The sequence below is a fragment of the Rhododendron vialii genome, chromosome 11a (genome assembly GCF_030253575.1).
Source record: "Rhododendron vialii isolate Sample 1 chromosome 11a, ASM3025357v1".
Taxonomy (NCBI): domain Eukaryota; kingdom Viridiplantae; phylum Streptophyta; class Magnoliopsida; order Ericales; family Ericaceae; genus Rhododendron; species Rhododendron vialii.
Window position 1 is genome coordinate 20,596,609 of NC_080567.1, and position 71,887 is coordinate 20,668,495.

Genomic DNA, 71,887 nt, shown 5'->3' on the forward strand with positions numbered 1-71,887 from the left:
CAATTGTTATACTCGAACAAAATACATGTGTAAAATACCACAAATTCAGTAAAATAACCAAATTTGTTATGACAACACCTAAAATTGTCATTTTTTTACCACAACGTGTCATATCAAAAGAAAACATATTTAAATACTACAAATTATATAACAAACCATAATTGTTATGACAATACCATAATTTGGCATTTTCATGCGCACAACTGTCATAGCAAAGGAAATTGATTAAAATATTCCGTAACAAGACCAAAATACCACAAATTCAGTAATATAACCAAATTTGTTATAACAACACCATAAATTGACATTTTCATATCCACAATGTGTCATATAAAAAAATTCAATCAGAATGTTCAATTAACGATAGTTATAATTAGCAAAATACAAAACCACAAATTCAGTAATATAACAAATTTTGTTATGACAACACCATAAATTGACGTTTTCAGACCCACAACGTGTCGTATGAAAAAAATTCAATCGGAATGTTCAGTTAACGATAGTTATAATCAACAAAATACCAAACCATAAATTCAGTAATATAACCAAATCTGTTATGACAACACCATAAATTAACGTTTTCATACTCACAATGCGTCGTATAAAAAATTCAATCAGAATGTTCAGTTAACGATAATTATAATCGGCAAAATGCCATACTAAACGTCATTAGCGAGTATAATTTTAGAATGATCGATCGTAATTGTTAGAATATCAAGTCATACGATATTCAGCATTTTCACCAAAATTAGATATCGACAACTGCGTAATCGAAAAAATTTAATGTATCTAGATACAAGAATGAAGTTAATCGCTTATCATTAGACCCTTAATCAGACAAAAAAAATCCTTTTACTATTGAATTCGGGTGCCGATGAAAGGGCTTTCTAAACCCTATTGAGCAAAAAAATTATATGGATTATTTAATCAACAAATATAACGAAATCAATGGTTTTGATCGTCATTATTGGGTCGCAGTTGCAAGTGAACCGTACATTCAGTTACAACAGAGAAATTGGTTTTATATCAAGTATATTGAATGCACAATTCTAAATGTTCTTTTGATACGATACATTGTGGTAAGAAAATGCCAATTTTTTGTGTTATCATAACAATTATGGTTATGTTATATAATTTGCAGTATTTTACAAATGAGGGAGAGGGAGAGAGAGAGTCAAGGAAGAGAGAATAACCTATTACCTGCTAAGCCATTTTTTTATTTTATTAATTGATTTAATAAATGAGTGGTTCGGATTATTCACTTTTAAATCCAATGATTTAAAATCATGGTGCATATGGTACACCCCCTAATAAGGGGTGTGTACCATAGGACTACCCATCAAGTTAACCGTTTATACAGAACAATTATATCAGACCTCATGCAAAGAAACATCGGCGTCGCATTTTGTAGCAAAATTAACCGTTCATAGCAATTTACTATTTCCTGCAGGAAAAGAATACTGGGAACAACATGGCTAATCGGCTGTAATATCTCAGAATTAAGGGCTAGAAACGACCCGAATCAGTCTGGCAAACACTATTATGAGAAAGATTCCCATTTTTCACTGCGATAAGTAGGTTCAAGAGCAATTCGAAGATGCCAATAGACCGGAATTACGGGCATTAGAAATTAGAAAAGAAAATACTGCGTCTAAGTTCGCCTAATCTAGATGATCTTCCTCTCTTCTTCTTGCTGCCTTAGAAATCTCCCATTTCTTTGCAGGATCCAACAGATGCCATGAATGTATATTGCTGTCATGCACGATGGCCGACAAATCGGGATTGGGATTCCTTTTTGCCGATGATTCACCTCAATCTAAACTGCTTCTGGACTACAAGATCACAACTAAGTCAGAGTAAGTTCTAACTTAAGGCTAAAACATTGCTTACACTTAAAACCGGAAAAACAGATAAGACAACGCTGCAGTGGGCATTTACCATGCGACAACGAACAATGGAACACAACTCATCAGAGAAAAATTTGGAAGGCAATAAAAGAAGCAAGCAGTGTAAAGAAAGCATAAATAGTCTAAGACCGATGCAAGTCTCTCAAGTATCTTATCACCGAGCCCAATGAAAGATTATATCGTACTAGCTTTTTTGGGGTGGTCTTTTTATACTGGAGGAGAGCAAGCAGGCACCAACCAAGATTAACTTTGATAGATTGGATGGGTTTGATGATTAACAATGTGTTGGATAACGCTAGAACACATGACAAAGAAACAGAAAAACAAACAGAGAAAACAACACACACATCGCAACCTGTAGTAAAACTTCTTTAATCATAGCCCTGCCAGGCAACTACCAACCTTCAAATCACCTAGTCCATGGTACTTGTGGATACAATAGGGTAGTTGGTAAGGAATACAATATTTCCAATCGGACCATCCAAAATAAAGTTTCATTTCTGAAATGAAGAAACATGATACCCTCGCCTTTAATTCAACAAGCCGAGTACAATGTTCGTACCAACAACCTTTTTTCCACTTGCAACCAAAAGAGGAAGTAAATGCTTTGCCACACCAAACATGGGAGCTGTTATCTTATTAGTCCATCTAATCGAACATTTCTGGACTCGCCGTGATACTACGTATCGGAAATCATCTCGTCATAAGGGATACAATTACCATAACTAAGTTTCACAGACTCGCATAAATCAAACGTAACAGGGAAAGAGAGAGCCAATGTACATATCTTGAAACTGACTGTCTTTCCTCCAAATATTGTGTACTTGTATACCTAGATAGATTGCCCCCAGGGGTGTAGTGCTGTTGGTCAAGGATAGGGCCGCTCTGTTGAGGTTGAAACATACCAAGGCTGGGAACTAAGGTTCGATTCCTTGCAGCTGCATACTTTAGATTTAACCGCTGCACGGTATGTGGGGCTACTGCGTGCAGCAAAACCAAGGGATACTCTCCCGAAGGTTTATCCTCTGGTAGAGTGTGCCTTGGGGATAAGCCTTTTCTTTGGATACCTAGATAGAGCTGTAAAATATTTTTGATTCCACTATGTAGCTATAGAGAATAGGAAGGCTGAGACCAGATTATGTGCCAACATATAACCCAAATTAAAGTCTTTTGTCCATCAATCCACTTTCTGTGGGCTGTAAGGATACGATAAACTCTACAAGATATAAGGCCAGGGCTCACTTGTCTTAACGCTCAGCTTAACATATAAGCTGCCGCATTGGTTATTCACTTATCATCCAAATCAAATTAACATTTTGAGAATTAGAATAACACCAAAGATTCTGCTTCTATTTTTATCTCAAAATAAGTGTGAGTCAATACATGGTAGTAAAACCAACCAAATGCATCAGTTAAGCCCAAAAAACCTAGCATATGCATCGACAAATGACTGAAAAAGAAGGGGGAGATGACATAACATGCCCTCACTTACCCGTTGACCAAGGATTCACGATTGACTTAGAGGCGCTATTAGGGGAGGCTAGACTCTCAACATCCACCACTTTGAACCAACTTCCATTCAACTTTAAACCCCGCTTACCTTGCGGTGGCTCCCGACAATCTTCTTTGTCCTCCTAAGGAAGATGGGACAGCAACCCATGTGTTTTTTTCTTCACCATCCTTTGCAGAACACAAAGGCGCCAACCTCTTAAACTGAACACTCCCTGTGTCATAAGGAATGACAAACATTCTAGACCGCGATTCTATCACGCCACACTTCTTCAACCCCAAAACCTCAACATTGTCTTTTCTATGGGAAAAAATACAAAGGGATCCACTCAAAACCTCCAAGCAGTACGGCAAAATACCAGATTCCCAATAATGACTTGGTTGTGTCTTTTCAACAATCACCTCTGCTGCAAAATCGAATTAAACAATCACAGAAACAACATTCGACTGGCGATTAACCATCATTTACAGATCTCCATCCACATCAGTCCCTGGTTTATCCTTCCGTAACTTGATAAGAGAAATCAATTTTTGTTATCATCGGTCTATTATTGCTTGTGCCTAACAATGACGAGCAAAGCATCAAACAGTCATCGCCGCTGCTAAATTTCTGGTATGCCCCACTCACCTTGTACTCATCGGACATTCTATCAAAACCAAGCCCTAAAAGAAAGTACTGATTGACGGTAAGGGAAATCAGAAATACAACGCGCAAGTTGTTGGGTTCCAGTAGATGGGTTTCAGACAAAGATAGTCTCGTCCAAAATGCTAATAAAAACCAAGTCATTACAGGAATACCATAGCCTCGTGATAGGAGCACTTGAAATCATTAGAGCGATCAATGACAGAGCAATCAGAGAATGTTTTGTATGAATTCTTCCTATGATGGAGGAGAAATTAGCAGCACCCAACCCAAGATTATTTTGATAGATTAGAAGGGTTTGACAACCTACATTGTGCTTGATCACAGAAAAGCAAATGAATTACACTCGGATTCCCTTCGCTATCATAGACAAGAATCATCGTTCTCCATAACATCAATATTGGTAACCGAAACCACAAATTAAGAGACAAAATAACCCATACCCTAGTACCAAACCACATTGCCCATACATGAAACTACCAAATTTCACTCGGATTAGTCCACTAGTTGTTGATACATGAGAATAATTAATAGGGAGTGTCTTTCTGGAACAGAACATTATAAATGATGTTGAATTGCAGTAAGGAAATGTGATTCCCCATCAACAATAATACAAACATGCAATAGCCGATACAGAATTTTTTCCAAAAAAAGGATACTCTCTTTGCAACACTAGACATGGACTTGTGTTATTTCATCAGTCTGTCTGCTTGAAAAATGCTGGACTCACCCTTGATACTACATATTAGAAATTTTTGACTTTGTAGAGAAGAAATCTCACAACCAAGTGTCGTAGATTCACAAAAAATGAATAAAACAGGAAGAAAGAGAGCTAAATGGGCAAGTACACCTGAAGGTAGGAGAAGCATAATGAACCTTACACATAGGATGGTCAAGTACTTGTGTGCAAATTTAACCATGAAACGCAAACTAGAAATCCCTCAACTAGCCAAACTGAATAGTGGTGGAATTCGATTCTCCAGTCGCAAGAGCACAGGACTAGGTCAACCCAGTGGCTTGATTGTCAGTGCTGCTACCTCCCTTTGGCTCCCACTGCCATAGCAAGCTTTGTTTGATTTCCTTAGTAATACAGAGACGCAATCCCAGGTTTGCGACACTTGAATTATTTCTCCTCATTTGAACATTACATCTATCTCTTGTTAAAATGTGACAAACCATTAGAATTAACTTTGGGGGTTTATTTCTTTTTGTCAACAAGTGGGATGCAATGTCTAATGGAAACCCGTTCCAAGAGAGTGCAAGAATCTCCTATGGAGATCATCCAGGAAACCACATATCCATCATCCAGGTAATACTCTTTTGTCAACATTACGTGTAATACTCTCACTTGAATGGGTTTGTTGACTTGGCTCGTTGTGATTCCACTTTTACATAATCAACATTTATTGCCTAAAGCTCTTAATTTCAAGAAATGTCACTAATGTCATTTTGGATGAGACGTATATATTGTGATCATTTTTATACATGAAAATTTCTATACTGTTAATGCAAAAAATACAAAATATTAAGACATCATAATCACTTGTAAGACAAAATATAGGAAGTGTTTAAAAAAGTCATTTTCTAGATAATTCTGTAAGTGCTTTACACTTGTTGTGGCTCATAATTCATGAAACGCCGAAGCCAGTGCCACTTCGTTTTGGAAGGCTTTGCTGCAGAAACATGAAAACTTTTACAGAACTTGAAGAAACCCTAAACTTGATCTCATTAAATTGTAATTTGAGTTCTAATTACAAAAGAGCAACGAGAGTATTACACGTATATAAGCAGTTCAAATACAACGTAAATGTATCTCAAATTCTACTCAAATAAAACTACATTTGCCAGCTCAGCTATCTTTGGCAACTAACCAATTAACAAGAGAAAAAGCCTAACGTCACCTAGCCGTGACCACGGTCTTCATTTTCTTTATCAGTTAACAGCCCTCCACAAACTGATGCTGGTATTTAAAACAGCTTCAGTTTGTCACGTAGAAGAAGAAATCTAGCCACAGTGAGAGGTTTAGTAAGAATGTCTGCAATTTGGAACACAGAAGGAACATATAGAACGTTGAACTGCTTGATAGCTATCTTTTCTCGGACAAAATGAAAATCAACTTCAACATGCTTTGTGCGAGCATGGAAGATTGGATTTGTGGCTAAAGAAAGAGTAGAATTGTTATCACACCAAAGAATAGGAGGAGCAGTCAATTGAACACCTAAATCTTTGAACAATTGATGCAACCAAATCACTTCAGCAGCAGCATTAGCTAGAGCTTTATACTCAGCCTCAGTAGATGATCGTGCCACAGTCATTTGTTTCTTAGCTGACCAAGATATGAGATTAGAACCGATAAAAACACAATACCACCAGTGGAACATCTGTCAAGAGCATTGCCTGCCCAGTCAGCATCAGAAAATGCTAAAAGAGTGAGAGAGCTCTTGGAAAAGGCAAGCCCACGAGCCAAAGTACCCTTGATGTAGCGTAAAATTTGTTTCACAGCGGTGAGATGACACTCTAATGGTGCATGCATATGTTGGCAGACGGTGTTGACAGCAAAAGAGATTTCTGGGCGTGTGAGAGTAAGGTGTTGTAAGGAACCAATAAGAGATCTATAGTGCTCTGGATTGGTAAGAGGAGTGAGGTTTCCTGGAGTAACAGGTTTGAGAGAAGAATGTGAGTGACAAGGCCTACACTCAATCATACCAGCTTTGGTAAGTAAATTCAAGGCATACTTGGCTTGAGAGAGAATGAAACCATCAGCAGTGGGAATAGCTTCAATGCCCAAAAAATAATGTAACAATCCCAAATCCTTAAGAGCAAAGGAAGAACTAAGCTGATCAACTATAGTAGCAACTAACTCAGAACTTGAACCAGTAATTAAAATATCATCCACATAAACCAAATCTGAGCCTTTGTGTAAAACAAACAACGAAGAATCAGCAAGACTGTTTTGGAAGCCAAGAGAAATCAAAGGTTGAGATAGCATATCATACCATGCTCTTGGGGCCTGTTTAAGGCCATATAGGGCTTTGTGCAACTGACATACATGAGAAGGAAACTGGTCATCAACAAAGCCTTGTGGTTGCCTGATATAAACCTTTTCTTAAATAGAACCGTGAAGGAAAGCATTTGAGATATCTAACTGTTTAATAGGCCAAGCAAAGTGCAGTGCTAAAGATAGAACAATCCTGACAGTTGGTTGCTTAATAACTGGGCTAAAGGTTTCAGTATAATCCACTCCCTCAGTTTGTTGAAACCCTTGGGCCACCAATGGTGCTTTATATCTAGCAATGGAGCCATTTGGATTTCGTTTGATCTTGAAAATCCATTTGCAACCAATAACAGGAGCACCAGGAGGAGGAGAAACAAGAGACCATGTTCCTTGGGACATTAAGGCCTTGTATTCTTCAGACATGGCCTGTCTCCATTCAGGAAAATGCATTACTTCCTTAAAAGTACTTGGTTCAGTAGAGGGAGGAGTTTGTACTAATAAAGAAAATGGAATCTTAGGAACAGAAATACCATTTTTTGACCAAGTTTATGGGATGAGCTAGAATTGGAAGACAAGAACTAGGGATAAAAGAGATAAGAAGAGGGGTAGAGGAGGTAGGAGTAAGACTAGGAATTGGGGAAGGAAGGCTAGAGGAAACAGGAATAGCTAGAGTAGAGGAGATAGAACCTTGAGGAATAGGGGAAAAAGAGTGAACAAGAGAAGAGTTAGAAGGTGCAGGAGATTGAGGAGTTACAATAGAAGGAGGAAGAATAAAATGAGGTAGAAGGCTTAGGAGCAGAAATAAGAGTCGGATAAGGAAAATCATGCTCAAGAAACTTGACATGTCTAGAAACATAGACCTTGTGAGTTGTGGGATCGAAGCACCTATAACCCTTGGTACTAGCACAATAGCCTAAGAATACACATGGTGTGGATCTAGGTTCAAGTTTATTGGAGGCATAAGGTCGAAGCCAAGGAAAACAGCAACAACCAAAAGGTTTAAGGAGCATGTAATCAGGTGCAGTATTGTAGAGTTTTTGAAAAGGGACATCAAAGTGCAGTGAAGAATGAGGTAAGCGATTGATAAGATATAGAGCTGTATTTATAGCTTCAAGCCAGAATGTAATGGGAAGGTGAGCTTGTTGAAGGAGGGTAATAGCTGTTTCTATGATATGAGCATGTTTTCTTTCCACAAGATCATTTTGTTGAGGAGTGTAAGGACAAGTTGTTCGATGAAAGATACCAAATTGAGAGAAAAAATAGGTCATAACTTTGTTAAGGAATTCTCCCCCACAATCTGTGTGAAAGGTCTTGATAGAATGATTAAAGTAATCAGAAACAAACGCTTGAAATGCTTTGACATGAGAGGAGACATCACTCTTAGCATTTAAAGGGAACAACCAACAATATCTTGTAAAATCATCTACAAGTAACAAATAGTATCTATATCCAGAAAAAGATGCAATTGGGGATGGTCCCCAAACATCCATATGAATGAGTTCAACTGGGGATGGTCCCTCACGTGCAACCGCGTTTGAGGTCTGTCACGTGTGGTCACTTTTGGGTTCTATCATCGTGCAGCCTTTTTGCTGGTCTGTCATTGTGGAGTGTGGATTGTGAATTTTTAAAATGTGAGGTGGAATGGGCCCCGCTCTGGTACCATGAAAACTTTTACAGAACTTGAAGAAACCCTAAACTCGATCTCATTAGATTGTAATTTGAGTTCTAATTACAAGAGAACAGCGAGAGTATTACACGTATATAAGCAGCTCAAATACAATGTAAGTGTATCTAAGATTCTACTCAAATGAAACTACATTTGCCAGCTCAGCTATCGTTGGCAACTAACCAATTAACAAGAGAAAAAGCCTAACGTCACCTAGCCGTGACCACGGTCTTCATTTTCTTTATCAGTTAACAAAACATACTGAACTTAAAAGTCATTGTACTTGTTGAAGTAGTATATCGCACTGTTGTTTCCTTGTGCGATGGAACAGTTACTAAGGTTCACTTAAATTTCCTATGCCAAGCAGCCTTTCTTTCCTTGTGAGGGCAATATGCTGGTGCTTCAGGAGAGCTGTGTCGATCCCCTGGGATCAATGATTGTCTACGCTCCCATCGACATACAATCTGTACAAATGGCAGTAAGTGGTGCAGACTCCTCCGGCATAACTATTCTTCCATCAGGGTTCATAATCTCCAGTGATGGCCATCCTCACACTGGGGCTAATGGAGCTTCAAGCAGCACTTCCACTGCAAACCCCATGTCCAGTGGTTCACTTCTCACAGTGGCTTTCCAGATTTTAACAGGTGGTGACATGCAGTTGGTGACTGGTCTCAATGCTCTCGTGAGCTCAACTATCCAGAATATTACCTCTGCTTTGAACTGCACCAGCTTGAAGTGACCTGCTAGCAGTTTTATGCGTTTTTGTGCATCTGCGAGATTTTTTTGTCATTTTCTTTTCCGTTTTGTTTTTCTTTAGTCTGTGTTGGGATTGTTGAATGAAAGAGATATTTAGGGAGGGAAAGGAAATGTACGTGTTGAAGAAGACATTAATTTTACGAAACTAAATTATGTCTTCGGTTTCACAATCATTTTCCTTGACCTCAATGCTCTCGTGAGGTCAAAGTTTATTACAATGGGACATGGAATTGCTGCTTGTGGTTTAATAAGTTAATTATGGTTGCTTGGACAAAGGTTTTTATGTATTTCTTTGCCTTATTCACTTTGCTGCTTGGTTTCTTTGTTATTTTTGTCACCATTTGGATCCTACCTTTGTTTTAAGAACTGTGGAATTGTTTTTGGACCTTTAGCAGTCTTTTGCAGAAAAAGAAAGTTGTTTCACTGTGGGTGAAGGGTTTCTTTCTTTTTCTCTCTTTCTTGTTTGGGAGTTTGGATTACCAAAACTGGGTCACTCCATCCGAAGGTCAGATTTAGTCCCCATTTTTACTTGGTATTTACATGAAAATATTAAAGCTGTGCTTATCTGTCTTTTTATATGAACATGAGCTATGTAATTTTTAAACTGCACATTGTTGGGTTCTGTCTAGGTTTATAGTTATTTGCTTGTGTAATTGTGTTTAATCATGGACTGTGGAATTGTTTTTGGACCTTTAGCAGTCTTTTGCAGAAAAAGAAAGTTGTTTCACTGTGGGTGAAGGGTTTCTTTCTTTTTCTCTCTTTCTTGTTTGGGAGTTTGGATTACCAAAACTGGGTCACTCCATCCGAAGGTCAGATTGGCTAGTACTAATATGTATTGAGTTTAGGGTTCAGTTTGGGTCTTATTACATGGTTAAGTTTTTTTTTTTGGAACTAGATGGGTTCGGTTATTGTTATTGTTGTTGTTGTTGTTGTTTTATGTATGATATAAGTGCTCATCAACTAACACCCCGTTTCTGCTAATTTATAAGTTGTAGACTATAACTTTTTATTTTTTCTTCATCCAATTTTTTTTCACAATTATTAGTTTTGCGTTAGTTTTATGTATCATTGGTTCGTATTGACGAGAGAAAATCGAAAAAGTAATTTTTTTTTACTTTTACCTAAATTTTTTGGAAAATATCCAAGAAAAAAGCCTAAAAGCAATTTTTTTTAAAAAAATTTCTTGGATATTATGAAAAATGGGGCGGTTTCAGGGACATCTTAAAAAACATCTAAAAAAATACCCTAAATCTCAATCTCATAGTTTCCGATCAATTTTTGATGATTTGAGTCGCTCAATGTGTGCATAACATGATTTTAAGGGTACCTACGAGAAATCGGCAAAAAAAAATACCTGGAAGTGCTTGTTTTGAGCAGTTTTTAATTGAACCGTTTATCAAATCTGAGCTAAAAACTACTCAGATCAAGCTCTTCACGGTCATTTTTTTTTTTGCTGATTTTTTCCGATTCCTCTCGTATCAGTTTTTAGCTCTTCACGGCACAAATCTAACAAACGCGAAAAAAAATTGAATAAAAACAAAATAAAAAAATTTTAGTCTACAATCTATAGGTTAGTGGAAACATCCCTAAGATGTGAAGTATGTGGGAGTGGGATTAAATATATCCGTCAGTGGGTGGATAAGGATTCTTTGAAAGAGAAGATAGAGATAAACAGTGGATAAAAAAAAGGTTACATCTTATCTTCTTACTAGTGATTACCCGTGCCTAAAGGCACGGCACAATACGCTGATAAAAAAAAAAGGCACGACACAACACTTTTTTATTACAACTTAAAAAAATTTATCCTTCCCTTCTAGTAATCTTAAAAAACCCAAATGAAAAATTTTATAATTTATTTTTTAAAATTCTCTTCAAATAGACAAATGGTATAAATTGAACTAATTTCTTCTAAGAATAGTTTCACAACAAATAATACCACACTCGTTGAAAAAGTAGGAGCACATACCCAAATGAAATTTGTAATTAACTTATGCACAACCATTTATTAATAGCTATCACGATCAACCAATACTTATATCACACCCGTATCTAATATAGTTCAACCTACAACTAATCCAAAAAAAAATGAATAGTTTTAAAACTCCACTTCCCGTAAGTTAATGAATGCTATATTTTTTTTTACATTGAAAATAATTCTTGCAACGGAATGCCACAACTTGAGTTTTTTCCCCCTTCAAATCAAAGGAATGCTACAGGCCTATAACTGAGACAAATTATCAAGCACTACTACTTTCAATCATGCGTCCAAGAAATAGGTGAAACAACTTGTTACCAAAAAAAAAAATTAAGTTTATTCTTTTGTATGGGTAAAGTTTTTATAATAATTTTCTATTGTTACCTCAGTTGATGGAAGAAAGAAATTAAATAGAGTTTTCTAACAGATGAGTGGACAATGCACAACATCCCAATAATAGAGTTAAAGATTGACGATAGGGAAAAGAAAACGTTTTGATAATAAAAGGCTCATTGTTAAATAAAGAAAAAAAATGTTTGTCCCTATAAATGACAACATTGCCAAAGAAGTAAGGAAAGAGGGAGGGAGGGAGAGGATAAATTTATTAAAGAAGTTGATTGGATGGCTATAACCTATTGAAAATTTGATCTGACGGTTGGAGAGGTACTCTTGTTTGTATGTGTACATAAAAACCGCTCTGTTTTATAATATAGATATGTGGCACTAGGCTGTTGTTATGTGCTCATGGTGCTGTGCAGTGGTGTGTGCAACATCGTACTGCGCACATTCGAATCGTTGGATCGTGCAATCTGACAGCTCGGATCTCATCTCGGCAATGAACGGATTGCTGAGATGAGTCCGATCTAACGGTTCGGAGGTGCACAGCACCAATCCGAAGTCCTAAAACCTACTTTCAACTAGTTCAAGCTCTCAAATTCTCTCCCACCATTGGATGCAAAATAAGAATAAGAATCAAATCCTTAGTTGATTCATTTTTTTCTGCCTCTATCACTCTCTTTAACGCTTACTACTCTCTTTCCATCTAGACTCGCACAACTGTGTTAGATTTATTATATTTTCTGATTCTATTTTGAAAGAGCATCGCACAGTCGTCTCTCTGTCTGTTGTTCAACTTGATGGAAAAATGGTTTTTTTTTAAGGTAAGTGCTGGAAAGATGAATTTTTTTTTTTTTATCGATGGAGATTCTTCGGTATAATAATGGATAGATATGGGTAGAGGAGATAAGGTAGAATGGGGCAGGGTATTAGTAATTTATTAGGTTCACATGTGGTAATGGATGTGTAGTAGTGGAGGTCTAGTTTTGTATAGAAGATGGTGGGAAAATTTATTCAATGCCCCACAGGTGTTTGATTCCATCTTTGATTGTATCCTAGCATTTTTTTTTTTATGAACAAGATCATTCCATTTATATAGTATAAAAATCTCATTTATATAGTATATAAAAAAACAAAGTACAAAGGACCGAAACTTCATCGGTCCAAAAAAACAAGGAAAACAACAAAAAACCAAAAAAAATAATAAAATAAAAAATACAACGGCAGTGTCGAAACCCAGGAGGAGGATGGAGAGTCCATGGAATCCAGTGGGCATCTCTAGTGGGTGATATTAACCCATTATAAGGGTCAAAAATTACTGACAAAAACAGTTAGCAAACAATTTTTTGTCTTGGGGAAATTGTAGAACAGTGGACAGAGGGCCAAAAAATGCCCAGGTCATGGACTAGTTTTTAGGAAATTCATCTAAATATGGAAAGGAGAAAAATATTTCCCAATACACACCTAAAAAGACTATTATGCCCCTTATGAAAAAAACCGTAAACCTCAAATCCCACCCACCGTTCTCATTTCAATTCTCCCAATTCCCATTCCCATTCCCATTCGTACCCACGGCGCTGAAGAGGAAGAGAACAACAGAGGTAGGGTTTCTTCTACTTCAGTATCGCTGGTCTTGGGAACAAACCACCAAAGTGGTCATCTACATTATTATATTCACTTGTCGTCATGATCCCCAGGGTCTTGTTTGTATGTGCGTGCAACGAAAGTTGTATACATAATTGTTACAACCACCTGTCCTCCAAAGTCTGGAGTAGGACGTAGTGGGTTTTCGGAGCCGATTACGCTGTCGCGGTGGAAGGAAAAAATTAATTACGAAGTTGGTGCAGAGTTCAGTTCTAGCCCCCTAGCCGCTCTACTATGCTACTATTTTTATCTGGGGGAGGGGAAATGGGAAGGGAAATTAGACCCGGATTTCTCCTTTGATTTTTTCTAAGCGTTTGAGTCTTCTTCATTATTTTATTTTTTGTTTAGGTATTGTTAGTTGGAGTGTAACAACCCTAGTTTTTACAATTGGTTGATTCATTTTTTCTGCCTTTATCTCTCTTTTTAATGCTTACTACTCTCTTTCTATCTAGACTCGTGCAGCTGTGTTAGATTTATTATATTTTCTGATTCTATTTTGAAAAAGCATCGCACAATTGTCTCTCTGCCTGTTGTTATGTCTCTTATTGTATCCCTTTCAAATGTCATGTGCAATAAGATTTTCTGCACATTGTTTAAATGACAATCACATGTTCTAGAGGATGAGAAACTTGAAAGCATAAGTTAGAACTTTTGGTGGAAGCAATCAAGTCTTTTGTATGAATTCATCTCTTTATTCTATTGTCAAGAAAAGAAATGAAGTAGTTTGTAAAACTTGGAATGGAATGAAGCTTTAGGTGAGTTTTAGAATGCTTTCATCTATAACATTCACTTTATTCCTTGTTTGGTAAATCCCATACTCTTCTAGTAACAAAATATTTGGGAGACTAAATACTCCAAAAATTCAAATATAGAGGCTTGTGAACAAGCAGGCTTTTCTGGTGGGCGAATTTTGAAATGACAATGGCTTTACTTGAGTTTCTCCATTCTATGGAGCACTATCACCTCCCCCCTCCCCTGATCATTTTGTCTCACATGGCTGGCGTCATCCTCCCGAAATCTCCCCCTCTGAGAATCAGAATTCTTGCAAAATCTTAGGAATATTTTGAAGATTTTCCAAGGAGAATAAGAGAATCACCCAGTGGTTCTCTCTCTCTCTCTCTCTCTCTCTCTCTCTCTCTCATTAATGAGAATCCTAGCAAAATCTTGAGGAGATTTTGCTTTAATTTTTGAAGATTTTCCAACATGAATTTACCAGAGTAACCTCGCGCAAAAGGATAAAAAAGCGAGAAACTAAGAAGGAAGAAAGAACATAGAGGGAAATAGTGAAAAATCAGAAAACCCATTAAAGTAATTTCGAAAAAAACTTGCACAGTGCATGGAAAGTAGGGCCAGAACCTACGAAATGATGCCAATGCTCATAATCAAAGGCATCTTCATGGTTCAAAGGCAAGGATATTTTAGTCCCCTCAAGCCAAAATACTTTGTCGCTTATATGACCAAACAAGGCCAACGTTCCTTTTAGAATAACATGCGTATTTTTTTAAAGCAGGGAATTGATCAATTATCTTTTAATGGTTCAACAACTCTGTAGTTTCGTCCGATATTATATATAGACATGAAAACTGTCGAAAGTGTATTGCATGTTTGTTTTTTCATTTTGGTTTTTCTTGTACGGGCCGGTTCACTCTTGACAGTTGCATATAGCTAGCTAGGATGAGTGATTTTTGACAGAATTTTCTCTTAGGAGAAGAAGCAAGAGATCGAACAACACTTAATCTTGATGGAACCCCAAGATTTGGAAAGATAGGAAGATTAGTTGCAGAAGATTTTGGGAAGATCTTCTTATTCAATGTGCCAGCAGCTTGGGATTATAGCTAGGCGCTGTAGCCCTGTCCAATATAAGAGGTTTTATTCTTCTAGTTTGTGATATTCTGATTCTCCAATGAATCTAAGTATGACTTTACCAAAAGACCCCCTCGCAAAAGACAAAACCAAACTAAACAATGAAAGAAAAAAATAATATGGAGGGAAAACTTGAAAAGTTAGAAAAATCTACTACTATTAAAGTAAAATGAAAAAAAAAACGATTGACAACCCAAGTAACTTATCCAAAAGTCCTCCCCACAGCCAACCATCAAACCTATCCAACTTGGCCACTAAAGGAAGATACAAGAGGGTGTTTTGGGAAGAACACTTCTTTAGTGGCTTACATTTCCTGAAAGAGCCAATCCTCCTCTAGGCCAGCCAGCAAGCATGGATATATAACAAATGTTTTGTTCAATGACTTTTTTAGCTTAGAATAGAACTGGTTCACATGCTCTAGCTAGGGGTGTTGAATCTTGGCTTATGAATCATGATCAGTACTCATTGTCAAAGACACAGCGCATGCAAGTTGAAAGATATCAATCAAAGATTGGATATTGATGTCTCGGACTTTCGAGTTAGCTAGCATGGGTTTTCCACGTTTTGAAAATCCATCCTTGCTTTTACATACACAAGATTGAGAGCCATTTAATGCTCTGCTCGTACGTTTTATCCATCAAATTAATAGCTGTGCAGATGGGTTCCAAAAAGTTTAGGGACACAATTTTTGGACGCAAATCCATATGTAGATGTGTTCAAAGACGTTTGATGTACGTGAGAGTACTATGTGCATCGAACGATTTTGTATGCAATTATATCCGAAATTGTGTTTTAAAATTGCGTTCCTATCATTCTCGATGGACGTTAGGCAGAACAAGGGAGAGAATACAAGTCTTGCATTCTTGTGGTGAGAGAAAGTAGGCTATTTTTTTTTTTATCCTATTGTGAGTAGTTCTTTGGGTGGCAATTAGGGACTTGGGGGCTTTGCTAAATCTAACCGTCCAAAATCTGGATTTTAAAAGAACTTTAAAATCTATTCTCCAGAAAAATTCTTTTAAAATTCGAACCATTGATTATCAAGACAGATAGTGAAATCGAGCGCTGATGAATGCTGCTCCCCCCCATCCGGCAATTAGAGTGTGTAATTTAGCCCGAGTTCTGTACGTGTGCTTGTTATTATTCTCGCATACTAAATAACAAATCACTTATGCAGATGTAGGTTACTTTAGCCGAACCACATAAATTCTTGTGTATTCCTCTTTCGAGTTTCTATTTCTATCCTCATTTATTAGCTGCCGTTGTAAATTACTAGTATTTCTGAATCTCGGCCTTCAATGGCTTCCGCTAAAACCCCAACAAGGGAAAGAAGACAATCTAAGAAAAATATTACAGTGTCATTCAGTCAATGAACATATCTAGAAATATTTCTGACTTCGAGAGTGCATGTGATCATCCCCCAACGAATTTCTGTTGGATCCAACATGCAACCAAACCTGTTCGGTTTGGGTTTTGACTTTATTTATTGAACACCGTGTCTAAGAATTTTAAAACCCCAAAACGAACAAAGTTGCATGCCCTTAATTCTTACAGATACAACGAGATCATCTCTTTATTAATTGATTGCATTTCATCTATTACACCAAAGACTGCTAAAAAAAGATTTAGCTCATCCTTCATTCCTAATTGTTGATTCATTTTCGATAATAATAGTACCAGTATTTGATTAAAAAAAATAGAGTATTTCGTAAACAGCTTTGTGAATTTTTTTTACGCTGTTCAAGAGAGATTGAAGAACTTTTGAACATCGTAAAACAATTCAATAAGTTATTTACGAAAATGTTTCTTTTTAATCATATAACAAGTACAGCTATCGAAAAAAGGACCAACAATTAGGGACGGCATGTTTATTGTATATTATGCTGCATATATATGGATGGATCTCCATTGTCCATTGCTAAAAAGCTATGTTGGACAGGTTTGATTTTTCCCATTTGAAAAATAAAAGGTGCAGCCCTTTCCGGCTTGAAAGCAACAGTTGGTGCATCCAGGATAAAGCTTCTCATTCCCAGATGATTTGCAGGTCATGTACTCCGCTTTCAAGCAATAATGAGGGCAAATTCTGGGATCCTGGCTGAAACACACTTTTTTTTTAATTTTTTTTATTGAATGTAAAAAATTTCATTAGTCAAACTGCACTTTATTTTCAACAAATTAAGTACAATGATACAAAAGTCTAGGAAATTGCTACAATATACATTTTTTTTTTTATCAGAAAAGAAAATTTTATTAATCAACGAACCGAAATATCAAAGATTAAAAGGAAACAGGATAAAACGCATCACAATCAATGACCTACATTCCAACTATGTTGGCACTTAGGCAAAGGACAATCATATGCCACCCGATACCAAAGGAAGGAGAAGTTGGCGAGAAACCAACTAAAAAAGTCTAAAAAACCAACCATCCACTCTTATTTGGATATGTATGATATGCAGCCCTCGAAACGCCTTTGAATTCATAAGATAGGTATGATAAGCAGTATGCATTTTAAGCTAATGTCACGAATCTCTATGCAAATGCTATGAATCTTGTAATCAATGCTGTGAATTTCATTCAACTTGGTACGCGCAAGTCTCCATAGAAAAGGTTGTGAATTCAAAGCGGTTCAAAAGAGTGCATGCTGCCCGCCCGGACACATCCAAGTATGCATGTCTATTAACAATTCAGACAATCTAAAGATTGGTTAGGAATTAGGATAATAGGCGTTGGATCAGGTCAAGGGCGAATATCATCTTCCCTTTATCCAGAATAGGGAATTTTTGGGCGCCGAATCTCCCCTCTTAACAGGCTCACCAGGTCACCTATACCAAAAGGTGTTCGTTCTTTGTTCTCGTGTAATTTCAATCGCATATGTGAATGATACGGGAATAGGGAAGATACTTTTCGTGCAATTTTGCTACAAAAATTGCACGAGCAGTGGCGGAGCTAAGATTGAACTAAGGGGTGGCACTATTTAATTGGAGTTCCCTGCAGCTCCTCCCTAAAACCGTTTTACACGTTTCGTGGAAGTGAGGTGATCCCAAGAATTACTGGCTAGGAGAATCAAACCTAAGACCTTACGAAAGAGCAAACTCAAAAGACCCATGCCAAGCTACTTGGCCAACCTCTTGGAGTTTCACTAGCTAGTATACGTTACATGTTGTTAGTAACAATACAAAGAGAAAAGTTAAACGTAAAACTGGACTTTGTCTTGGATTTTTGTTTCTGTTAAAATGAATAAAGGTTTGATCCAACTATCTTGTGGTCTTAAAATGAAAATCATTGAACTATTACTTTTATGATCAGAGCCATTTATTTCTTTTATTGCTATTTATTTAATTATTTTCTAGTTAAAAAATCAAATTATTCAGTTACTAACAAGTACCTAATCAACTACCTCTAGTGTAAAATTAATTTTTATGCGGAACTGGGGATGGCACGTGCCGCCCCCACCCTCCATATACCTCGACCCTGTGCACGGGTGCAGAAGTACTGACACTTTTTCGATACATGTGATTTGATCAGGTTTTTGCCCCACCCCAATCTTGAGAATTTGGTCACCAAAAGAATAAAACATCGGCACTATATGTATCACAATGCTCCCATAAGTATCCACAATGCTATAATCAAAAGTAAAAGGTTTTAAAGTCAATAATTAATGTTGGTGCAAAATATGACTCACAATGCTATAATCAAACTTAACAAACTCCTTAAAATAATCAAATTTTGGGCTTTTGATAACAAAAACTAGCAACCTTTTGACAATAATCAAATTTAATAGACCCAATATATTCTCAATCAAATACACCAATCATCATACAAAAATGTTCTATCTCTCTTCCTTTTTCCTCTCTCTTTCTTTTCGAACAATATTTTTGAAAAAAAATACTTTCCTATCCTAAAAAATTAATAATTTTTTAGAAAACAGTTTTTAAAAAATACTCCCTCCGTCCCTTTTTAAGTGTCCTACTTCGTAACTCCAACTTATTAAAAAGATATCATCATTACACCTTTTACATCAATTTTTACCTCCATTTTACCTCTTTACCCTCTATGAAGACATCATCATTACATTTGTATTCACTAACTTTTCAAAATGGAATAAATTTTTATGGGCAAAATGAAAAATTCACAAACTTTTACCCACTAACTTTACAAAATGGACACTTATTGAGGGACAACCCAAAATGGAATACTGAACTATAAAAAGGGACGAAGGGAGTAGTTTTTTTCCAAAAAAAAGATTGAAAAACTATTTTCTATTTCTAGTAAATAGTTTTTATTAATTTCAAAACTATTTTTAGAAAAACTATTTTCTATTGTTCACAGTTTTTAATTTTTTGTAGTTTGAAAAGATGATGTGACAAGTTTTAGTAATCTAATTTTGATTATGCCATTGTAAACATCTTCAAAAAAAAAAAACATCTACAATGTTAACCTTAGCAATCTCTTAAATGAATAATCAAAAGTTGATGTGACAATTTTTAGTTATCAAGTTTTGATTATAGCATTGTGGATACCCTAAGACTATCTATATTAACTGGTACTAAAAGAACATACACACTAGTGTTTAATTAGTTAAAGAGAGCAGAAGGTATATGTAGCGTTGGTATATACATATAGTACATACGTGTATATATGTAAGTATATCACATGTATGGAAATTACGAAAACGCTGATATCCGGACATAGATGTTTTAGTAGCCATCCTATGCTTCTAGTCTTGCTTGTATTGTGTGTGAGGGCTTACATGCATCTAACGGCTACTTACACATCTGTGTTCGGATTAGTATTTGATATATATGTGTTCGTTGCTTTACTCCCTTACACATATATTTAATCACACCTCAGACCGAGAACACACCTGGCCTGTTGATTACGTTGAAAGTGGAAATTGCTTGAATTTCTAGGAGTAGAAAAGGGGGAATTGAAGAGTAGCATAGAATTGCATACCTGAAGCTAGGAGCAAGAAAACAAGGATTACTCCTTTAGCTGCCATATATGCTTTCTTTTCTCACTTTTGTTTCTGACTTTGGGCTTTGAAGGTTCTACTTAGTACTTATAGGAAAACAATTGTGGAAGGGACATAAAAGAATTGCGTGTGACGTGTCGAGGTGCGTGTAAGTTGGTCCGCAAACGTGATTATCCAAAAAAATAAAATAAAATTTGTGTCAGTGGCCTCACGTTTCAAAATCGCAACTTGATGGAAAAATGGTTTTTTTTAAGGTAAGTGATGGAAAGATGAGTTTTTTTTTATCGATGGAGATTCTTCGGTATAGTAATGGATAGATATGGGTAGAGGAGATAAGGTAGAATAGGGCAGGGTATTAGTAATTTATTAGGTTCACGTGTGGTAATGGATGTGTAGTAGTGGAGGTCTAGTTTTGTATAGGAGATGGTGGGAAAATTTATTCAATGCCCCACGGGTGCTTGATTCCATCTTTGATTGTATCTTAGCAATTTTTTTTTTTTATGAACAAGATTATTCTATTTATATAGTATAAAAAATCCCATTTATATAGTATATAAAAAAACAAAGTACAAAGGACCGAAACTTCATCGGTCCGAAAAAACAAGGAAAACAACAAAAAACCAAAATAAAAATAACAAAATAAAAAATACAATGGCAGTGACGAAACCCAGGAGGAGGATGGAGAGTCCATGGAATCCAGTGGACATCTCTAGTGGGTGATATTAACCCATTATTAGGGTCAGAAATTACTGACAAAAAACAGTTAGCAAACATTTTTTGTGTTGGGAAAATTGCAGAACAGTGGACAGATGGGCAAAAAATGCCCAGGTCATGGACTAGTTTTTAGGAAATTCATCTAAATATGGGAAGGAGAAAAATATTTCCCAATACATGGAGAGGGTCACCTAAAAAGACTATTATGCCTCTTTTGAAAAAATTCCTAAACCTCAAATCCCACCCACCGTTCTAATTTCAATTCCCCCAATTCCCATTCCCATTAGTACCCACGCGAAGGTAGGGTTTCTTCTACTTCGGTATTGCCGGTATTGGGAACAAACCACTAAAGTGGTCATCTACATTATTATATTCACTTGTCGTCATGATCCCCAGGGTCTTGTTTGTATGTGCGCGCAATGAAAGTTGTATACGTAATTGTTACAACCACCTGTCCTCCAAAGTCTAGAGTAGGACGTAGTGGGTTTTCGGAGCCAATTATGCTGCCGCGGTAGAAGGAAAAGATTGCGAAGTCAGTTCGGAGTTCAGTTCCAGCCCCCTAGCTGCTCTACTGTGCTACTTTTTTTATCTGGGGGAGGGGAAATGGGAAGGGAAACTAGACCCGGATTTCTCCTTCAATTTTTTCCAAACGTTCAAGTCTTCTTTGTTATTTTATTTTTTGTTTAGGTATTGTTAGTTGGAGTGTAACAACCCTAACTTTTATAATAAAATTAAATGTTTTAATTGAAATTCTTCATTTAGTTATTAATTTAGTATTCTTTTAATAAATGACTCGATTTTTTTATAAGGAAATGATATTGACACTCCAAAAATTGATGCAAACACTCCAAAATCAGTGTAACACCAAAGCCACTTTCATTTGTTTTTTGGAGTGTCTGCATCAACTTTTGGAGTGTCAATATCATTTTCTTTTTTATATTATTATTTAAAAGAAAATACTAAAACCCTATTGAGTAAATATGTAAAGCTATATGGATATATCTGTACATGCAAACCCTAACCTAGATTTTTTTTTTTTACAAATCCTAGCAAGTGGGAGAGGCTGATATCCAAGTATAGTCATAGTGTAAAAATATAGATAAGGAGAGAGTCATAATTGTTATCTTAAGGAATCCTAGAAAAATCTAGCTAGGATATGCAAAATCTAGTTAGGATTCTAGAAAAATCTAGATATGATATACAATCTAAGATTACGATTCTCTCAAATCTTAAGAGTTTATTGTACAAGATTGAGAGAGAGATTTGATATAGATTTTTCCTAGATATCCCTAGATTTTATAAGATATATTAAGATTGGATTGGATTTTATTAGATATTACAGAGATATTATATAGATTTTGCTTGATATTGGTAGGATTGTATATGATATGATTAGGATTTCTAGATATGATCTAGATTCTTCCTTCACTAGTAGAAATAGGCATGCCCTTTCACATTCATAAGCACACACATATCACCAATCATCCACTTCTCACATGCTTCATTAGTATGAGTTTGGAGAGCAAGAGAGAGAGAGGTTTGGGCTAGAAAAAGAAAAAGAGGAGGAAATTAGTTCAATTCCACCACTCAAATCACCCTTTGATCCCGAATTTCAAAATTTCTAGAAATATTTGTGTTTTTAGAAAAAGAAAACTACCTTCTTTTTATTCTTCGGTCAAGCCGAAACGACGTTACTCTGCTTGCATTTTCACCCGAGGTACTCCGTAGCCGCTCTACCGCCAAGAAGAATAGTAAAAACCTCTTATCTACTCCCCTAAATATAGTAGTTCTATTTGTTTGCTTAATTTTAAAAAGTATTGATCGACAAAAAAAAAATTGAGTTTTATGATTATCGGAAATTGGGTTACGTTAACTATAAAAAAAATTAATAATAATGGTTAACTGGACCTTGGAAATGGTATCATGGTTGGAATGAAGGAATTTTACTAAATCTTTGGTTCACTGCTATTTATTATTGTTACTATTATTTTTTCCTTAGTAAGAAAAACATGACTTAGAATTTAGTAAATGGAAAATCGAAATGCAACTGTTTTTACATGACAAAAATTTAGTGATAAGATGCCAAGTGCATGTGTTACAGAAAACATATTAGGAATGTTGTTTTTATACTACTTGCTGATATAATTTTAGATTTGGCGATGTAGAAAAGCAAAAAAATTAGGATTTATTTTATCCAATGATTTTAGCAAGCTTTGAAAGAATAATGTGAACGCGAGGAAATGATGCATGTCTACAAAACACGAAAAATGAGAAATAAAATACGGAAAAGATTAATGATTGTGTGAGTATGAGAGCCCGGTAGGTCCATTGAAGATGGTTAGCGGAATCATGCCTCAAGTGTGCATGAGAGCCCAGTAGGTCCTGAGAGAAATGTCGGCGGAATCATGGCTCGGGACGGCGTGCGTGTGTGGCCTAGGAGCCCGGTAGGTCCTGAAAGGATGGTCAGCGGAACTAGTGCCGTGTCTGCGTTATGAAATGATTAAAGTCTGAGAGCCTGGTAGGTCCTGAAAGAGAAGGTCAGCGGAATCAGTGCTTTTGGGTTGTAAAATCTGAACTTAGCTTGGGAGCCTGGTAGGTCCTGAAAGATGGTAACCAGCGCTCGAGGAAGTAAAATGGAAAGTGGAATCGATTCTTGAAAAATGATGACACAGTTTTGATACGTTGCGATAACTCTAAAAGATACCGACACCTTTGATTATTTTTGTGATGCTAATTTTTTTTTTTATAGAAATGATAAAATGTTATATGTTATTTTTGTTAGTGTATGAGATATAGGTGTAGGAGTTAGCTATTGGGCTTAATTGCTCACGATGTTACTTTCTGTGACTCTGGCATCTTATGTCAGAGTTTAGAGACGAACATGGGGGATTTTATAATTTGGAAGAGTTCAGTACTGAGCAGAATAATGCAGAAGATGATGGACGTCCAAAGGAGTAGAAGTTACCTTAGTACCCCTCCCTTATCTATTTAAAAATGTGTAACACAAATTTGAGGATAATTTGGTTTGTAATGACTTTATGTTTCTTTTTATTTAATAAATGTTGAAAATTTTATTAAATTAACGTTCCCAAAAATCGGGGCATTACATGAAGTCTCATAGAATTACTGACTCGCTCCTAGTACACAATTGAATGGTACACAATTGAAATTTTTTTTCATAAATTTATGGGCAAATTTTCGTAATCGTTCCTCCAGTTTTACGGTTATCTCAATTTCATCCCTCTAGTTTCAATTGCTACCAAATAAACCCTATAGTTTGGTTTACGTTTCAAATTGGTAAAATTGTTAACACCGTTAATGAAACTAACAGAAAAATATGATTAAAAAAATTAAGTGCTCCAATTTTTAATCTGGTTGAACCGATGCGAAAATCTTATTTTTTTGATCATTTTATCCTAGATGATCGTAATGAATTTTTGGCTCTAAGGTCTTTCAATAAGCACCCGAATACTCCTTATTTAGTTTCAGGGCTCTCTTAGGGTGCTAATTGAAAGGTTTTAGAGTCAAAAATCCATTATGACCATTTAAAATAAAATGATCAGAAAAATAAGATCTTCGCATCGGTTCAAACGGATTGAAAATTGAAACGTGATTTTTGATGATCAGAGCCACTTAATGTGTGCAGAACATGATTTTAAGGGTACCCGCAAGAAATAGGCAAAAAAAAATTACCGGAAAGTGCTTGTTTTGAACAGTTTTTAATTGAACCGTTCATCAAATCTGAACTAAAAACTACTCAGATCAAACCATTTTCAGTCTTCTTCTTTTTTTGCTGATTTTTTCGATTCCTCTCATATAAATAATATATAGAAGTTTGGTAAAAAACTAATAAACGCGAAAAAAATTGAATAAGGACAAAACAAAAAAGTTTTAGTCCATAATTTTTAGGTTAGTGGAAACATCCCTAAGATGTGAAGTATGTGGGAATGGGATTAAATATATTCGTTAGTGGGTGGATAAGGATTCTTTGAAAAAGAAGATAGAGATAAACAGTGGATAAAAAAAAGTTACATCTTATCTTCTTATACGTGGTACTAGGCTGTTATGTGCTCATGGTGCTGTGCAATGGTGTGCGCAGCACCGTACTGCGCACCTCCAAATCATCGGATAGTGCATTTGACAGCTCGGATCTTATCTCGGCAATAAACGGCTCTCAATCGTTGATTGCTGAGATGAAATCCAAGCCGTTAGATGCACGATCCAACGGCTCGGAGGTGCGCAGCACTATAGTATGCACCTCACTACACAACATCAATCCAAAGTCTTCAAACCTACTTTCAACTAGTTCAAGCTCTCACATTCTCTCCCACCATTGAATGCAGAATAAGAATAAGAATCAAATCCTCATAATCAGAATTAAATCCTTGGTTGATTCATTTTTTCTGCCTCTATCTCTCTCTTTAATGCTTACTACTCTCTTTCTATCTAGACTCGCACAACTGTATTAGATTTATTATATTTTTTTATTCTATTTTGAAAGAGCATCGCACAGTTGTCTCTCTGCCTGTTGTTATGTCTCTTGTTGTATCCCTTTCAAATGTCATGTGCAATAAGATTTTCCGCACATTGTTTAAATGACAACCACATGTTCTAGATGATGAGAAACTTGGAAACATAAGTTAGAACTTTTGGTGGAAGCAATCAAGTCTTTTGTATGAATTCATCTCTTTATTCGATCTATTGTCAAGAAAAGAAATGAAGTAGTTTGTAAAACTTGGAATGGAATGAAACTTTAGGTGAGTTTTAGAATGCTTTCATCTATAACATTCACTTTATTCCTTGTTTGGTAAATCTCATACTCTTCTAGTAACAAAATATTTGGGACAGAGTGCTTTGTTTGGATTGCAATTTGAAAAGTTTTTTGAAAAAAAGTAGGGGTAATGAGTAGAGAGAGATAGAGAGAGAAATGTTAAAAGTAGGAGGAATCTAGGGGGAATTTTTTGAAAAATTCTTTTTAAGTTGCAAAGAGAACAAGGTAACTTCAAAAATTCAAATATAGAGGCTTGTGAACATGCAGACTTTTCTGGTGGATGAATTTTGAAATCACAATGGCTTTACTTGAGTTTCTCCATTCTAGGGAACACTATCACCTCCCACCCCCCCGGATCATTTTGTCTCACATGACTGGCGTCATCCTCTTGAAATCTCCCCCTTTGAGAATCAGAATTCTTGCAAAATCTTGGGAATATTTTGTAGATTTTCCAAGGATTCTCTGTCAGAGAATCACCCAGTGGTTCTCTCTCTCTCTCTGTGTAGAGACTCGTATTATTATGTTTTCTAAAATCGTTTAAATATGTGGAAGATCGTATTTTGATGTTGTAATGATGTTTGAAGGTGTTGGTATCAAGTGGGGTTCGATTCGGTATCCGTTGGTGAAATTTTAAATTTCTCTCCAGTCGGTACCGATACTGCCTTTTGCCTAGTACCGGTACCCAATGTCCAGAAGTTGGTCAGTTCGATATTTTTGGGGTTCCAATACCGGTACTGGGAATCGCCCAGTACCGGTACCCGCTACCAATTTTCAAAAAATTCAGCACACGATTCAGGCATTATAAATAGACCCCTTATGACCTCGAACCAAGCCCTAAAATCGCCTCTCTCCTTTCTCTCTTCAATCTCTCACCCAAATCCTTAGATTTACACCTCAAACTCCAACAAATCTTCAAGATCTATGTGTTAATCCTTCAAATATCAACTGGGTTTCGAATTTTTTCATTATTGGATGTTGTAGATCTTGTGGTATTGCTTTGGGAAAGCTTGTTCTTGGCGGACCTTTGCTCGGTGTACTTAGGGTTTTGCTCAAAACCCATTTGGGTAGGAATTTCTTACTCTTGTTATGGGTTTATGTGATGTTTATGCACTTAAATCGTGCTTTGTTTCGTGCTTGAGGTTGAGTTTTGTATTTCGGTCGAATCTGAAAATTCTGCCGATTTTCTGGGTTTCAGCCAACTTCAAACGGCCATAACTTCTTCGTCCAATGTTCGTTTCATGCAAACTTTACAACGATTCAAAGGTCTTGAAGTCAGCTTTCATTTGCCATCAGAATCACCTTAAAACTCTTAGTACACAGAAAGTTATGACCATTTGAATAGAGGCGTGTCAATATGTCGATATCTGTAGCTACTCCTATGGTTGTTTTCGATCCATGCTATGACTCCCTATATGATTAGAATATGTTTAAGTCACTCTCGAATATGATTGCTTGTGTCCTAATGGCTCGTTGTTTGATCTTGTCTCTTGGCACTCGCTGGAAAATAATATTAGTGTCGTTCGGTAGAGAATGTATCATAAGGTTGATAGGAGTACCGTAGACGATAAGGGATTAAGTGGTGAGTGTTATGGGTGAACATGAGCTTGTCTAGTGATCCGATGAGTAGTATTATGACTCGTATCCTCGTACCTCGTCTTGTTGAGCTCCCTAGGTTCCTTTGGCACTCGTATCCTCGTACCTAGCCGGTGATGTGTCGTGGAGTCGTGGATTCGGTACGTGAAGTAGGGCATCGTGACAGACTTAGAGGAATAACGTGGATTTAAAGTATTTATCAATATGCAATGGGTATACTTATGAGTTTGTAATACATTATTGATGATGTATGAATGAATGAATGTGAACTTGGAAAATGATGTCAGCTTATATACGGATTAATAATGCTTTTATGTTTACGTGAGTTGTGAATTCTGAATTGAGGGTCCTGCAACGCAAGGTGTGGTAATGCGGAGACTCTAGAGGGCCTGCAACGCAAGGTGTGGTGGAGAGAATTCAATGTGACACAGGGGATGGTAACACAATTGAATGTCTCGCATGATGAAGAGAATTTGATTGACTTCAGAAGTCTATGTTGATGTTTAGATTGTTTGTTGCTTGGGATTGTGGTTGTCGAAAAAGAGAATGAAATGTTGGTTTTATCAAGGTTTTCTTAAAGAAAAAGATTTGGATTTTGAAAAGAGGATTTTTATCAAAAATCCTTCGGTATTCTTGAGCGAATCAACGGATTTGGTATTTGGGCACAAATCAACGGAGTTTGACCTGTAATGGTCTTGGGTTTTCTCTAAATTGTTTTAAAAATAAAAAAAATAAAGTTTTATGAAATGAGATTCTATGGTGAATGGTATGAGTTTAAATGTTGCTTCTAATTGACGTATGAATGGTTAGGGACATCTGTAGGACATCCAGGATTCTCCAGTCTTAGTTCGTCTGTTCGTAGTGGTAGCCCTTGTACCTCACGTTCGTTTGTTGAAATTCATTCAATCTAGTTGCAAGTTTCGTCGCATTTACATATAGTTTGAGTTTAGAATTTCCTACTAGGCTAGTGTAGCTCAACCTATCATTTTTAGGTACCAATCAACGAAGTTGGCATAGTGTGCATTGCATGCTTAACGATCATGAATTTCGAAGGTATAAAAGAAGTGACAATTGGCATTTATTTTGAAAGTAGTATTTGAAAGAATGACAAATGTAAAAAAAAAAACTATAATATTATTTTGGTATTAATAACTTGGGGCTTCGAGCCAAACTCATATCTTTTAAATTTAAATTCGCGAACAAGGGAAGAAATGTAATTTGGATATTATCGGTACTTCAATTCAGTAGAGATTCTGTTTATTGTAAATGATTATTATTTATGTTTAAAAATCAAGGGAGTGACTCTCTCTCTCTCTCTCTCTCTCTCTCTCTCATTAATGAGAATCCTAGCAAAATCTAGAAACACCCAGTGACTCTCTCTCTCTCTCTCTCTCTCTCTCTCTCTCTAATGAGAATCCTAGCAAAATCTTGAGGAGATTTTGCTTTAATTTTTGAAGATTTCCCAACATGAATTTACTAGAGTAACCTTGCGCAAAAGGATAAAAAAGCGAGAAACTAAGAAGGAAGAAAGAACATAGAGAGAAATAGTGAAAAATCGGAAAACCCATTGAAGTAATTAAAAAAAAACTTGCACAGTGCATGGAAAGTAGGGCTAGAACCTACGAAATGATGCCAATGCACATAATCAAAGGCACCTTCATGGTTCAAAGGCAAGGATATTTTGGACCCCTCAAGCCAAAATGGCTTCGTCGCTTAAATGACCAAACTAGGTCAACGTTCCTTCTAGAATAACATGCGTATTTATTTAAAGCAGGGAATTGATCAATTATCTTTTAATGGTTCAACGACTTTGTAGTTTCGTCTGATATTACATATAGGCATAAAAACTGTCGAAAAGTGTATTGCATGTTTGTTTTTTTGTTTTATTTTTTCTTGTACGGACCGATTCACTCTTGACAGTTGCATATGACATATAAGCATATAGATAGGATGAGTGATTTTAGACAGAATTTTCTCTTGGGAGAAGCAAGAGAACAACACTTAATCTTGATGGAACCCCAAGATTTGGAAAGATAGGAAGATTAGTTGCAGAAGATTTTGGGAAGATCTTCTTATTCAATGTGCCAGCAGCTTGGGGATATATAGCTAGGCGTTGTAGCCCTGTCCAATACAAGAGGTTTATTCTCCTAGTTTGCGATATTCTGATTCTCCAATGAATCTAAGTATGACTTTACCAAAAGACCCCCTTGCAAAAGACAAAACCAGACGAAACAATGAAAAAAAAAATGGATATGGAGGGCAAACTTGAAAAGTTAGAAAAATCTACTATTAAAGTAAAATGGAAAAAAACGATTGACAACCCATTTAACTTATCCAAAAGTCCTCCCACAGCCAACCATCAAACCTATCCAACTTGGCCACTAAAGGAAGACACAAGAGGGTGTTTTGGGAAGAACACTTCTTTGGTGGCTTACATTTCCTAAAAGTGCCAATCCTCCTCTAGGCCAGCCAGCAAGCATGGATAACAACATATGTTTTGTTCACTGACTTTTTTAGCTTAGAATAGAACTGGTTCACATGCTCTAGCTAGGGGTGTTGAATCTTGGCTCATGATCAGTCATTGTCAAAGATACAGCGCAAGTTGAAAGATATCAATCAAAGATTGGATGTTGATGCTGTTCAAAAAAAAAAAGGGATTGGATATTGATGTCTCGGACGACTTTCGAGTTAGCATGAGTTTTCCACGTTTTAATGCTCTGCTCGTGTTTTATCCGTAAAATTAATAGCTGTGCAGATGGGTTCCAAAAGGTTTAGGGACACAATTTTCGGACACAACTCCATATGTAAATGTGTTTGGAGACGTTTAATCGTTCCGTATGTAAATGTGCATAGAACGATTTTGTATGCAATTATGTCTGAAATTGTGTTCCTAGCATTCTCGATGGGTGTTAGGCGGGGAGAGTTTTGCATTCTTGTGGTGAGAGAAAGTAGGCTATTTTTTTTTTTTTTAATCCTATTGTGAGTTGTTCTTTGGGTGGCAATTAGGGACTTGGGGGCTTTGCTAAATCTAACCGTCCAAAATCCGGATTTTAAAAGAACGATTCTCCAGAAGAGTTCTTTTAAAATTCCGACTATTGATTGTCAAGATAGACAGTGAAATCGAGCGCAAATAAAAGCTGCTCCCCCAGCCCAATCTGGCTATTAGAGTGTGTAATTTAGCCCAAGTTCTGTACATGTTCTTGTTATTATTCTCGCATACTAAATAACAAATCACTCATGCGGATGTAGGTTACTTTAGCCGAACCACGTAAATTCTTGTGTATTCCTCTTCCGAGTTTCTTTTTCTACCCTCATTTATTTGCTGCTATTGTAAATTACTACTCCCTCCGTCCAGATTTAATAGTCATTTCTTGGAGTTCGTGTCATTTTTCAATCGATTATATCTTTCAATTTATATTGTTTTACGTGATTTAAAAAATATTGTATTATAGAACTAATCGAGATCTATCAAACAAGATCCATATTCGATATGAAATTCATTACGGATTCAAAGATATAACTCATTTTTTAGCCAATTAGAATAGAACTATGGACAATTAAATTCGGACGGAGAGAGCATTTCTAAATCCCGGCCTTCAATGGCTTGCGCTAAAACCCCAACAAGGGAAAGAAGACAATCTAAGAAAAATATTACAGTGTCATTCAGTCAATGAACGAATCTAGAATTTCTGACTTTGAGAGTGCATGTGATCATCCCCCAACGAATATCTGTTGGATCGAACAGGCAGCCAAACCTGGGTTTTGACTTTTGAGGAAAGTTTTTGAGAGAGAGAGTGTGTTTATTGAACAACTTGCCCAAGAATTTTAAGACACCAAAACGAAAAAAGTCGCATGCCCTTAATTCTTACAGATACAATGAGATCATCGCTTTATTAATTGATTGTATTTCATCTATTACACCAAAGACTGCTTAGAAAAGGATTTAGCTCATCCTTCATTCCTAATTGTTGATTCATATTCGATAATAGTACCAGTATTTCGTAAACAACTTTGTGAATTTTTTTTTACGCTATTCGAAAATTGAAGAACTTTTGAACATCGTAAAACAATTCAGTAAGTTATTTAGGAAAATGTTTCTTTTAAATCGTATTACAAGTAGGGCAATCGAAAAAAGGACCAACAATTAGGAACTGCACGTTTATTGTATATTATTGCTGCATATATATGGATGGATCTCCATTGTCCATTGCTAAAAAGCTATGTTGGACAGGTTTGAGGGTTCCCACTTGAAAAATAAAGGGTGCAGCCCTTTCCGGCTAGGAAGCAACAGTTGGTGCATCCAGGATAAAGCTTCTCATTCCCAGATGATTTGCATGTCATGTACTCCACTTCCAAGCAATATTGAGGGCAAGCTTTGGCATTCTGGCTGAAACACACTTTATTTTTTATTTTTATTGAATGAAAAAAATTCATTAGTCAAACTGCACTTTATTTTCAACAAATTAAGTACAATGATACAAAAGTCTAGGAAATTGCTACAGAAGTACTGACACTTTTCGATACAGGTGAGTTTTTTGTCCCACCCCAATCTCGAGAATTTGGTCACCAAAAGAATAAAACATCAGCACTATATGTATCACAATGCTCCCATAAGTATCTACAATGCTATAATCAAAAGTAAAAAGGTTTTTAAAGTTAATAATGTTAGTGCAAAATATGGCTCATAATGCTATAATCAAACTTAACAACCTCATTAGAAATAATCAAATTTTTTGCTTTGAATAACCAAAACTAGCAACCTTTTGACAATAATCAAATTTAATAGACCCAACATATCCCCAATCAAATACACCAATCATCATACAGAAATGTTCTATCTCTCTTTCTTTTCGAACAATACTTTTGAAAAAAAAAATACTTTACTAAAAAATTATTATTTTTTAGAAAACAGTTTTTTAAAAATAGTTTTTTTTTTCCAAAAAAAAGTTTTAAAAACTATTTTCTATTTCTAGTGAATAGTTTTTATTAATTTCAAAACTATTTTTAGAAAGACTATTTTCTACTATTCACAGTTTTTAGTTTTTTGTAGTTTGAAAAGATGATATGACAAGTTTTGGTTATCCAATTTTGATTATACCGTTGTAGACGTCTACATTGTTAACCTTAAGAATCTCTTAAATAAATAATCAAAAACTGATGTGGCAACTTTTAGTTAACAATTTTTGATTATAGCATTGTGAATACCCTAAGACTATCTATATTAACAGGTTATAAAGAACATACACACTATAGTTTAATTAGTTAAAGAGAGCAGAAGGTATATGTTTCGTTGGTATATACATATAGTACATACGTGTATATATGTAAGTATATCACATGTATAGAAATTATGAAAACACTGATATTCGGACATAGATGTTTTAGTAGCCATCCGATGCTTCTAGTCTCTCGTGTATTGTGTGTGACGGCTTACATGCATCTAATGGTTAGCTACTTACACATCTATATTCGGATTAGTATTTGATATGTATGTGTTCGTTGCTTTACTCCCTTACACATATTTAAACACACCTCAGACCGAGAACACACCTGGCCTGTTGATTACGTTGAAAGTAGAAATTGCTTGAATTTCTAGGAGTAGAAAAGGGGGAATTGAAGAGAAGCATAGAATTGCATACCTGAAGCTAGGAGCAAGAAAACAAGGATTACTCCTTTAGCTGCCATATATGCTTTCTTTTCTCACTTTTGTTTCTGACTCTGGGCTTCGAAGGTTCCACTTAGTACTTATAGGAAAACAATTGGGGAAGGGACATAAAAGAATTGTGTGTGACGTATCGAGGTACGTGTAAGTTGATCCGCAAACGTGCTTATCCAAAAAAATAAAATAAAATTGTGTCAGTGGCCTCACATTTCAAAATCTCAACTTCATGGAAAAATGTTTTTTTTTTTTCAGGTAAGTGATAGAAAGATGAATGCTGTGTTTGGATGAGTTTTTGAGAGATTTTGTAGGGTTATAAGTGGAGAGAGAAATGAGAGTAATGATTGGACAGAAATAGAGAGTGAAGTGAGAATAATGATGGAAGATATGGATGAGTAATGATTGAAAGTAAATGTAATGAAAAAAAAAATTCAAAAAGTAATGCAAACAGAGGATTTTTTTAATTATCGATGGTGATTCTTCGGTATAATAATGGATAGATATGGGTAGAGGAGATAGGGTAGAATAGGCCAGGGTATTAATTTATTAGGTTCACATTTGAGTGGTAATGGATGTGTAGTAGTGGAGGTCTAGTTTTGTATAGGACAATAGGAGATGGTGGGAAAATTTATTCAATGCCACACAGGTGCTTGATTCCATCTTTGATTGTATCCTAGCATTTTTTTTTTTTTTATGAACAAGATTATCCCATTTATATAGTATAAAAAATCCCATTTATATAGTATATAAAAAACAAAGTACAAATGACCGAAACTCCATCGGTCCGAAAAACAAGGAAAACAACAAAATAAAACAAAATAAAAAATACAACGGTAGTGTCGGAACCAAGAGGAAGGTGGAGAGTCCTTAGAATCCAGTGGTAAGCCTGTTCCCGCTGGCCGCTGCATAGGCTAGATGATTTGTTTGTGACTTTCTTGATCAAAGGGGACCCGATCAAAAGCAAAACAAAGCTACAAAGCTGGTATACAAATCCAAATCCTAGAAAGCCCAAGTCCAAGCGAGCCCAATGTTCTTTGAATAGAAAACTACTTAAGAGCTCAAAGCACAAGGCCCAAGCCAAACTCAGCCCAGACCTCGGACCCCAGGTCCATTTTGCTCCAGTCTGACGTCGGCGGGGCGCACGAATGTGTAGTAAATTGGGCCTAACACATGTTACCACAAGTCCTTTACCTTAGTCGCATAATTTTTCAAAATGTCCAATGCTCAAGTGGTTCCTTTACTATTTAATTTTATAATAACTTATTATCAAATGAATGTCCATATTGTGCTTAAGCTCTTACACTAATTTTGGGTAGATGTACTTGTAAAATTGAGTGCTCTTTTGTCCATGCGTGTTTTGACGATTCTAAATAATTAAAGAACAAAAAAGACATAAATTGGTTTAAATAATCTCACTTTTCAGTTTGGATCTCCTTTTTTGGGCCTGAAATGAGGCCCATATGATAGAAGAGCGCAATGGACCCTGTTGTTAGGGATGGAACAGTTCAGTTTGGTTGATTTTTAGTATGACTTCGCACATGACTAATTTCATCGACATATCTTAGTTCTGTAAGCCAAAGCTGGCCTATAATTGTAATCAACTCAACCAAAATCATTGTGCATGGAAGTGCTTCGGTTCGATTTTGCTTGATCGTTGTGGGTCTCTAAATGCTATACTCTTACGTACAAAGTCTGTACGAGGCTTTGACTCGACAATAAACAGGCACCCTATTAATTGATGGTGAGAGCTAGCTAGTGAGATCCCAAGATTTGTAGAAATGTGTCTAAGTTTACCCGAACCACTTTAACGTAATTTTTCACTATTGCATGTACTCTACAATGAGTTCGAACATCAAAGTGAACACGAAATAAGGTCGGAAACTTTCTGGACTGCACCCTATGCAGTCCAACCGGCCAACTTGAGACAAACCGCCAAGAATACGAAGAGTTTGCCGCTTTTATATAGGCTTACAAACATTGTACTTCCACTAATGAAAAGTGGCCGTTGTAGTTCCCTTAGTCCTTGGAATCCCGAAGAATTGACAGACTCAAGGCGTCATTCGCCTCTCTCTCTCTCTCTCTCTCTCTCTCTCTCTCTCTCTCTCTCTCTCTCTCTCTCTCTCTCTCTCTCTCTCATTTTGTGTGTGTGTGTGTGTATATATATATATATCCTCGATGAAGGACTTATCGTTTAGTTTTCTTTGGTGTAACTTCTCCAAAGTTGTGAAGTGGCAGGGGAATTGGCCAAAAAAATGGCAGCAGGAGTACCAAAGAAAGATAAAACACATGTAACTGTGAAGGTGCAGAGAGAAAAAGAGTTTGACATCTATGTAAGGGTGAGACTTGAAGCACCGCTGCGTCTGCTCAAGCTTGCTTACTGCGACCGGGTAGGTTTGGACTGCGACGAAGTTCGCTTCACTTACGATGGCACTAAGATCCGCGACCATCAAACCCCCGGGGATCTGAAAATGGAGGACGATGACGTGATTGATGCTTGGTCTGATCAAACGGGTGGTGGTGGTGGTGCGAGTGCCTAGTGCTAACTAGTTGTCGTATTTGAATTATTCGGTGCGGTGTTTGTTATTTGAAGTTTGAACAACACACTCGTTCTTACATTCTCCCTCACCTCACAAGTTAAAAAATAGCTTTAGATATCGATATTTCTAGTTCTAATTAAGTGTTATATTGATAGGTGTTGGATTGAAGGCACGTATGTCTAAGGTGTTATTGATTATCATTTCGTACTTTAATGATAGGAGTAAGTTTGGCACATTCTGCTTATATTCTTTGGAAATTGATTTACACACCTCATTTTTTTGTGCAAACACTCTTCTTCTTCTTTTTTTGTCATTTAGCACCTGAATTCACCGAACAGTCTTTGAAACAATACACTTTTCATAAATTGCAGGGATGATTTGATAAATTTACGTACTAAAGAACAAAAAAGAAAGTGTGTAAATCAATCTCCTATTTTATTTGTTCATTATCAGTTGTCGATTGTAGGGAAATTGCAACTTTTAGAGTTTAGTGTTGAAAAGAACAATTCTCTTTAAATTGTTTTTCATCATTTCAGATTTTAAAAAAACACACACACTCGTTTTCTCACCCTTAATTGGTTGCGGGTAGAATAAACTTTTTGTTTTTAACAACTTTTAAAAATAAGTCTGGAAATATTTCATGATACTCAATATGGGTCCTCTCCAACCATATTGGTTCTCTCGACTCATTGTCAGTCTAGCTAAATAGCTAATTGATTGTCCATCACCGCCGTTGTGACTTGTGAGCCTCACAATATGTTCATTATTATAATTTCAACCTTTCATTTTGTAGGGCTCACAAAGTAGTATATTCACCCAAAAAAATAACTTTATCAGACATTGATAGATATATCGAAAGTTGATTTTTCATTTATTAAATGAAAGGTCTGATTCTAGCAAGTTTTAACTATTAATTACCGTCCATTTTATAAATCAAATTTACACACATATCTATGTCTGATAAAGCTTATTTTTTGATCCACATTTTGATGTTGCATGTCTTACAAGTTGAACAGTTCATATCACCAATAAATGCACGGTGGGCACGTAATGCCGGTATTAGAAAACCCATGGTTGAATTTAATCTCAATTAGTAATGGTGAAGATGTTTTTTTGTTGTACTCCAAAAGCACAGCACAATAGCCTATTGTAGTTCAGAAATGTTCTTGGCCGTTTGGCTAAATAAGCCACTTTGGCTTATTTTTTGTCCTTATTTAAATTCTTTTCGTATCACTTGGCTTATCATCAATTTTTTGGGGATTATTGCATCCTCACGACAAGAGGAATCTAAAAAGTAAAAAAAATTTGACCAAAATCCAATTTTTTTTTGAATAAAGACGAAAATAAGCCAATTTTTTCATCTTTATTCAAAAAAAATTGGATTTCGATCAAAATTTATTACTTTTTAGATTTCTCTTGTCGTAAAGATGCAATAATCCCTAAAAAATTGATGATAAGCCAAATGATACGAAAAAAATTTGAATAAGGACAAAAAATAAGCCAAAGTGGCTTATTTAACTCAATAGTATAATTTGAACTAATCATCCATAAAACTTGGTGAGTAGGATCACCTTTAAATACAATTAATGTTAATTGGACAATACTTTGTAATTACATTGTCAAATCAATTTTCCCTTTTTGAAGTGAGAAAGATAAGCTAGTATTATCTTAACAAAAACCTTCGATAACAAATGCATGGGCTTATTAACTTTTTTGGTCTCTAAAGTATTGATTTCGTCTCATTTTCGTTCACAATATAAACATTGGAGACATTTGGTCTCTAACGTTTTAATTTTGTACCAATCAAGTCCCTACGTCTAACACCGTGAGCCCCATCCGTTAAAATGAAGGGCATTATCGTCATTTTGCCCAACCCAAATTTCAATCAGAGAAAATTAAAAAAAAGAAAAGAAAGGAGGAAAAGCTTTGCGCAGCCATGGCCGCCGGCTACCCCGCCATCCTCCTCCTCTCCTTTTCCCCCTCTCCTCTCTTCTTTCTTTTCTCCCTAGCCGGCAACCATAAGTTTTCAGTTTTCCAAAGCTAATTGGGAGCTTCTAAAAATTCTGATTTTTTTTTCCCCCAAAATCAAATCAAAAGATACAATAACAAGTTCTGAACTTGTGGTTGAAGGATCTCGTTCTTGCAACTTGTGATGATGGCCTCTTCTACATCACCTTCCAATTCTGATCTGCCACGCCGGCAGCAACAGCTGTCCTCTATACATTCTCACTCTGTCGCCGAAGGTTCCATGAACATGGACGACATCATCAGAAACATCTACAGTCTACACCGACGACGCCCATACCGTATTTCCAGACGAATCTTCCTCCGCCGTCCAAAACGGCGGTGTTTCGAACAAGACCGTAGAGGAGGTTTGGAAGGAGATCATTACGGGAGGAAGGAGTCGCGAGCTGCCGGAGATGACTCTGGATTATTTTTTGACGAAAGCCGACGCCACGACAGAGGATGATGTCAGGATTACGGCGGCTCAATTCTAGGCTCCGCCCATGGAGGGGTACGGGCTCCGAAGAAGTGTGACGATAAATTGATGGAACAAAAAAGCTAAAGGCTCAGATCTGTGTTTTGATTGTAAAAGAATAGCAACAGAAAACGACCAAACAGTTTTTTTTTTTTTTTGAAAGGAGGAATCCAAACAGTTCATAAACCGTGGTGAATTTTTTGAAGAAATTTAAATCATTCCCCCTATCCTCTTTTCCTATGGTTGTAGGCGAGGGGGAAAAGAAAGAAGAGAGGAGAGGAGGATGGTGGGGGTAGCTGGACACCATGGCCGCAGCGGCCATGGCTGTGCAAAGCTTTTTCTCTTTTCTTTTATTTCTTTTTCGTTTTTCTTTGATTGAATTTGGGTTGGTGAAATGACAAAAATGCCCCTTGTTTTAACAGATGGGTTCACGGCGTTAGATTTGGGGACTTGATTGGTACAAAATTGAAATGTTGGGGACCAAATGTCTCCAATGTTTATATTGGGAACGAAAATGAGACGAAATTAATACTTAGGAGACCAAAAAGGTTAATAAGTCCAAATGTATGTAAAGATGCGCATAAGAGGGAGGGGGGGGGGGGGGGGGGGGGGGAACTAAGAAAACAGTAGCTTTAAATTTTTTGTTTGATTGTCAGTTTTGAGATAAAAAATATACTTAATAGGTTTTCGCATTTTTTTGTCTTTAGTCCATTTTTTTGACATTATAACAAAAAAAATTCACTTTTCAAATAGAAGTACGCTATATACATAAAAAAGTAAAAAATAAGGTAGAACTTTTGATACAAAAACACTAAAAACAAAAAAAACACGGTTGACGAAACAATCAAAAATTTTCTAAAAGAATATTTCTGTGATGGAAAATTTTGTGGAGATCGATTTTTGAATTCTCAGTTTTCATTTCTCTAAATGCAAATATGCAATCTACATCCTGCTCTTTAATACCTCTAAACTTCATAAGCCAATGGGAACTCATATTTGCACTCCCCTTTCATCTACACGCACTTCTTTTTTTCTTTTTCATTCACATGAAATTACAAGATTGTTGTTCATAAGTGAAGAGCTAATTACAATGTAAGGGTAATTTTGTACTAATATTATTATATAAATAAAGACAAAAAAAATGCATGCGGATAAAAAGAGAGTACGATGCTACAAGAAAAAACATCAACGGCGACACTCTTCGGTGTCAACAAATTTAACTTGTTGCGGAATATAACGACTAGAAATTTTAATTGTTTGTCACCGAAAGCATTTGGGAAACCTGTAGCCAACGCAAGTGGTTGGCTGAGGTCTAATGCTACCTGGGCAGAGTTCGTTTTCCTTCTCTAAGGCCCCATTCCAGAATACTTTTTTTAAAAATAAGTATTTATTTCACATTTTCAAACTCACAAATAATGTAAATGAAAAATAATTTTTCAATTTTTTTTGCACCGTATAAAAGATTTCGATGAGATCTATCAAACAAGATCCATATTGATAGAAAAATTATTTACGTAAGCACATAATATTTGAACTTGAAATTGCCTTATTAAAAATACGTATTTCCCTTTCGGAAAGGCCGCTGATTTTGCCACTCTTTTTTTTGTTAACTTTACTTCCCTGCAAGTTCATTTTTGATGAAAATATACGGAAAGTGACGTTAAAAAAAAAAAGAAAAAGATAGTGGTAAGGGCCTCCAATGCGGCGAAAAAGCACGGGGGGGGGGGGGAACTGAAGCCAGCGCGCCAAAAAAGAAGCCCTAAAGTTGACGTACATCGTTATCATCGTTTTCACTTGAAGCTCCGTGACTCTTCCCTCCTCTCTCTAACTCACGGTCTGCAGCAACCCACCTCCGTGGGGGACGAAATCCTGCACGCCGGTCTTCAACCACCGTCGGTCTCCCTCCTCAATGTGTTTTCTGGTATTCCTCCTTTTCCTCATGAACTTGTTCCACAATGTCTTCCAGTTTTGTGATGTTTTTGTTTTGCATGTGAGTTTTTAAGAAATTCGATTTTGTAGATTTGAAGTTCGAATCGGAAGCTAGGGTTTCCTCACGAAGGTCGAAAAGGTATTTTGTTTTATTTGGGAATTTCCATCTTGAAGATTTCGTTTTCAGTATGGGTTTTTGAATCTCTTTTTTCGGCTGACCATTTATTTTGGAAAAATGATGCTAAATGTGCCAATGTTGGTAAACAAGTTTGCTTCTTGGCTTCTTTTGCAAATCTGTTCCCCCGTAGATATTCTAATGGGTTTGGTCCTTGGCTGTTTTTTTTTTTTTTCTTCTAATCTGCAAACAGAATGGTCAATGGGTGTTGTTTTACCAATCTTTTATACTTTTCTCACTTTCGAAACTCTTTTATTTACATTTTACTGTTGATTGCTGAAATTTAGAGGTAGTTTAATATTATGGCTCATCTTTTTTAAATGATTTTCGAACGGTTTTTTTTACTTTACTGCTATCTAATCGGAATGCGTGAAATCCAAATGGGTAACTATTTATTTCACTAGAATTTAGAATTATAAAATATTGCTATGGAATCTATATAAATAATTATTCACACTTCTCGGAAATATGAATCAAAAGTTAATTCTTGTTTCAAAAAGAAAGGTATTGCCAGGTATTAGAAGATGAAAACCGTCAAATTAGCGATAACTTGAAAATAGTTGATCCCATGAACAATTGGGCAAGGACGAAGCTAGATTAACCTCTTAAGGGGAAACTAGCAAGTCTGTACAATATAAAAAGTATCACTGGTACAGTTTATGCACAATACAAAAGGCAGTCATTAATACTTAATTAGGCTGTGACAATAGAACAACACCATATGTTATTTTCGTACGGCTTGCTCAATTTGTCATGAGTTAGTGCAAAATTAGGGTGATCAGATGCTCAGATCAAACTGTACTATGTCTTGAAAAATTTAACAGCTAGTTCGATTTCAAAACCCAATTCATGTTTTGGACCGGAGGAGACCTGGTCTGGACCGTTCATTTGCTGTAATCAACGATTTGGATGTATTTTTACAATTTTACTGGCAAGAGTGTATTCTTAACGGTAAAAGCTCTTACTGGTAAAAGTGAATGAGAAAATTCGAACCATTGAATCTACCAATGGATGGTCCCGATCTGGACTGTCTCAAAACCATTGGACTAGAGAGGAGCCGGACCCTAAAATTTAAGGTAATTTACACCAACCTCCCCTGAGGTTTTTGAAAAATACTCTATGCTTCCAACCTTTCAACTTATAACACTAGCCTCCCTTGAATGGAAAAACTTAGGTCAATTAGATCCACTCTGTTATTCTTCCGTTAAATTTGTGGATTCTGGGTTACTGACCTTGAAAAACATACAATTTTACTCTCCATCCAATTTATTCCTGCAAAGTCTTAGTTCGTTGGTATGGATTCTTGGGGAAAACTTAGGGCAAAATGAGAGCTTAAAAGTTTATTTTTAAGGTCAGTAACTTGGAAGCAACAAATGTAACAATGAAATGGATCTAACTGAGCGTAGTTATTCCAATTTGAGGGAGGCCGGTGTAATAAGTTGAAAGGTTAGGGGCATAGCGTATTTTTGTCAGAAACCTCGGGGAAGGTAAGTGTCAATTACCCTAAATTTTAAGACAAATGTGTTCCAATTATATGGATACCGATATCTGATTAGTATAATTTGTTTGCAAGCATTAGCTACTTTGCGAGCCGAACAAAATGAATAATTCGGATCACTTTTGGGCCTGAAATGAGGCTCATATGAAGAGCACAACTGACCCTGTTGTTAGGGATGAGACAGTTTGGTTTGGTCGATTTTCAGGATAACTTCCCGCGGGACTAATTTCATCAGATTTGCAAATCAGACTGGCCTATATTTGTAATCAACCGAACCAAATTATTGTGCATGGGAGTGCTTCGGTTTGATTTCGCTTGGTCGGTTTGGGTCTCAAAGTGCAGTAGTACTATTACAAAGTCCATACGAGGTTTTGACCCCGACATTAATCGGGCACCTTGCTTAACAGTGAGAGTACGATCCCAAAGATTGGTCGAAGTGCACGTAAGCCGGCCAACCACTTTAACGTGATTTTTTGCTATGGGACGTGCTCTACAAGGAGTTTGAACATCAAAATGAATCCGAAATAGGGTTGAAATTAAACTTGGTGAACAGCACGGGGTGACCGGGAAAAACGAAAAAGAACAGCACGGGGTGCAGTCAATGGGCCAGCTTGAGACAAGCCGCCAAGAATACAGAGAGTTTGCCTCTTTTATATATAGGCTTACAAACATTGCCTCTTTTAGTCCTTGGAATCCCAAAGATTTGACAGATTCAAGGCCCCTCTCTCACTCTCTCTCTCTCTCTCTCTCTCTCTCTTGCTCTCTCTCATTACGTATATATATCCTTGATGAAGGACCAATCCTTAAGTTTTCTTTGGTGTAATTTCTCCAAAATTGTGAAGTGGCAGGGGAAAAGGCTAAAAATGGAGTGGCCAGCAGGAGAACCAAAGAAAGAAAGAACACATGTAACTGTGAAAGTGCAGAGAGAAAAAATGATAGACATCTATCTAAGGGTGGGACTTGAAGTACCGCTGCGTAAACTCAAGCTTGCTTACTGCGACCGGGTAGGTTTGGACTGCGACGAGGTTCGCTTCACTTATGATGGCACTAGGATCGGCGACAACCAAACTGCCGGTGATCTGGAAATGGAGGATGGTGATGTGATTGATGCTTGGTCTGATCAATGGGGTGGTAGTGGTGGTGCTAGTGCTAGTAGTTGTATTTGAATTCGATCCGGTGTTTGTTATTTGAAGTTTGAACAACACACTCTTTCTTACATTCTCTCTCACAAGTTAAAAAATAGCGTTAGATATCGCTATTTCTAGTTCCGAGTGTTATATTGATAGGTGTTGGAATATTCAAGGCACGTATGTAATGTGTTATTGAATATTATTTTGTATTTTAATGATAGTAAGTTTGGCAAATTCTGCTTATATTCTATTTGTTCATTTTCTAGGTTAGAAATTTCATACTGTATCAGAGCTGCTTTGCTACTTCATGTTACATACTTCCATCTTCTGAGAGAACAAGAAGCTCCAAGTACATAAGCTAACTCAGGAGGAGGGGACAACGTCCACAAATCCTTCCGTTGCGATAAACGAGAAGACGAACGCGTAAAGTGTTAAGTATAGCCAGACTTGAAATTTGCTCGCGCACATTGAATAGGATTTCCAGTCGCAAACTTGTTGAGACAATTATGCAGTGAAAAACACACTACATTTTCTTCTCTATGATTTCCCTATAACTTTCTTCAACCTTGGAGGAATTCCTCCATGAGAGAAACACATCTTGAAGCAGTTCATTTCGTCAGATCGAACCATTTGCTAACAAGATCTCTCTTTCCACCAATTCAAGAATGTGCTTCAACCGATGAATGAACTTCTCAGTTACTATGTTTCTTCTGATTCTCTGTTCAAATTTGGTACTTTTCAGCCATATGACACCAACATAGATGTCCCATTTGCATGAATTCCGAGCCGAAAGAACAGAACTCTCAAACATGGAACTGATTAGCAATCGCAGTGATATGAGATGGAGATTTTACACCAGATAACCTCGCAAAAACCGTTACTTACGCGGAAGTGATTGCTGAATGGGATGTCATGTTGGGCCATAACCTCGTTTACAATCTACCCTTTTTCCATTTTGAACTGGAGTTTTCTGCTGTATGCAGGTAAAATTGTCTTATTTTGTTGTGGACCCTGGCAGACCTTTGGGTGTTTTGGGCTATACCCTTGTGGTGTATTTTCCAACTCTTTGTTGGATTCCCTTCCCCTTTCCCCGTTTTTAATAAAATTTCATCTTCTGCCGATAAAAAAAAAAAAAAACAATTCCCTTTCCCCGTTTTTAATAAAATTTCATCTTTTGCCGATCAGTAATGCTACACACAGATTTTGTGCACAGATTTTTTGTGGGGCCCACTACGGGTTTCACACAAATAATCCGAGCCGTTCATTAAATGTAAAACATTTTTTCAAGGGCCCCCGCAAAAAATCAGCTCAATCCGATACTCATAGATGCTTGATTCAATCATTTAACTTTTCATTCGAATCTCAGGATAATGAAAAGTTAAATGATTGAATCAAACATTTATAGATATCGGATTGAGCTAATTTTTTGCAGGGGCCCTTGAAAAAATGTTTTACATTTAATGAACGGCTCGAATTATTTGTGTGGGACCCGTAGTGGGCCCCACAAAAAATCTGTGCACAAAATCTGTGTGTGTAGCATTATTGTTTGCCGATAAAATAAAAAAAAACAATTCCCCTTCAAAGATTGAGAACTGGCGCTTAAATTTGTATAACATATACGCCTTTCAAACGCATCTGGCTTGATATGCTCCCAAGCCATGGTGACACTACCCAGAGTCCCAGACAACCACAGTTGCCCATCACTTCGTACTCTAAGTCTCTTGCCTCGAACATTTCCATCACCCATGTAAATTACTTGAGAATATAAAGCTAAGCAAAATAGTACGGATTATTAAAAAAATCCAAGAGAAAAGGAAAAGAACCGATGACGTTATCTTCTTCTTTCCTTGGGCAGGCAGAGAGGGGATATCAAACGCCAGTACCGGTAAATGTCAAAATGAGTACGTATATCTACAGGCAGAGAGGGGATATCAAACGCCAGTACCGGTAAATGTCAAAATGAGTATGTAAACTCTAGACATCTTGGCACCTTCAATAACCAAACAGGACTGATTATCTTCAAGCAAAACTGACTTTCCATCTTCTTCCTGCTGCTCTTCTGCAATTTGGGATTTCTGGTCCGGAGACAGAGTTCTTGTCCTCCACAAAGCCATGATTGTCCATCGCTTTCTTTAACTGTTTCAAATGGGGGAGAAATCTTTACCTTCTTTCCAACTTCCTTTTCCATCTTTGTTAAGTACTCCAATCTTTTAAGTGTTTCAACTCCATTGTTATTGCCCAAAACTATCCCGAGGTGCAACTTTGACCGGGAAGACTGAGCAAGTTTTCCCTCAAGGGAAACTCAGATGTCTTTGATTTTAAGAAATTTATCTCTGCATGCCCAAGTGAGGCAGCCTGGTCAAATGTACCATCAAAATCAAAAACCGCCGTGGTGCCAAAGCGCATCCTACCCACCACTTAGACCAGGGCGGGGCTCAGATACCATTTGTAACGACCCGACCCGACTAACCATGGATCTTCTTTCGGCCCAAACACTTGGCCTGAAAAGGTATACCTAAGAAGGTACCATGTAACCCTAGGTGGGTGTTAATATACCTACCACATGAGGCTTTAGCTCCCAACCAATGTGAGACTAAACGCTCACATGAGGCTTTAGCTCCCAACCAATGTGAGACTAAACGCTCTCAAACCCCCAAATCCGAGGTATTACACACACTAAAGGTGTAGTGTTAAAAGTTTCCTAATGATTTGAACTGGCAATTAAACCCTGAAGATTTGGCATTTCCTTCAAAATGTCACTCAATTTATTGATCAATTCCAAGACAGTTCAGAACCTGCTTCATTGATCAAATTAAAATCCCGGCAGATCAACAATCAGTATAGAAACATAGAGGCATTTTCTTTTGTTTTTTGATTGATAAGAAGTTATTTTGACTACATATTGTTGTCCTCCATTCATCTTAATTCATTTCCCAGAAATCATGATCCTTCAAAATATAACTTAAGATAATGAGTCTTTCTATTGAGATTATGGGTGCTGTAGTGCACCCCCGCACTACACGTGTAGTGTGGCCAATCTGGCCGTCCATCTCGGCAATGAACAACTAGGATTTGTAAGAATTCGAATTAAATCCAAGCCGTCCGCACCGAGATACACGGTCGGATCAGCAGCACTACACAATATAGTGCGGCGGATGCACTACAACCCCTCCCATTCCGAGCTTATGTGGCACATTGCAAGTCTAATGGATGAATAGGGTGCATTATGATACTCCTTTGGTCTCTTTTTAAGTGTTCAGCTTCGTAACTCCAACTTATGAAGGAGACGTATCATTATATCTTTCACATTAACTTTTATCTCCACTTTCTCTACTTACCCTTTATGGAAACACCATCATTAAACATTTACTTACTAACTTTTCAAAATGAAATCTACTTTTAAGAGCAAAAAGAAAAATATACTAACTTTTACCTACTAACTATACAAAATAGACATTTATTAAGGGACAGCCCGATATGGAATGCTAGATTCTAAAAAAGAGACGGAGGAAGTAGTACATTTGGATGGGGCAAATTTTCAGAATGCATCCTGCAGACAATTGCTATATATTTTATAGATTGGTTCTTAGGAGTATTATTTTAACCAAAATTTCAAAAAAATTGTGAGATCTATATTGATCTATCTTGCACCCAATCAAGGCATGCCACTTGGAGGCTCTGAGAGCCCTTTGGATAAAAACACTATTGTGCTCAATATATAGAAGTAGTTTAGATTTCAGGTTTCATCACCGCCGAGACCGGAAACATGCACGCATACCTTAAGCACAAATATTCTACTGAAAAGCAAAGGTGGTAAGGCGCTTATGCGACACAAAACCCAAGTAAGAATTCAACTACTACTAAGCCATTAAGGAAAATTAATCAGGATGAATGTCGCGAAACATCAATGATATGTGCGAGAAGGAAAATTAATCAGGATGAATGTCGCGAAACATCAATGAAATATGCTCTCGCACATTGAAGAAGTTATCCAATTGTGAAGTACTTGTTGAGACGATTATGTAGGGGAGAAGAAGTTAAAAAAGAAAAGAACAAACCAAAGCGAAAGTAATCTACGATTTCCCTATAACTTTCTTCTACCTTGATGAATTCCTCCACAAGAGAAACACATCTTCAAGCGGCGTCAGATCGAACCATTTGCTAATAAGATCTCTCTTTCCACCAATTCAAGAACGTGCTTCAACCGATGAGTAAACTTCTCAATTATGTTTCTTGTGATTCTCTGTTCGAATTTGCTACTTTTCAGCCACATGACACCAACATAAATGTCGCATTTGCATGAATTCCGAGCGGCAAGAACGGAGCTCTCTAACTGGTACCTAAAATAAACCTGCATCAGAAGAATGGAACTGATAAGCAATCAGAGCGGTATGGGATGGAGATTTTACACCAGATAACTTCGCAAAAAGCGTACTTACACGGAAGTGATCACTGAATGGGATGTCATGTAGGGCCATAACCTCATTTACAATCCACCTTTTTCCGTTTGGAAGAGGAATTTTCTGCTGTGTGCAGGTAACTTCCCCACCAAAGATTGAGAACTGACGGTTAAATTTGTAACATATACGTCTTTCGAACACATCTGGCTTTACAAGCTCCCAAGCCGTCGAGACATAACTCAAGCAACCACACTTGCCCATCACTTTGTACTCCAAGTCAGCTCCCTCAAACATTTCCATCAGTGATTTCATCTGTACGACAGTTCCCACACAGTTTCATCACCTATGTAGACATTAATTGAAACTAAATTCGATACAAAAGAGGAAATATGTATACACTGTCAACAAGAAAAGAAACAGAATCTTCCTAGTGCAGGCAGAGAGAGGATGTCAAAGTTCAAACACCAATACCAGTAAAAATGTCAAAATGAGAGATATCATCTAAAGTTGGCATATATAACAAGGACTAGACCCATTGGTAAACAAAGCAGTGATTGCTTACATCTACAGCAAGTTCGACGGAGTACACCCTAGACATGTTGGCATCTTCAATAACCAAACAGGACCCATTGTCTTCCAGCAAAACTGACTTTCCATCTTCTTCCTGCTGCTCTTCTGCAATTTGGGCTTTCTGGTCTGGAGTCAGAGTTCTTGTCCTCCACAAAGCCATGATTGTCCTGTAAGTACAATACAACACAACACAACAATCCAATTGCTTTCTCAAAAATTATGCATAAATGTTAAATGCATTATCTCTTCTCAATGACTAGTAATGTGAGGCTCAATTAATACTCTTTTAATTCATACCTACTGGCTACATTGAATGAGACGAATGATATAAAATAGAACCGAAGCCGTCCTTCTTCATCTTGAGACTTTGCACCTTGTCTGGCGTCTAGACCCCGACCTTTACGCAGAACTACAAGCAACTGAGGGCTGCCCACGGATGATAGAGATGGGGGAAGTACTTGAATATCGTCGATGTCCTCCCAAAGAAAGAAAATTTTGGTTTTATGTCCAAACAAATTGGCATAAAACCCAACAATTCTTGCCGATAGGAAGAGGCGCCCCTGCACCCAAATGATGCGTGAGACCAAATCCTAGAAACTAAAAGGCAAGCAGGTTAGATAGGGAATTTCATCCCTATCAATAACCAATTAAAAATTGTAAGTCTATGTTTGGTTGAAATGAAAAAAGTAACAAGGCAGTGGAAGTGTAAGAACGAAAAGCAAAAAGCAATAAAGTTTTCTACATGCACTGTCCAATGCTAAATGAGAGTTTTGTCAGAAACTGGCAAACATTTTTTAATTGCTATGCACGTGTAAGAATTCATTTTACAATTTTGGCTAGATTCACGGTATCCATACACTTGTACAAAAGAAGGTTACATCTAAGAAGAATGGACACAAATGCAATCCTACATTGCTTATATTTTCCGATTTTTTTTTTCCTTTCTTCGAAGCCAAACTGCAAAATACTCATGTTATTGTATCACCCCATCAAACGGGACCCACGGTTTGTCCTACGTAGACCACAAGGGCATATTAGTTGTCAAGGCACCACGACTAGGGAATGGATCCATGATCTGTTTTCCAACTCATCTTAACTCTTGAGGCCACCTATGCAAGATAAGCATGGTCTTCTTGGGTCTTGGCTTTTCACAGTTCAGGTGTATGGTGAAGTATACATAGACCCAGGCTTTCCCCCAACAAAGGGTTTCTCGTCATCAAAAAAACAGAACATAATACAAGTACATTATGATTCCAGTAGAATTTTGATGTTTTTGCTTAGTTCTGCTAACACTTGGTTAGATTGAAGGAATTTGAGATTAGAAAGAGCTAATATCCTTGCACATTGACTGCCTTTGCTGCCCCTACAGCTTCTAGATCAAATGCAGTTAAAGACTATGTAGCAAAGCAATTTTAATGGGATAGATAAAGGCCTCACAAGTATCCAATATAAGTATACTTGGTCAATATTTCTACTACAATATACCGTATTGTATTTTATTTTACTGTTCAAAACTTTAGAACCTCCAAAATGCAATTTCTTTTGACATTCAGTAAGATGTGCTCATCTGTATATTTACCTGCAATGGCATCTTTCTTTTCAAGGAGCACGAGAAATCACTGATGAGAAATTCTTCAGGTGGTAATCCAAAATGTTTTTGGAATGTTGAATTTCTGTGAGGTGACCGAAGGTTCAACTGTCAAGTACGCATTGCAAAATCAGATTAACACTTCAGATGAAACTCCAAGCTTAAGTTATGGAAACTACAAATTAAATGATGCTCTGATTGCATCAATTGCTGTCGAGTCGAGGCAAGGTAAAGGTAAGTGATAGGAGTAATGAATGACAAAAGGGGGAGAAAAATCTTTACCTTCTTTCCAACTTCCTTTTCCATCTTTGTTAAGTAATCTTTAATTGTTTCAACTCCATTGTCATTGTCCAAAAATATCCTGAGGTGCAACTTTGACTGGGAGGACTGAGCACGTTTTCCCTCAAGGGGAACCCAGATGTCTGCCAGTTCTGTGGATGTGTGCTTTAAGAAATTTATCTCTGCATGCCCAAGTGAGGCAGCCTGGTCAAATGGACCATCAAAATCATAAACCTCCACATCTATCACTGAGGGGGGTTCTTCAGCAGCATCAAACTCAAGTATCTCTGCATGAAGTATGTATAAATTAATAAAAAGGGACTTTAAAAAAAAACAGAAGTAAAGATCGTACCATTCCATTGAGGATCAAGAGTTTGAAGCTTAACAGAGCTTGTTCTCGTTCTACCATTGCAGGTGAACACCACATAGGGATCCGGGAACCCCGTTGGATCCAACAACGCTAAGTTTGTCCCCTCAATCAAAGCTACAGTGAGCACCCATCCTTCACCTTGAGCTTTGATTCCATTATCATTTACTGACAAAAAAACATTGGCGAGAGTGAGCAGAAGGCGCAAAAGCGTTGATACAACAGTTCAAATAATAATAGGGATGTTGTTCAACTGTTTACCTTTTTGGAACCTAGCTTGTACAAAATGTGATACCCTGTTATAAACACGCTCTAGTAAAACGACCAAAATACCACAAGTCATGAGCTCTCCAAAACTGTCTGGCAAATCAAGATCATAAAATTCCAATCCTTGTGGCTCCCCCGGTCTACAAAGTAGAATATGCACAAATACATACAAAGTCACAAGAGAAGCTGAAACCACAGAGAAATTCCAAAAATAAGCAGTTGCCAGCTCCCAATCTGACTGGTGCTCCATTTTCAAAGTTTCCAACATATGATCCTTGTCTAACACATTTGTCGAATCGAGTGTTTTAACATTCTGAGCCAGCAAGCTGGCAAACTGATCGAAATTCTCCTTTAGTCCTTGTCGAGCTCCTCCTTCAATCATGCCCCTCATCATAGTATTCTGAATGAAGTTAATTCCCCAAGATACTACAAGACAGGAGGATTCTTCTCCGGAAGATTGCCGTGGACCAGGAATTATACTATAAAGAATTTGAATCTTGAATGCATTACCGTATGGAACATCGGGTGTGCTCACGTTTACATCAACAGCAAATTCGCTTCCATCTGCCTTGATATAGGATTGTTCCTCAGTGGCCTTAGTAGCCTTAAATAACTTTGTTGGCGCTTTTATATAGCTAACAACCCGCGTTAAAGATGCCACGTCTCTGTCTTCTGATTTCCACATCCAGGGCCCCTCATGGAAATCAGCTGTTCCTTGCACGTCCACCAGATCTCTCCTGAACTGTGAATTGGGAGCGAAAAGGTATGTATTGAGATCTTTAGAAGGCACTGCATATGTCTGATCAAGAAGAATGCTCCCTTGCAAATTTTTAGGCATTTCAATGTCATTACTTATTGACTGCATCTTTTCCATAGCTTCTTCAAAGGTACAGCAAGATTGGGATTCTTCGGTGCAATCCTCATAATCAGAAAGTGAACTGGACTGCTCTGAAGAATCGTCACTTCTAGGGTTAACGTCATTTCGATGAAAAAGCTTCTCCAAATGGCCTGCAATATCTTTCATTTTTCCCGAAAGGATCTTCCGAGATGGACCTGTGTAGCTAAGAATATCCTGATACATGACATGGGGACTTTTCCATTCTTTAGAATCCCTATTCCTAGTACGTGAATGTTCATGTGAAAGGTGGTCAGCGCATATATCTTGGCCTCTTCCATGCAGAGAAAGAGCAAGAAGAATTTTCCCTGCATCCATGAGGGAAAACCATTTTTAATTGGCAGAACACACAGCTCTGAGCTCTTTCTGCGTACACCATATGATTAATCACAACTCTTGAGACCGCATTTTTTTACTTCTCTGAGAAACCAATGAAAAGGACCGAATCATTTTATTTAAATTATTGTCCTTTTTTTGTTGATTAACTTCAATTTACTCCCGACATCAAAAAAAAGAACCCCCATGGCACCAAACAGACCAAACACAAGCCATAAAGAAAAGCATTTTTGACAACTGACATAGAATCTCCAATTACTCATGCATTATTGTTCTATCTCATTAAACAACACAACACAACAACAACAGAATCCATGTAGTCCCCAATCATTGGGGGTATGGGCGGGAGAGGATTGGAGACAGACCTAATCTTTGGTAATATGCACAAAGTGGCTGCTCTCAGAATACCACTGAAACAGTAGCCCCCATACCTATTTTGTTGCAGAACCATGCCCCCAAATCAAAGCCAAATGGCATCAGAGAGGATAGGCCTAAAAACCCAATTCTATCTCATTATACGTTTATTGTAAAGGGAAACTAACCAATCTTTAAAGGCAATAATGCAATTGCACCTGCAATTTTATGCCCAAGGCCCTCAAGTCAGCCTCTCCTGATAAATGGTGTTGATTTCTGAGTTCCTCTAATCTAGTATAAAAAGTACTAGCAAGTTTGTTAGTATCGGGTGTTCTTTTGAAATAGCATTTAGTTAGCAATGATAAGTTGATAATTATCAGTTCTTGGGGAGCATGTTTGATCTCCCATCAAAAGTTTGCTAAGCATTTGTTTTAGACCCCCTGCAATTACAAAGAAAAATTCACAATACAGTTACTCATACAACTGGTCCTTCTAAATGACTCTGAATTAGAACATCCAGGGCCGACATCTAATACTACCCTCGCCCAAACAAGTAGAACAACAAACTAGTTGAATGGACTCAATTCCACAATCCACATTATTGTTGACCTCTAACTCTTTCAATGTCATTATCCCAAACAATTAGCAAAGATGAACGATTAGGAACATGTCCTGTAACTGAAGAGTCAGTTACTCCATCCACTCAAAGCTGTGTACGCATAAGTATAACAAAATGGGCTAGAGCTCCATCCCTGTGGAATGTCATGGACTCCGGATGCCCAATGGACGACTGAGGTCTACCAGCATTCGCCAATTAAAGCAACTGATACACACAGGGAACTCCGAGTCCCCGACAACCAATTACCAACAAGCACATTCGAAGTTCCCAAACCATTCACACTATACCATCTTTGAAAAAATAATCTTGTAGCAGCTACGCATTGTTTCTTCTTAGTTATTGGCCAACAATGCTACACTAGTAGAAAAGTAAGCCCAAACAATACATATAATTCAGAACATGTGGGCCTGAATCTTTCTTCTTCTTTTTTTTCAGGAAATCCCTCTGGGTATCTAATATTTCTGATTTTCTTCTGAATGTTATCTCCCTCCACCTCTTAAAACCTGAAAACTATCCTAATGAGACAGTCCTAGGTACCGAGCCAGATTATCGTTGAATTGTATGTGTCTCAATTCCATCTAAATGCCCATTGTCCAATTACTCAAACCTCATTATTCATGCCAAAGTCCTAAAATTTCCTATACACACACCAGACAGGCAGACACATAAATTGATCAAACATCAAAGAACCCATCAGTTATTACCTAAATAAAAACTACTCTTATCCGTTTACAGAAAAAAATCCCACATTTTAAAGAATACCACAAGAAAGAAAGAAAAAAGAGAAAGAAAAAGAAAAAGGAGGGACACTAACCACAATCTTTGTTTACCAATTTTGAAGCCTTGGGCTTTTCAAGAGAAAACCAAGTTGGGGGCAAGTTGTGATTTTCCTCAGCAGCAATGGACCGAACCGGAACTCGAACCCGACCCATAAAATCTGCTGACACATTGAAGAAGCCAGAGTCATCTTCATGGTGACACACAGAGACCACAAGCTCATCTTCCATGTCATGTACCCTAAAAGCAAACTCCTCATTCCAAGCAGGGTTTAAGGTGTCCTTCAAAACCCTAGTCTTGGACTTGAATTTCCCAATCCGAAGCTTCACGTACGTGTGCTTTGAAGCCAAATCTCTGGCCTCCAGCACGTACACGTACAGCCTCATGTTTGTGCGAGTGTGTGAGTGATGGGAAAAGGGTTGGTTTGGGGATGAGAATGGCTTTTGGTGTTGGTGGGGGTGTGGGGAGGAGAGAGAAGGGTTTCGGTGAAGCCATGGAGGAGAGACGTGGGGGAAAGAGGAAGGTGACACGAGGGGGGGAAGTTCTTTATGGAGGGAGAGAGAGAGAGAGAAAACCAGTCGGTTACATTAAGATAACTGATTTGTCATCTGATTGGCTCTTTGGGAAAGTGGATTGTGATTTTGGCAAAAAGTCTTTCGAGGTTATCTTAAGTACTACTTCTCAAAGAATTCAGCGGAAGCAGTCATGAGTATTTATTTTTGGTCGAGGAATTTGATATCCTGAAAACAATAAACGTCAAGAAATCTATCCTCTGTTTGGGAGTGAGGGCAAACAAAAGAAAAATGGGAGAAAAATTTACCATTCATTATCTTAGAATTTATTCTTTTTTCTTCTCTTTCTCTTGTAAGCAAATAATGGTAAAGAAAATTTTGAACTTTACCTTCTTTTCCCTCACTTTCCCTTTTCATTTGGCCAGTTTGAAACTTGAAGAGGGAAAAGCAAATGACCTTGTCCCACAATGGTATTTTCTCACATCTTACATATGAAAGGTAAGGGATTGATTCTCGTCAAGAATGCGATTGCTTTGTATGGTAGTTGATGTCCTTTAGACTTGACACACCTGTATGTCGCTTAGCGATATCCCTTTCCAATCTCTTTGAGAGTATATTAGACATCCATTGAGTGACAAAAAAAGCAAGGGAAAGAAAAAAAAATTATTAAAAAAGAGAGTGAGAAAATCAGAGAGAAATTTTGTTATGCCCATTAATACTCTATTTGGTCATTTTTCTCTCAAATCAAACATGGAAGAAGAAAATTTTAAACTTTTCTATCTTTTCTTTTCCCTAAGTTCCAAACAATTTTAACAAATGTCAAAAAATAGTTTGAGTAAAAGTTATTTATTGTTAAAAAATCTGGCCCCATCCAGTTCAAGATAAGATCAAGAGTCAACTACCACCTTTCTTAGCTCATAAGCGTCGCCTTTTAAAATTTCAGGTGTGAAAACCTTAGGGTTATTTGCAAGAACACCCCTTCAACTATCACGTTTTGTCAACACGGCCCCCTCACGTTTAAAACTCATCAACCTCACCCCCTTATCTATCCAAACTCGTCAACTACACTCCTTCCGTCCAATTCTGTTGAGAAATGTTAACTTTTTGGACGGGAAAAAAGTATTTTGGAAGGAAAAAAATTATTTAACCCTAAAATGCCATCTCCCATCTGTTCTCTTCTCCTCCCCCACTCATCTCTTATCCTCTCCAAACCCAAACCCAGATGTACCCAAAATCAAAGACAATCATCTGCCCCAAACCCAGTTTTCGACTTCCACGCGCCGCTTTTAACTGGAGCATGAAGCTTACTTTTGAGGTTTCCGGCGACGTTCCAACCGGATCTTGAATCGTCTCGACCAGACAAACAAGACCCTATACTCCAAACTTTCGTAGGATCTCTCTTTCTCTGATCAACCTTGGAGCCTCTACCGCCTCCGCCCGCCACCGTTCAAATCGATCGTACGAACTCCTCCGGTGACTAAACTCAATCACGTCACCACCAACGTGATCATCTCAGTGAGGCATACCTAGACCACTGATCAAAATCGATTTTCGAAAAGCTTCGATTTTGACCAGATCTAGAATAGTAAATAATGGAGGTTCCGTGTTTGATGAGGCAAAGAGGTTGAGATTGACATTGATATTCGAGTCGAACGACTCGTCTCTTAACCCAGCACCGATGACGGGCTTCATCCAGCAAGCATTCAACATGGAAGTCAAGGGCATGGCCAGGACCGTCATGAGCGGGTTCAAGCCGGAGCTGGTACCGGTCTACACCGAGTTGGCCAACGAGTTTGTCGTGTTCGACCGATGGTTCGCATCCGTCCCTGCGTCGACCCATCCCAACCGGTTCTATGTCCACTCGGCCACCTCCCACGGCGCCTCCCGCAACGTCAGAAAAGATTTAATTAATGGGTTTCCTTAAAAAACCATATTTGATTCTTTGGATGAGAATGGCCTCCCAGCTTCGGGATTTCAACAGAAAAGAGGGGAGGTGAGAGTTGTGGTGGTGGGATTTTGGCAAAAATGGGGGGAAGAGAGAGTGGGAGTGGTGGTGGTGGTGGGTGGGAGAGGGGATGAGAGAGTGAGAGACGAGTTTTTGCTAATTTTTTGTTTGTTTTTTTTTTTGAAAAAACATACTTTTTTAATTAACATTTTTAACATGATAAGGGTATCTTAGTCTTTTCTCTTATTTCCGTCCAAAATTGTAACAGATTTGGACAGAGGGGGTGATGTTGCTTAGTTTTGATATTTGAGGGGTGATGGTGATGAGTTTTAAACATGAGGGGATCATATTAACAAAACGTAATAATTGAGGGGATGTCCTTATAAATAACCCAAAACCTTATGCTACCCAGCTTTTATCATGAGCTAATTCATTCGGAGCTTCGCTCTACATGAGCCCTCTGCTTGTGGATCATGAAATTGTCTTAGGTGTACATAAATGGTTCGAATACCTTGAGATATATGTTAAATTCATCAATGAAACAGAGAAATCAAATCCAAATTCATATCTTAGATAAATTGGGTTTTGCACGGTTCTAGCTTATGAGTTTTATTTCCTCAACTTACTTTATTAAATAGGACGTTGAATAGTGGCTCAGTTTTGACAACTTATCAATGCTCCTATTTTTCTTCTTTATAGAGATTTCAGCTTATGTCACTGCCACATTAGTTGTGTTGATATTCTTTCCGTCCCAATTTATTTATCCAATTTCGGTATATCTTTAAAATATTGTTTATATCTCACAATTTATGTTACTTTATATAATTTCAAAAATATTATATTATAGAATTAATTAAAATTTATTAAATAGAATTCATATCACAAATAAAAAAATTATAAATTAAAACATATTGACTATTTTGTAATAGATCCCAAATAAAGTTAATAAACATAAAAAACAAATCGGGGACGGAGGTCAGTTTGACATCACTTTTTAAGACTTCGCATTTGTTTAATACTACTTTATGGTTATTCCCCAAACCCCACTTGTATTGAGACTTCTGTTGAGACTTGAAAGAATGGCATCTGATTTGAGTGTGTTGGGAGAAGTGGGATGTGGTCCATGGTGTTTTTTACATGTCTCGGGGGCATCATTCTCATCTCATCACGCCAAAGGCCAATGGGGTCTAGCTTCCTTTGTGGGGGTCAGGTTTCGACCAACGTTCGTAGTTCAGGATTATGGACAGTTTTTAAATTTTTTGTGGATTAATTTAATAACTTCTCTCTAGTTCTATTGGTTTTATGTAGGAATTTTCTAAAAAATCTAACATAGTATTAGAGTTAGGTCTTGGATAGCTTTATCTCTTGTGGTCAAGTCTCTATCGCCCGAGTCAATCGCCGCACCTCATCAATTTATACCTCCACGGGCATCCAGACTGCATGTGAGGGGTCGTCCGAGTCAAATCTCCTAATTTTCTCAATTCGTACATCCACGTGCATCCGGGCTGCACGTGAGGGAGAGTGTTAGACTTCATCCTTCATCTAAGTCACCCAAGCTTGGTTAATAAAATCTAGAGGCTACTCCACCTATAGCCAATTGGTTTGATGTTGGAACCCTCCAATAAATCTAACATGGTATCAGAGTCAAATCTTGGGTGGCCTCACCTTTCGTGGGAGAGTCTCTGTCGCCTGAAGCAAATCTCCTAGTTAGCTCAATTCGCACCTTCACGTGCATCCGGGCTGCACGTGAGGGAGAGTGTTAGACTTTATCTCACATCGCTCATCTAAGCCACCTAAACTTGGTTAATATATTTTAGAGGATCACCCAGTTCATTAAAATCTCTAAAAGGAAAAAAGAACAAAGGAGGAGTTGGCTTCATCTGCAACAGTGCAAGTGGCATGTATATCTAGCTAAGCGTAAGCGTACCTTGATTACTTGTAAGTCTTTTAAATTAACAACCAGACAAATTAACCTCGAATAATATCACTGTCTTTTTCCTTTCAGTCCTCTCAATCTTGATCAACTTGGGAAGTACTAATTATTTAGGAGAGAAGAAAAAGCCCAATGTCACAGGTTAAAAAGGGCACAAGTTGGTAATATGTCTTCATTTTGTGTGCGAATTGCGAAAAATGCGAATTCTATTAATTCATCGGATTTTATCAAGAGAATTTTGTGTGTAGATCATCGATGTGATAACTCAGCTTGATCAATGATAACTGCGTAAACAAAACAGAATCGTGCAAGAAAAATGGACAGAGAAAAGATGATTTCGAATGAAAACTGTCTATTTTTCCTTAAAAAAATCTGTATCGCTTATGCATATATCGATATTCAAGCTATAAGTCAATGATCCACTTTACATGATTTATAAAATGGGTAATTTTGATCATTGATAATAGTCTAGGAGAGGTCTACAATATCCCACACTGGACCGGAGCGACCCCATGGACACTAAATGGGAGCTTGGTCCATCCAAAAGAGCCGACTATATATTGGAATTTTTTCCGTTCCGTTCCGTTGTTTCAACTTATTTGACCAAATTACCCGTTTCGCCTCAATTGTAAAGCCAATTCGTGAGAGATTTTATCCAGGTTTTAATTTGGCCCTTGCTATTAGACATTATGATTGTTTCTCCGAATTAATTAATCGGGCTAGCTAGTTGACATATATATAGTTCTCGTTATCCTCATTGTTAGGGGTGAAATAAAAACCCGTCAAAACCGAAAAAACCGTACAATGTGGGAAAACAACCTTGATGCTGACAATCCGGCCGGCCAGATGAGTCAACAGCCGACGACGGTCCGTCTGAGCAAGAAAAGAATCTGGATGATTATTCCACCCGGTTTCGTTGGTCTATAGCCGTCTATATGATTTTTCAAGGGATTGACTACTGACTTTAATATTTTTGTTAAAGTCACAGGCATGCAATTGCACAAATTCTCTCAAACGAAATGCGTTATGTCGCCCATTCGGTTGCTAGGAAATGAAAGGAAAGGAATGTCTAACTTTCCTATATTTTTGAAGTGTTTAGTTAGCAAAAAGTTGTGGGATCTACATCTCTAACTTTTTTCACTATATTCAGTTTTCTGTTAAAACTTGTCTTGCGAAACACAAGATTTTGCGGGAATCTTATTATTATTATTTTTTTCTATTTTCCCATATAATTAAACCATTGCTTTTTGACTTTTCCACAAATTTCTTTTATCAAATGAATACATGTAGAAAATACTTTTCCTTTTCCCACACTTCACTCAAGTTTTCTAAGGAACATCAATTTTTCTAGATCAATTTTCTTGACAAATGAACGGAGGCTCACGTAAAATCTACGCACCTCATTAAGTGAACTATTCATATGAACTTCTATCTATTTATTGAACCTTCCTAGACTTTTTCTTAGGAGGTTGTTTACACCATATTTCACCGCCTGTCGATGATCGACCGAAAGGTGGCAATTATGAGAATGCTTCCTATTTTATTATTATTAAGTATTCGTATTAATATTAGAACTAATATTAGTATTCCTTTTATTATTATTTGCATGCAGGACACTTGGCTTGCTCCTACACATGTGGAAGTTAAAAGGACACTTGTCATGCTCCTACACATTTGAAGGGAAGTGGGAAGTTATTTTGACAAGTGGAAGCAAAAGATTGAATGAAGACTAGTGGAGAAGTTAGGAAGTTATTTCCTACGTTTGTTGTTTTCTATAAATAGTCTTTTAAGACTTCATTGTAATTCCTCTCCAACAAATCAAAGTCTATCTTTATTTGTCTTAATTTTTGGCATTACTAACCCATTCGGGTTATAATTAGGAGTAGGAGTAGAATTTCATATTCTAAGCTTAACTTAGGATCTTCGATGTGTCGCTCACGGCGATAAATCAATCGTTGAAGATTGATGGAAGAATCTCTTCCATTCTCCTTCTTTCTTATCATCAATTTCACATTTGACTCGACTGTCATTTCTCTTCCGGTGAAGTCCTGAAATACGGCGTGGAACCACGGATCCGTCTTGTGGAGACATGGCCGCATTCGCCCTTATTTTTGTTGTTGGCATTGTTTCCCGAAATCTCTGTCGATTTCGATCGAGGAAATATTGGTAAACAATTTTGGCGCTAGAAGGAGGGCATCATTACTAAATCGGAAGTAATGGCAAAGATCGACTGTGAAAATGAAAGCCTTCATGTAAGGCTTCAACATTTTGCAGAAACGGAATAATGGCCATTTAATGGCCGACTTTGGAATCATTCTAGAAAAAGAAAAACAAAATTCGACAGAATGAGAAGCCAGTATAATGAGAAATGAAAGCCGAGAAAGGCTTCAACATTTTATTTGTTCAAACTTGGCCATTCGTTGGCCAATTGTTGGATCTAGTATAGAGATCCATTCTGGTGCCTTTCAAGGTTTCATTTATGATAACAGAGCCTGATCACAAAGATTGACCATGAATGGAGTAATCTGTGACCATTTGGCCACGAACGAAACGTGTTAGTATCACAGAAGGCCTTGGTTATAAGGTTTGAATGCTTTACGGATGCAAATGGATTTGGTCCATTTTTTGAATTACAAACCTCCATTTGGCCATGTATATCAAACATCTATACAAGGCTATTATAATCACTTTCTCTCGATTTTGGAATATTTTGTACATATTTGGCCTGTTTTACAAGAAATGAGAACATATTTGGCGAAATTATGAAATGAGAAATAGCCTTCTTTTTGATATGGAGTTTGCATGGGGGGCAAACTTATCTTTAGAAGAGCCAATCATAAAACTTAAGTGGCTCGAATGTTTGAAACTCAATGCAAGTCGTATCATAAAACTAATCAATCGACTAGAGTTTTTCAATTTGGACCATGAATGGTCGAAATAGAAAATGATTCCTCCGATCCATCTATATTGGTTAAGAATGGTGAAAACCTTACCCATGGAGTATGAGTTCAAGCCAATTATATGGCGCTATGAATTGTTGATCGACTGTATTCATATGTTATGAGAGATGAATTTTTTTCAAAGCCTCTTATACTGGCTTTGGTTGAAATATGCCCAGTGCACTTGGGTACAATTATCATCCTCAGTCGATCTTTGTTTAAAACTACATAGATAGTGCTCATTCCTTGTCTACAGTTTTGGGCTAATATAAATGGCTAACTTGGCCAAAAATAGTCTGCATTGTCGTGTATAATATGGCTTTGTATGGACTTTGATTTGCCTATATCTTTGGCTAATCCATACTTTGAGGCGCGATTGACAGTGTACGTCATTGATTTTTGCCATGAATGGCAGGTTTTGCTCTCGTCGATTTGAAAAGACTTGAGTCGAAAATGAATGAGACACACTTTCAAAGCACGGTTCTTGAATTTTTGACCTTTGATTACAAACTTTAATCATGTTTATGGGCCAAAAGAACCCTCTGAAAATTTGTGATGGTTGATGGTTGCCCAATTTTATTTGGTTTTGCCAAATGAACTTGGGGGGCAAAACTCATCTATGTGAAGCCAAATTACGTAAATATAAAAGCATGGCATGAAAGGCCTAAACAATTTATTTGTTTAAGGAAAGCCAGCCCTTCGATGGACAACTATTGGAGGATTTTGGGGTTAAAAGGCCTTAATTGCAAGGCTTCCACATTTCGTTTGTCCAATAAAAGTCCTTCTTTAGGAATGGAAAAATCAGTTTCTGGGATTGTTTGTACTTTACCCAGTACAAGGATTCCAATGAAAGCCTTATAAGGCCTGATATTGTATTCATTTAAAGACAGCCATTTGTTGGCTTGTTCTTGATATCAAACAGGGAACAAATTTGTTCCCAGTCTATCATTTTGGATGCAACCTGTCGATCTTCGACGTAAAGGATGTTCATGCCATTACTATTGGAGGTTAAGCTCCATTGGCCTCCAAATCCAAAAGAAATTATTGCTTTTGGCCCTTATTCTTGTTTCGACTTTGTTTTCCGAAATCTCGGATGAATTCGATAGAGGGAATGTTTGTCGTTTGCTACGTGCGTGTCTTGACGTTTTCTTTATCGAAAGAATCTCAACTCCCATAATTTGATCAAGGGAATGTTTGTTGTATTGCTGCGCGCATGGGTTTGGCCATTTCTTTATCAAATGTTGGGGGAGAAATTAAGTAAACAAATGCTTGTGCTTGATTAAAACTCATGGCATAAATCCTTTTATCGATAGGCCATTCTTAGAGTTTTGATTGATAGGCCTTTATTCGATAGGCCATGTTTTGTTGTTTCTTGTTTCCTTTATGAAGGAATCAAATATGTTTTGGACCATCGATTGGAAATTCATGAGTGCCTAATTCAGAGTTGGGAAAGAAATTGTTTCTTTAGGAATGGCTTATTGGTAAGGCCACGTATGTTCAAAATAATCACAGAAGAGAAGATTGAGTTACAATCGATCTGCTTCAATCGATGAGAAGGTTGAGTTACAATTGATCCGCCTCAATTTATATTTCCCATCAATTGAGGCCACGTATGTCCAAAATGACCCAAGAAGTGGGGTAACTGCTTGCAGTTTCTAGAAGGAAATTAATATGGCCAAATCGACTGTCAGAATGGCCTCATTATACGATGATTTACGAGAAGGCAGTGGAGTTTATGGGTAAACTGTTTTTGGCTCCCAAAAACACTATGTAATCCCTTGATAGATAAAAAATGTCTAGACACTGCTCCATGCTTTTGTACAGTGGAGGGCGGACGATTTGACCAAAGTTTCCGTCAAGGGAACTAATCGACAGAGCCATGTTATTCTCAACAGTGGTTATTAAGCCTTGAAGGCTTTATTGTACCAGTCGAAAAGTGAAAAGGTTGTGTAAAATTTATCTAAAACTCTTCGAGAGTTAAGAGTTGGGAGACATAAATGTTTACACCGTAAAGAGTTATCACCCGTCGATATCGACAGAGGGGTGATTTAAAACTAGTTAAATTATTCACTTGGGTTACGTTAGCTCTTCACCCAAATGAATAAGGGGGGCATTGTTTACACCATATTTCACCGCCTGTCGATGATCGACCGAAAGGTGGCAATTATGAGAATGCTTCCTATTTTATTATTATTAAGTATTCGTATTAATATTAGAACTAATATTAGTATTCCTTTTATTATTATTTGCATGCAGGACACTTGGCTTGCTCCTACACATGTGGAAGTTAAAAGGACACTTGTCATGCTCCTACACATTTGAAGGGAAGTGGGAAGTTATTTTGACAAGTGGAAGCAAAAGATTGAATGAAGACTAGTGGAGAAGTTAGGAAGTTATTTCCTACGTTTGTTGTTTTCTATAAATAGTCTTTTAAGACTTCATTGTAATTCCTCTCCAACAAATCAAAGTCTATCTTTATTTGTCTTAATTTTTGGCATTACTAACCCATTCGGGTTATAATTAGGAGTAGGAGTAGAATTTCATATTCTAAGCTTAACTTAGGATCTTCGATGTGTCGCTCACGGCGATAAATCAATCGTTGAAGATTGATGGAAGAATCTCTTCCATTCTCCTTCTTTCTTATCATCAATTTCACATTTGACTCGACTGTCATTTCTCTTCCGGTGAAGTCCTGAAATACGGCGTGGAACCACGGATCCGTCTTGTGGAGACATGGCCGCATTCGCCCTTATTTTTGTTGTTGGCATTGTTTCCCGAAATCTCTGTCGATTTCGATCGAGGAAATATTGGTAAACAGAGGTATAACTGTCATTTAGTCTTAAATTAGATTAGCTAGCTAGATTAAGAGAATAAGTTATGGGGCCTCGCCCCCCATTAGTTGAGGAGTGGTGCATGGGGACCAAAGTAGGTATATATCACTTTGCTTTGGGCATTACCCGGCGGAATTCCTTCCCACAACTATTTCATACAAACTTTCGCTTACGGGAAGAAGAATCAAAAATTATTATAAAGATAATGACTAAACTATCCGCAAACCTTGGGGCCACCGCACATGCTCCTCTAGATAATTCCCCTCTTGGGAAGATTATTGTCCAAACACCTTTGCGCACGTGATGTTCTTTCTGATCAACATGCTTAATTAATTAATGCACCTCAGTGGGGATTCCAAATTGGCTTTGTTTAAAAAATTGGGATTATGATTGAATCTTTTTTCACTCTCTCTTTCTAACCTTTGCTGGCCAACCTGCCAAGAAAATGTTTAGCTTGGGGGAACAAAGAAACGTAGTATGGCCAACCAACCAAGGCAAGCCATGTGTCTTTTTTCTGGGAAAAAAAAAATGAGACAATGGTTTTATGACTGATCAATTTTAGGTTAGACACACATCCAGGGGTTGCTACAGTGGTTCAGGCGGATGTCCAGACTTTGGGTGTACTCCTTAAGGTCTGGGGTTCGATTTGCCACCGAGTAAGTATTTTTAAGTAAATGGAGGGTCGTGAGTTGTGCGGCCGCGCTAGCTTCTCCGGAAGTTTGGATTGCGCAGTCAGGTCCATTTAGTGACTTAGCCGTAGGGTTGTTCCTCCGTAGCCTGGAAAAAAAAAAAAATTAGTTGGACACATCACATAACCACGTTTCCGAAAAAATTAAATAATTCCCTATGCTCATGCTTTACTGTAAGAAAAGGGTTATCATCTCATTTTAAAAAGCCTGGTTGATTCCGTGTTTATTGGCAGGGGTCCAGGATGATCATGATTTGCGAATTCTCTTCTTATTGCCAGGGGTCCCGAGGCCTCAGATCGAACTAGTCGAATGTGCGATCCAACTTGGGTGCTTTTCGATTAATTCTGAAATCCTTAACTTAACTACTCGGCAAACCTTTCAGTAATCCAAAGTTTGATATGTTTGGCCTCTGCAAATTTTACTTTCATCGGTTTCTGTAACACTTTTATTTATTTTTTTTGAAAGCCATGGTTAAAAGAAATATTTCTGTAACACTTTAACAACGCAACTTTCTACTAAAACAACCAAACATGGAAAAACAAAACTTATGCAAGCGAGGTTCGGCCCCTGCACACCTATCAATTATTCTATTTTTTTACTATATTTAAATTTTTACATATGTTGTTCAAAATGAAGATTAGTACTGTATGATTTAGAGAATGAACTGTAAGACAAATTTCACTTGATCATGTTTTTATAAATGTCTATGGTCCGTATACAAGAAACCTTTGTCCTATGTTTCTCTATTTTGTAGTAATATATAAAGGGAGAAGTGATTTTGGTGTGACCAATTTTTGGAAGCCCCATCACAAAACTGATTTTCGTAATTGCTCTTTCAAAAAATTACTCTCTCCGTTCTTTTTTAAGTGCCCTGCTTTGTAACTCTAACTTATTAAGAAAATATCATCATTATACCTTTTACATTAACTTTTACCTCCACTTTTTCTACTTACCCTCCATGGAGACATCATCATTACACTTTTACTTACCAACTTTTCAAAATAGAATATACTTTTAGGGGCAAAATGAAAAATATACAAACTTTTACCTACAACTTTACAAAATTGACACTTATTAAGGAATAGCCTAAAATAGAATACTAGACTATTAAAAAGTGGACGGAGGGAGTATGTATTTACAACTTCTTTTTTAACGTGCCTTTAACTATATTGTATGCAAAATGATAATCGATTAAAAACCACCCCAACAACCACTTCCTCATTATCTCCGCACATCCTAAAAATATGCAAACACACATTGTTTGCCATCCCTCTAATATCTCGAAAAGCAATGTCGAGGTGCACTACAACCCTGTAGTGAGTTTGCCTTACGAGATTAAACCAATAACTCATTCAGCGAATCATCCGGTCCCTTCACCTGTTCACTCAGTGATCTAATTTTATATTAAACACTGAGACAGATTGGTGGTGGCGGCCAATAAAGCCTCCTACGAAAAGGCAGCACTTGTCCAAATAAAAACGATTACCCAGACTATGTTTTGTTTGATGGAATATTGAGGAGTGGAATAGATTCCTATGGAATGTCTACTTCGATGTTTGGTCCATTAAAAATTGAAGAGATAGTTATTCTATATGAAATTATTATTCATCCAAATAGAAGAATAGCTATTCCATTTGAAAAAAGTAAAGAATAACAATTTCATTCCATCGTCCCTCTATGGAATATTGTTCATGTCACTCACATAATTCCTATAATGTCGCTCTAAATTTTGTATCGCTACTTTTAAAATTTGTTATTGCCTCCAAATTTTACTATTGTCACTCCCAACATTACTATTGCCATTCCCCAAAATTCCATTGCATTGAGATCGATGTGATTCTAACATACCAAACACATGAATTGGAATGCGAATTCTATTTTTGCTATTGATTCCTAGCCACAACCAAACATAGGAATGAGAATAATTATTGCAGTCTCAATTCCCCCAATCCTATTTCATTCTTAATTCCATTTCAATTTATATTTCATTCTATCTAACCAAACGCATCATAAATCGTGTGTGATTAACAATACTATAGGACTCATATTGTCTTTTGTGTCAAATGGCGATTATGGACCAATTGCCCCAAGAGCAACCTCTCGTCATCAAAAAGCTAAGGAATCCATCGATGTCCAAAAAGCTAAGGAAGTACTACTCCAAAGATGATCCCCATTCCCAACCTGTTAAAGCATATTTCTTCTCAAACGTGTGCCAAACCAAAAAGAATAAAGCAGGCCACCTGAACTCTGAACTTTAGTCGTTTGTGCGCTTCACCGTTATTTCTCAAATTATTTTCAATGGCTTCAATTTATTCTTTCCGTCTTTTCTTAAGTGTCCATTACGATTCTGCGTGTCAATTTCGATTGTTTATCTCTCTTCAATGTATATTGTTAAAAATATGTAATATGAATCTTGTTTGATAGATCTAATTTTTTATAAGGCAATGATTTTAAGAACATAAAACACAACATACGTTGTGAGATATAAACTATTGAAAATGACACGCAGAATCTAAGTGAACACTCAAAAAGGGGTACATAACCGAATAACCCTAATGGAATTAAAAATTAGGGCTAAGCAACACGATAAGCGAGGCAGAACGGAAGGAGACAGATAACAGCATATAACAAAACCCTAACCGCGAAAAAGTTCTATCCCGAATCCGATTGGTATGGCCGCCAAAATTCAACAGAGATGAACCAAAATATTGGAGTGAAGGAATTAACCATTTGCAAATAGTATCTGTATATTTGGAGTGAACAAACCAAAAAATTTTGCAAAATTGGCTTTTGAGTGGAGTATTAGGAGAATTCAATTGTATCACCACCACACAAACTACCATGTACAATCGAGCCACTGTCCTCAGATATTTTTAGTTCTTCGTCGGTAATTAATTCTGATGCGGTACAAAGTAGAGATGCCTAGGGTTTGCTAGTTGATAACAACGCACTTTACCACCGTCCTTCCCAACACCGGCCGGAAATCTAATTGCCGGCGACGGATTCCTCCCGGTACCAATTAGAGGCTGCGGGATACGTACGGCGGAGGAGAAATCGAGGCCGGAAACGGTGGACGGAGGAGGAGAGATTGTTTTGAGAGATTCGCGAGGAAACAGCACTGCCGTAATCTTCAGGTCTTTCTGCGTAGACAACGAGAACCGATCGTATTCGCGAACGATCGTAGCGAGGTCCTCGTCGCAGGTGATCGTAACCAAGACGTCGAGATCTTCGGTCGGTAATTTGCACTTCAATGTCATCGAGGAACCGCATAGTTCTACAAATCTCACCATCAGCTCCGCGAAGGTGATGGAGCGATCGGCGGAGAGGACTCTGGTGTGGCCCCCGGCGTAGCGGAGCTTGCCGTCGGTGCGACGAGGGAGGATTTTGCCGCCGTAGCTGTAGAGGAACTTGATCTTTTGGGTGCTGATTGCGTTCTCGTCGGTTGTGTTCGAAATTCTGGTCATGATATGGAGGAGAGAGAGAGAGGAGAGAGTGACGAGGTGGAGACTTGAGAGTCAAGTTGCTTGCACCTTGAAGAATTTCAGGAATGTGTAGGCTGCGTATATATAGAGCTTTTTTAGGTGGTGGCCCTAGGACTCTAGGAGAGAGAAAGTTATACTCCGTATGACTCTAGGACTCCCTTTTAGAGATCAACTCTATATATATATTGAAGGGTAATTCTGTAATTTATTCTTCTTCTTTTTTTCAATTTTCTGAACTCTATAAAAAAATTTGGGGGATTAAAAATTTTGAGTAGTGATATCCGTACTGATGGATAGCATACCGAAACTGTACCGACGGCCGCGCCAGGCCATCTCCGGTCGATCCGAGCCGTCCAAAACTTCTAAAAAAAATGATATGTACACGAAAAATAAGGTGTTTGGATCAAGCACCCTACACACATCAAATGCCGTTGATTCCCGCTTAGACCCCTCTCTCTTTTTTTTAGAATTTTTGGACTGCTCAGATTGGCCGTCCAGTGGCCGGAGATAGCCCGGCGTGGCCATCGGTACAGTTTCGGTATGGGGACCGTCAGTTCCTATAGCTTGATTGAAAATTTTTTGGATCTCTATATTTGGAGACTCAAAAGCTCCAAATCTCTAAAAATGACGATGAGCCCCTTCAAGCTTTCTCGATAAAGTATAAAAAGTTGAAAAAAATATGGAATAAATTACAAAATCTTCCATTAATAAATAAATTTGGTCTCCAAAATAGAGATATAGGTACCCATTAGAGATGCTCATGGCATTAAGGAGAGAGGGTAGAGATGCTCAGAGCAGGAAGGAGAGAGGGTATTCTACCAAATTGTTATAAAACGCTCTTTGAGCAAAGTTACCCCACCGGGGCAGGGGCCCAACTGCAATTTTTTTTTCTCGTTCTAGCTTTAGTTATTTTTTTGAAATTGGTAGTTATAGTTTTACTTGAATCAAACAATTATTGTTTTTATGTAATTGAGTCAACTAGCTCAAATAGTTTAGGCGCATATCAAACATATTTTGTTCAATAACTCCCACTTCAATATTAAATGCCTTTTTTTTTTTGCATCGATACCATAAGGAAACAGAGCAGTTAGAAGAAATTTGAAGTTATGCTGTATCGATACAGGCATTTTTGCTATGTCGATACGGGAGTTTTTCTGCAGATCTTTTCTGTTTTTTGGACTTTCCACTTATGGAATGTTTTTCACTTTTGGTATGTTTCCAGATATTTGGCAGAAAGAGAGGGGCCACTTTATATAAATAGGGCTACCCTCTCTCTCCTTTGTATCTAGCACATTATATCATTTTAAGTATTTTACTTTTTAGAGCTCCATTAATGGCTTTCAAGCTTTCCTGGCAATTTTCTTCAAGAACTTTGGTATGTTTAAGTTGTTTGTGAATTTTCCAAGTATTAAAGTTGTAGCTATGAGTGAGTAGTCGTTTGGGTAAGTATCGGAATACTCTTTTCCAAGGACTTAGGTGGTTATTTGGTTCTCAAACCTTCGGGCTTAAAATCATGATTTTCGGAATTAAATAAACCTAGCCATTTTGGTCCAAGCAAGGGGTGTTAACTCCTTAGTATGTCGATTAGTCAAACGATCTTGGCATGCGACATACCGAGGGCTCGTGGTCTCCTACGTGTTAGATATATTAGCAAAAATAAGTTGGTTTAGTTCTGTTTAATCACATCTTTCGATAAACGTAGTCTTTAAAGCTAAATCTTTCGAGCGTGAGTGTGCAATCGTGACTCTCGCTTGAGTTATAATTGAGAATCGGTAACAGCCTTTGTCAAGGGATAGACGATCCCTAGACTTGCCTCTTTTAGTTTATAAAACTCATTTCTAGTCTTTTTACTTAGTATTTCCACTTTCAAGCAAAACCAAATTAGCCGTCTTAAACGCCGGAACCCACCTTATAAAACCTACAATCCGATTAAGCTATCTTTGAATCCCTATGATACGATCCCGGTCTTACCGATTTATTATGCTACCGACGATCTAGCTCTACGCTTGGGGTTTTCTCAACCTTATATTTGAATGCGAGGTTGTGGTGATAAGCATCAATCCGATAATAACGGGTTACCAATTACTGCGCAATGCGAGGTAATAGCATTCCTAAAAGACACTAATCGAGTTCTAGCTTATGCTCCTTCATATATCATCATATAAAGGTGAGAATGAAAGCAATTGACACAGAAACTTCTTTCTGTAATGAAGAGGAGCTAGTAGAGGCTATTCACGAAGTAATGTTCCCGACCTGTTTACCAATTTTTCCCTCGATCGAAATCGACGGAGATTTCGGGAAACAAAGCCAACAACAAAAATAAAGGCAAATGCGGCTTGTCTCCACAAACGGATTTGAGGTTCCTTGCCGTATTTCAGGACTTCACCGGAAAAGAAATGGCGAATGAATCAAATGCTATTTTTTGGTGGTGATGAATTGACTCGTAAAAGAAGACCGTCACCCGCCAATCTCCAAGAACGGAATCGACCCATCGATTGGGCGGAGTGGATTGATGGTTTAGTGAAGTGGGGTGTAGCGGAAGAAAAATAACAAATGGACTTTGTTATTTTTCCAAGGTAGATTTACAATCAAAAAGGACGGATCCCCATTGAAAGTAAGAGAGTTAAGTTAATCCTACTCCTAGGAAGACAAAAATAAGAACAAAGTGAAGACTTTGATTTGTTTGAAGGAGTTTACAATGAAGCCAAAAGAGGCTATTTATAGAAAATACAATGTGTAGGAAATAACTTCCTAACTTCTCACTACTCTTCATCATCTTCCAAGTGTCCAAATAACTTCCCACAAACTCCAAAGTGTGTAGGAGCATGCCACTTGTCCAAATAACTTCTCTTCAACCTCAAAGTGTGTAGGACAATGACAAGTGTTTTTTTAACTTCCAAATGTATAGGAGCATGCCAAGTGTCCTGCACTTTATTAAAATACAAACAAATAAAAACTAGTTATATTATTAATACGAAATAATAAAATAGGAAGCATGCCCATAATTGTCACCTTTCGGTCGATTATCGACAGGCGGTGAAATATGGTACAAACACGACCGTAGTAAAGGGTACACCCCCTTATTTTGGTTTCGATAACCGTGCATTATGCAAACCACTTACGGGTGTTGAAAGTCGGATAATCTAGTCCGCTAAACTCTGTTTGAGAAAACAACCCTGGGCACGAAAAAATTATTGCGGTGTCTTGGGGAGTGTGGATGACGTCGTGAATAAGTTGGTAAGATTTTTCAGTGAGGAATGTCGAGCCATTAAGCAAAGGACTTAAGTTTGTTAAGTTGTACACCGAGATTGGTATTGAAAACTGATACCAAGCCATTTATTTGCTCATCGCATAGTGTTGACGGTTTGGTTTTGTCAAGAACATCTGGCAAGCAACCGAGTGGGGCAACTTCAATCACCACAAATTTCCCCAGTGGCAAGTTCTCCCCCTGGTTTTGTTATTGTATGCTCCCAAAGATGGTAGGTATTGCTCAGTATACGTAGTCTCTTTAAATAACTTGACTTCTTGCCCCAGTGGCAAGTTCTCCCCCTGCAAATGGAACATAATAAGAGAATGGAAAATTGCCTAGGCATAAAAACCGCAAGAACCGCACATAATTTTTTTAGAAAGACGTCTTAGATTTCAGTCTTATCATTTTGAACTTAAGACCCAGAATTTTGTTTTAAAAACTATAGTGGTCTCATTAGTTCAGTATATCTTTTGGCAATTTCTCTTTCGAAAAATAGGATTTTTGTTTGCGAGACAATGTTTACTTAAACGGCTAGTATCACGGAGGATACCGGTTGTTTCAGATGCATAGTTGAAAGTTTTGGTATCTAACTTCAGCTTACTGAGAGGATGCAAGTATGGCAACGGGATGGATTTGTGAGACCGCTTATTGGACCATTTATATGCAATCCATGAGATCATATAATCATAAACAAATTGTGTAGGGAAATGATTTTGCCACTCCCTTTTTTGTTAACGCCACTCCTCCCCTGCAAGTGTATTTTTGGCACTTGCAAGGGAGTGGAGTTAATAAAAAAGGGAGTGGCAAAATAAGCACCCATTGTTTATAGAACCAATATCAACGTATAAATGCTCTTAGATGTCCTATTTTCTTTCATTTGTTGGGGAGTCAATATACCAGCATGCTATTCAAATTTCCTTAAATAAAGCAATGACTTTTTTCTGTATAGAAATTATGTGCGAATAGACGAACACTTAACCAGAAATCAGCAGTAGGACTGTAGCCGTTGATGAATCTGCCCGTCGGTCGACCAGAAAAAACAATGCCATAAGGTGTGAAATTTACTTCACAAGAGTATTTAGAAAGTTGTTGCCCGGGTCCAT

At 37.3% G+C, this 71,887-nt stretch overlaps 5 protein-coding genes and 2 long non-coding RNA genes across 10 annotated transcripts; 3 read left to right on the forward strand and 4 right to left on the reverse strand.

Annotated features, from left to right (window-relative positions):
• Positions 1-4,904: 4,904 nt before the first annotated feature.
• On the forward strand, positions 4,905-9,650 carry LOC131307397 (homeobox-leucine zipper protein ROC8-like). The gene is made up of 3 exons (XM_058333885.1): positions 4,905-5,166; positions 5,279-5,368; positions 9,088-9,650. Exons 2-3 carry the CDS (start codon positions 5,288-5,290, stop codon positions 9,457-9,459), a joined length of 453 nt encoding a protein of 150 aa, XP_058189868.1. The 5' UTR covers positions 4,905-5,166; positions 5,279-5,287; the 3' UTR covers positions 9,460-9,650.
• On the reverse strand, positions 5,804-8,774 carry LOC131307396 (uncharacterized mitochondrial protein AtMg00810-like). The gene is made up of 2 exons (XM_058333884.1): positions 8,745-8,774; positions 5,804-7,277 (listed from the first exon to the last, which is right to left on the reverse strand). The coding sequence occupies exon 2, from the start codon at positions 7,046-7,048 to the stop codon at positions 6,371-6,373; it is 678 nt and encodes a 225-aa protein (XP_058189867.1). The 5' UTR covers positions 7,049-7,277; positions 8,745-8,774; the 3' UTR covers positions 5,804-6,370.
• A 7,119-nt stretch (positions 9,651-16,769) lies between the features above and the next one.
• Positions 16,770-20,477, reverse strand: LOC131307398 (uncharacterized). Its single transcript, XR_009194115.1, has 2 exons — positions 20,248-20,477; positions 16,770-17,396 (listed from the first exon to the last, which is right to left on the reverse strand). It is a non-coding gene; the product is annotated as an uncharacterized LOC131307398 (long non-coding RNA).
• Positions 20,478-40,878: 20,401 nt separating this feature from the next.
• LOC131307401 (putative small ubiquitin-related modifier 8) lies at positions 40,879-42,985 on the forward strand. Its single transcript, XM_058333886.1, has one exon. The coding sequence runs from the start codon at positions 42,410-42,412 to the stop codon at positions 42,785-42,787; it is 378 nt and encodes a 125-aa protein (XP_058189869.1). The 5' UTR covers positions 40,879-42,409; the 3' UTR covers positions 42,788-42,985.
• A 3,637-nt stretch (positions 42,986-46,622) lies between these two features.
• Positions 46,623-53,830, reverse strand: LOC131307402 (C2 and GRAM domain-containing protein At5g50170). Of its 4 annotated transcripts, XM_058333888.1 has the most exons (10): positions 53,241-53,830; positions 51,377-51,425; positions 50,217-51,346; positions 49,941-50,123; positions 49,592-49,875; positions 49,301-49,417; positions 48,019-48,281; positions 47,714-47,888; positions 47,191-47,463; positions 46,623-47,102 (listed from the first exon to the last, which is right to left on the reverse strand). In XM_058333888.1, the coding sequence occupies exons 1-10, from the start codon at positions 53,587-53,589 to the stop codon at positions 46,896-46,898; spliced, it is 3,030 nt and encodes a 1,009-aa protein (XP_058189871.1). In that variant the 5' UTR covers positions 53,590-53,830; the 3' UTR covers positions 46,623-46,895. The 4 variants fall into 4 exon arrangements, with proteins under 4 accessions (XP_058189871.1, XP_058189872.1, XP_058189870.1 ...); XM_058333889.1 differs by having other exon boundaries at positions 49,592-49,770; positions 50,217-51,425; XM_058333887.1 differs by having other exon boundaries at positions 50,217-51,425; positions 53,241-53,829.
• Positions 53,831-62,546: 8,716 nt separating this feature from the next.
• On the forward strand, positions 62,547-63,020 carry LOC131307404 (uncharacterized). The gene is made up of 2 exons (XR_009194118.1): positions 62,547-62,689; positions 62,789-63,020. It is a non-coding gene; the product is annotated as an uncharacterized LOC131307404 (long non-coding RNA).
• Positions 63,021-66,781: 3,761 nt separating this feature from the next.
• Positions 66,782-67,652, reverse strand: LOC131307405 (protein PAL OF QUIRKY-like). Its single transcript, XM_058333891.1, has one exon. The coding sequence runs from the start codon at positions 67,514-67,516 to the stop codon at positions 66,944-66,946; it is 573 nt and encodes a 190-aa protein (XP_058189874.1). The 5' UTR covers positions 67,517-67,652; the 3' UTR covers positions 66,782-66,943.
• Positions 67,653-71,887: the final 4,235 nt, after the last annotated feature.

Coding starts and splice junctions, on each gene's coding strand:
- LOC131307405 (XM_058333891.1), bottom strand. CDS start 67,516: ATGACCAGAATTTCGAACACAACCGACGAGAACGCAATCAGCACCCAA.
- LOC131307402 (XM_058333887.1), bottom strand. CDS start 53,589: ATGAGGCTGTACGTGTACGTGCTGGAGGCCAGAGATTTGGCTTCAAAG. Junction 49,876..49,940: donor TCTTGATCCTCAATGGAATG/GTACGATCTTTA, acceptor TACTTCATGCAG/AGATACTTGAGTTTGATGCT. Junction 47,889..48,018: donor TCATTCAATGTAGCCAGTAG/GTATGAATTAAA, acceptor TTGTACTTACAG/GACAATCATGGCTTTGTGGA.
- LOC131307401 (XM_058333886.1), top strand. CDS start 42,410: ATGAAGGACCAATCCTTAAGTTTTCTTTGGTGTAATTTCTCCAAAATT.
- LOC131307396 (XM_058333884.1), bottom strand. CDS start 7,048: ATGCTATCTCAACCTTTGATTTCTCTTGGCTTCCAAAACAGTCTTGCT.
- LOC131307397 (XM_058333885.1), top strand. CDS start 5,288: ATGTCTAATGGAAACCCGTTCCAAGAGAGTGCAAGAATCTCCTATGGA. Junction 5,369..9,087: donor ACCACATATCCATCATCCAG/GTAATACTCTTT, acceptor TATGCCAAGCAG/CCTTTCTTTCCTTGTGAGGG.